General features: G+C 44.2%; 1 protein-coding gene across 1 annotated transcript; it reads right to left on the bottom strand.

Moving 5' to 3' along the window:
• Positions 1-31,104: 31,104 nt before the first annotated feature.
• On the bottom strand, positions 31,105-60,973 carry LOC113880074 (liprin-alpha-1-like). The gene is given in 14 exon segments (XM_027522075.1): positions 31,105-31,302; positions 31,609-31,828; positions 33,610-33,833; positions 36,509-36,644; positions 49,674-49,753; positions 52,206-52,289; positions 53,512-53,643; positions 55,056-55,127; positions 56,980-57,201; positions 57,424-57,525; positions 57,899-57,973; positions 58,624-58,788; positions 59,560-59,622; positions 60,857-60,973. Coding segments are annotated over 14 exon segments (1,890 nt in total).
• Positions 60,974-72,089: the final 11,116 nt, after the last annotated feature.

Raw genomic sequence — 72,089 nt, 5'->3', positions numbered from 1 at the left:
AAATCGGAGCTGCCAGGAAACAGAGGAAGCAAAGAAGGTAATGCAGAAGCCCAGAGCACTCAGCTGTGGGCCACCTGGGCATGGCCTTACCATCCTTCTGATGGTTCCAAATTAAATTCTGTGGCAAAGTCTACCTTGTGCTAACTCCTTTTATACAACCTACAGCCATTCAGTAGCTCTTAGCAAGGTGTTTGCATTCTCCCTCTGACCATTTGTGAAGTTGTGAAATCTCTTAGTCGTGTCTGACTCTTTGCGACCCCATGGACTATAGTCCATCAGGCTCCTCCATCCATGGGATTCTCCAGGCAAGAATACTGGAGTGGGTTGCCATTTCCTTCTCCAGGGAATCTTCCCGACCCAGGGATCAAACCCAGGTCTCCGGCATTGTAGGCGGACGCTTTAATCTCTGAGCCACCAAGGAAGCCCCTCTGACCATAGTAATACAATAAATAACAAAGAGAGTTGGGAAAACGTAATTCTTTCAGGCTGGTGTTTAGCATACACCTAAGAGTGGGTAGCAGGATTATGTTTAGAACTCTGGGACTAGTTGGGAGACTAGGTAGCCATCTAGAGACTGCCTTCTCAAAATGGGACTTTGTAGCAATGTTTTTATATGGCTGTCAATTCATAAGTATTAATCATGGTTATATTCACTATAACTGCAAAAGCAACCCTGATACCAAATACTAAAATACTTCTTGTGTTTTCTGTGACTTCATGTTTTTAGAATTGGCTTTCCCAGTGGGAATGGGAGTCATGGGAAATTTGCTATATAGTACCTCCTTCTCAGCTGTGTCCACATAGTATATCAACTTGTTTTAGTATTTGCAATGAATTAAGAGTTCACAAGGGAAGTTGGTATAAAGGAGTGGTGTATCACTTAAAAGCAGTATATAGAAAGTCAATTCTGATTCTACTAGGATGCCCAGTCTATTGAGTAACCACGTCTAAGAATGTGTTGTCCATAAATACTAATAAATTTAGTGCCTTTAATCAGTCATACGGTCAGGACTATGGTAAGAAATCATCCACTTTTTCTTTTTTCACTCCTGTACTTTTTTCTTTTCTATCTTCTCCTTGCATTTACAGAATATTATCAGTTATCTCCTAGTATAGTGACTACAGGCCCTAAACTCAACCTGTTTGTCTTTTTTTTGTTTTTTGTTTTTCTTGTAATCTATACAACTGAGTCATTTGCTCTTGTCTCTCCATGAGCTTGGTAGGTCCAGGAAAAACAAGTTCAAAGAAATGCCTACATGAGTCCCTTCAACACTGGACGATGTGAGATAGGAAAACTACAAAATAGATAGAAGCCACTTCAGTCAGTTCATGTTGATCATTTTCTTCTCAGTCAATACACTTTATAAAATAATGAGCAGTTATTTTATCCTTCAGGGTCCCTGGATTTGTACATTCATTGGATTCTTAAAGATTTATTCTATACTGTACCCTGAAAGTTTTATATCCTAAATATTTCTGTAAACACTCCCTCAGTTCAGGCCTGCATCACCTTGTTATTCCCAGTATTAGTGCCCTCAGATTCGCCTTCCTCCAGTTATTCATATGCCCTTCAGATTCCTCCCTCCCGTGGTGTTTAGAGTCACCAATCTCAAAAGCACACGTTACCATGAGGCACTCTGAGTCACATTAATGTCTAGACCTCTTAAAGCACCATTGATGCTCTCATAATCTGACTTCTGCCTGATCCTCTATCTCTAGCCCTTTCAGTCCTTTGCTCTAGAATTCTGAACTGCTGCTGGTGCCCTCGTCACTTGTCCCTGTTGTTGTTCAGTCGCTCAGTCGTGTCTGATTCTACATGGCCCCATGGAGCGCAGCACACCAGTCTTCCCTGTCCTTCACCATCTCCTGGTGCTTGCTCAACTCAGGTTCATGGAGTCGGTGATGCCATCCAACCATCTCATCCTCGGTCATTCCCTTTTACTCCCGACTTCAACCTTTCCCAGGATCAGGGTCTTTTCTAATGAGTCAACTGTTCAAATCTGGTGGCCAAAGTACTGGAGCTTCAGCACCAGCGTCAGTCTTTCCAATGAATGTTCAGAACTGATTTTGTTCAGGATTGACTGGTTGGATCTCCTTGCAGTCCAAGGGACTGTCATGAGTCTTTCCGAACACCACAGTTGAAAGCATCAGTTCTTCAGTGCTCAATCTTCTTTTTGGTCCAACTCGCATATCCATACATGACTACTGGAAAAGCCTTTGCTTTGACTAGACGGACCTTTGTCAGTAAAGTAATGTCTCTGCTTTTTAATATGCTGTTTGTCACATCTTTTCTTCCAAGGAGCAGATGTCCTTTAATTTCATGACTGCAGTCACCATCTGCATTGATTTTGGAGCCCAAGAAAATAAAGTCTGTTTCTGTTCTCATTGTTTCCCCATCTGTTTGCCACGAAGTGATGGGACTGGATGCCATTATCTTCATCAGTCCATCCCTTCACTTTGGACAAATATCTACCCTGTGGTGTGTGTGCTTCTCTCCCCATCTTGCTACAACCTGAAATGCTCTCCCTCTCCTGCCCTCTGTTCCCTTGAACAGTGTAAGTCTGCACTCAGGCATTCTCTCTAGAAAAGCCATCCCTGACACACTTTTCTACATTTTTCATGAAACTCCAGTATCTAGTACTGAGCAGAAACCCGATAAATAATTATTGAATAAGAGACATGGGGGCTCTGTATCAACCTAGAGGAGGTGGGATAGGATGAGACGGAGGGGTGGGATGGGATGAGGGGAGGGAAGGAGATGAGACGGAGGTTCAAAGGGGCTATATATGTGTACCTATGGCTGATTCATGTTGAGTTTTGACAGAAAACAACAAAATTCTGTAAAGCAGTTATCTTTCAATTAAAAAAAAAAAAAAAGCTATATACAGGTGACTTTTAAGAGCATGTCCTCTGCAGTCTAGGAGCCAAGAGGATAGACATGTAAAGAAATGATTTACAGTTCAGATCTATATCTGTCACTAGGAAAATCTAGAAAGATACACCAGAAAAATCTTTAAAGTACTAAGGGAGCTACAAGGAAAGGCTACCTCTTTATCAGGTGAAAGATGGCAGTAATCAAAGACAACTTCACAAGCAGGTTGAGCTTTAAAAGATGAAAAGTAATTTGTCAGAAGAGTAGAGGGAAGAATTTCAGATGAAGGAACTGACAAAAGCTAAAAAGTAAGAGGACTTTTGTAAACCATGAATAATGTTGCAGTTGATGCTTGGCTGCTGCTGCTAAGTTGCTTCAGTCGTGTCTGACTCTGTGTGACTCCATAGATCACAGCCCACCAGGCTCCCCCGTCCCTGGGATTCTCCAGGCAAAAACACTGGAGTGGGTTGCCATTTCCTTCTCCAATGCATGAAAGTGAAAAGTGAAAGTGAAGTCACTCAGTCGTGTCCAACTCTTTGCACCCCCATGGGCTGCAGCCTATCAGGCTCCTCCACCCATGGGATTTTCCAGGCAAGAGTACTGGAGTGGGTTGCCATTGCCATCTCCCTGATGCTTGGCATGTTGTTAAAAATGTCCTGTTATGAAGTAGAGAAGAGAATGTATGATGACTTTATATGTCTGTCTTGTATTTTGTTTGGTTTCTGATTGTTTTGTTCACTGCTGTTTGATCAATCTGTGACTGAATCTTTGAGCTGTTTGTGTGCTTGTAAGAAATAAGAGACATTACTTTGCCAACAAAGGTCCATCTAGTCAAGGCTATGGTTTTTCCAGTGGTCATGTATGGATGTGAGAGTAGGACTGTGAAGAAATCTCAGTGCCGAAGAATTGATGCTTTTGAACTGTGGTGTGGGAGAAGACTCTTGAGAGTCCCTTGAACTTCAAGGAGATCCAACCTGTCCTTTCTGAAGGAGATCAGCCCTAGGATTTCTTTGGAAGGAATGATGCTAAAGCTGAAACTCCAGTACTTTGGCCACCTCATGTGAAGAGTTGGCTCATTGGAAAAGACTCTGATGCGGGGAGGGATTGGGGGCAGGAGGAGAAGGGGACAACAGAGGATTAGATGGCTGGATGGCATCACTGACTCAATGGATATGAGTCTGAGTGAACTCCTGGAGTTGGTGTTGGACAGGGAGGCCTGGCGTGCTGTGATTCATGGGGTCACAAAGAGTCAGACACGACTGAGCGACTGAACTGAACTGAACTGAAACTGGTGACGTCTGGTATTTCCCAAATGGTTTGTTGAAGTTTTCAGGTCATTGGAAGTAGTTCTTAAAGAAGTAAATATTCAGCTGAAGATTAAGATTGATTTAATCTGTGATTTCATGCAATGTTTTAGATCTCTGTTTTAAATGAGGATTATGTCTTTTATCTAAACATTCTAAGTAATTTTAACTAAACATGAAGATCTGTCGAGAGAACTAGACTTTGAAATGATAACAGAGAAAGAACAAGAAAAATTTGATGAATATGAGAGTAACCATGCACAGTTATGTAAAACTTTAAATTTCATTATCTGGTGTAGTACTGTATGAGAAAATGTGTATCAAACAAGGCAAATTAGAATGGAAAGATAAGTTAACACCCATCACAAATGAGTTAAAGTGGAAGATCAGTTAAATTTTGTGAGGAATACCAATTACCATTTCTCCTCAGGAAGATCCACTATGTGATAGCCCTAAAGAAGGAGCAATCCAAAAGGAAATATCTCCTAATCTCACAAGTAATATACTTGATTGTGAGGAAAAAGATGAATTTGGAGTATCTGTCTCTCTAGTATTCCAAGCATTTCCTGAACAAAAAGAACCTAGTCTCAAAAATGTTTTTCTGTAAACTCTGGGTCCCTTGGATAGACTTGTCTGTCATCTTCAAAACTTTATTTCCCTGAAAATAAATAGACTTTGAAAATTGTCAACTAGACATTGAACATGTGTTTATGAAAATTGAGGAGAATTTTTATAATAATACAGAAAATAAAAAAGTAGGGGAGCCAGTATTTATATTTGAAGTAAAAGACCAAGAGATTGATATGCAAATGTCACAAAATATGAGGCAAGATACCACTAATTGGAAATTTGACACGGGACAGGCATGTCATTCTAGTCTGTGGCTTGTCTACTCTGGTAAGATGAAACATAGAATTCAAATAAAAATTCATGTTCCCCTTACTGTTGTTAAAATACTGTTCTGAAAAATAAAGCAATACAGGACTGGTTCCAGAAACCACTGCATGCAGATAATTGCAGTGCTAGTAGCAATAAAAGCATGGAACCCAAATTAGAAAATGGGAATACTTCTCCACCTAATAGTCACAGCATATCTGAACTGTATGTAAATGAAGAATTAGAGAAGATATGCAGAGGTTTAAGAATGAAATAGACATGTTTCAAGTAGAGCTGCTGGCTCTGGAAAAAAAGAAAATCTAATTTCCAAAGAGTTTCTCATTTTCTCTTGCTTTGGTTTGTCTCTTTCTTGATGATGTGGTCCATTTTGATTTTCCATTTATGAATAAAGCAGGGTCATCCAAAGAGGTAATTGTGTAGAAATCGATTATTATTTCAATAACAGGAATTCAGGAAACTATTTTCATGGCTTTTGTCCTTCAATAAATTCTCATATCTAATTCTTCTCCATCCATCTTTATATGGACTGGGAAACTCATTTAGCTATGTACCATGTGGTCTTCTGAGCCAGAATAAGCACCAAGGAAATTGCTTAAGAAGAATAATCAGCTAGGGTTTTGTGTCTTTTTTTCCCCTTTAACTCTATTGGGTTAAATATGTTATATTTCTGTAGGATGGGAATAAAGCACTGACTGAGAGATGGGACATGCACATGTGTTCCCTCTAATCTCTTCATTGTGGCTGAATATGTGTGATCTTCTTTGCTTTCTGCAATCACTGGGCACTTAGATTTCCAGCATGGCCACTTCAGGATCTTTTTAATAACAAATATGTGTGCTCCCAATATGCTTTAATCAGCACTCTCAGATGTTTCTTTTGAGACAGACTTTTCCATTATGTTGTTTACTAAAATGTGGAAAGTTTTGACATGTGTGATTTTGTTACATAGATTGTGTGTGTGTGTGTGTGTGTGTGTATGTGAAAGTTGCTCAGTCATGTCCAACTCTTTGTGAACCCTTGGACTGTAGCCTGCCAGGCTCCTCTGCCCATGGAATTCCCCAGGCCAGAAAGAATACCAGAGTGGCTAGTTGTTCCCTTCTCCAGAGGATCTTCCTAACCCAGGGATCGAACCCAGGTCTCCCCATTGAGGGTGGATTCTTTAATATTTGAGCCACCAGGGAAGCCCATAGGTAGTATAAACCCTGAGCAAAAGAGAAAAAGAAAATTAAGTGTTTATCTACAAAGGAGAAGACTGAGTTCTGAGATGCTGAGATTTTTCTTTCTTCAGTAATAGGTTTGTAAACTTGTTTGTTTGCTGTTTTGTGTTTTGACTGAATTTGAACAACAGATAAAAAGATAAAAAAAAAAAGAAACAAAAATACTTTATGTATTCTCCTGTTTAAAAAAAAAAAAAAAAGGAGATGAGCCCTACCCCCAACTAAGGCATTGAGTTACTGTGCCAAAGTCACGCTTTTAACTTATCTGATTAATCTGATGAATTCATTTGATAATATATAACATTCAACGTTCCAGAATTGTATCATCTCTTTTGATGCCATAAAATGCTAGGGAGTGCCAGTTTAGGGGCCTTAAACAAAACCGTGAACATTTTTTTTTTTGTTTTTGGTAAATAGTGGGGCAATACTAGGTAATTATTTCTATACCCTCTAGCTGTAAGGTTTGATGGTTATTGAATGTGGAATTGGGAAGCATTACTTATATTCCAGAATTCCACACTAACAACTCCTCAGTTTCATTCTGGTCCTTGTGTTTTGGTAAACTCTGGTTCATTTAATTTAGTGAACACTGTCACTTTTTTGCTACCTCCCGGATCCAAGTGAAAAAAGAATTGTGAAAGGCAGAGGGGAAAGAATAGCTTTAGTGCAGAGAGAAGAATGTTTCCTTTCTGAGGTCCGAAGGTGTCATGTCCTCTAAATCTGGCTGTTTAATGGAAAATCCCGGTAGTGGTAGTAAAGACCAAAGAGGACAGATTTTGTGTCTTTGTCTTTTTATCTCTCTGTCTCTGCCAGTCAGATGACTGGGAAGACTGAATATGAATAATCGCATGTTATTAAGAAAGCCATTTTTGAAATTTTGGGGAATTTTGCTTCTTTTCTTCAAACAGAAAGGAGCAGATTTTACAAAAATTTCAGTGACTTGTAAGTGATAAAATTAAAATAAACACAAAAATATTTTTATCACTTAAATTCAGGGTGAGCACTGAGTCAAATAATAAAATTGAAAACAAACATCTTTGTAATCAATACATAGCAGTTATTCTTAGTGTCAAACTTCCATTAAAGGTTGAAGAAGAAAAGAAGCTCAAAAGTAGTGAAGTGGAGGTATCAGAGAACATATGTGATGCTGCTGATGAGAGTGGATTGTTTCAGCAGAGAAAGAGTGGAGGAAACAGCAACCAGGAGTTTCCTGTTATGCAGAATAAGGGTTCTGATAGGTAACCCTATATCAATATTTAACAGCACAGCCCTTGTTATGTTCCTATAAAATAATTTCTAACTTGAGCTAATGTTTGTGATGTACACATTTTATATTTTACTAGAGATATAGTTATTTTTAATACTCTTGTCCTTTAGCCTTATTACTAGAGTTCCTTTTTTAACATACCGCCATGTTACATATTAGAGTATTCTGGATTTGACTGCATATTTGCCTTAATCAGCGTGTTGTATATTTAAATTTGTTTTATCACTAATGAACATCCTTTCGTTTCAGTTTGAAGACTTCTTTCAGCATTTCTCATGAGGCGGGACTAGTGGTGATGAACTCCATCAGGTTTGCTTTGTTTGGGACAGTTTTTATTTCTCTTTCATTTCTGAAAGACAACTTTTCTGGAAAGAGTACTCTTGGCTGGCAGGTTTTTCTCTCCTAGCACTTTGAGTATGTCCATGGAGGGAGCCCAAATTGCTGATGGTGGCGGGAGAACCAATGAGGCATCAGTCTTTCAGCTGTGATGCTGCTGTCGCCACATCATATGGATGGTTTAAAAGTGAGCTTTCCTCCCCTGGCCAAATATTTCCTTGGTTTCTTTTTTCGTGGTATATGTGCCTCATGTCTTTTAAAATACTACCTAAGTTAAGAGTGGCTTTTTTTTTTCTGTGAATTCTCTTTTTCATTTATTTTTGGCTGTGCTGGATCTTTGCCACAGCAGTGCTTGGGCTTCTCAGTGTGGTGGCTTCTCTGGATGCTGAGCGTGGGCTCTAGGGTGCTGGTTTCAGTAGCTGTGGAGCACGGTTTAGTTGCACCATGGCATGCAGAATCTTCCCTGACCAGGAATGGAACACTTTCCTCCTTTATTGGTAGGTGAACTCCTAAGCACTGGACCACCAGGGAAGTCCTTAAATTCACCATTATTATATTTAGAAGCAAAACAAAAAATATAGTGTAAATCTACTTATGATTCCATGTTTAAGAGTCAAGGTGCTTAGCCAGTGGACTCCAGGTTTTCAGTGTGGCCCTTGAGGTTTTTCTCAATGTCTTTCCAGATGCATCTCTCTACTGTCTTCCATGTATTTTGTGCTCTTCCTTCCAGGTTCCTCAGAAACAAGCCAGATGCCCTGTGCTTGATGGTTGTGCTCACATTAGAATCTCCAAGTAGAATGATTTTCTCCCTTTTCTGTTTCTCATGACCTCCTCTCTTCACTTCTTCTGCAAATCCTTCCTTATTTCACTTATCACTTTCATATGTCAAGTTTTATATATCATATTGTATCATAATCATATCTGCGTTTGAAGGAAGAATTTGTTTTCTTGCATATGGTTGGTACTCTATAACTTTCTTGTGAATTAATAAATGACTTAAGACGGGTAAGAGTTGGAATTTTATAAGAATTGGTTGTTTTTTATTCTTTATCAGTTGAATTATTGGAAAACACTGGCTTTTTTTGTGGACTTTTTAAAGTAGCGATCCTGGTGTGCATAGGAAGGAAGTAAAGAAAAAGCACGATGACAAATGGACACTGGAAGAACGTGTGATTGCACCAATATTTGAAAAGACCAATTCACTGACTAGTGGTCTGCTGCATGTGAATGATGATGGCATTTTAAGGGAAGTGGATCAGGGTGATGACAGGTACATTCTCCAGATTCCTTGCTTGTAGGGGAAGATATATTAGCACTGAATACTTCTTCTGGAAATAGAGCAGCATTATACAGTGCTCAGGCCAAGACAAGAGATTGCTCAACTCTAGTGAACAAACACTGCTGAAAGGTTAAGGTGAGGACCAGTGCCTTTGGCCAGAAGTCATTTCAGTAAATAGTCCCCTTGGAAGCTGGACTGTAATGAATACATGTAAACATTCAGTAGGGAATGTTATTGGGACAGGCAATGAAGAACTGGATGGTAACTGAAGAGGAATGTGGAGTTCACAGGTGTTACTTGTTTTATGTTAAGAAGGGAGCTTTTAGAGTATGTATGCTATTGGAGGGAGAAGGCAATGGCAACCCACTCCAGTACTCTTGCCTGGCAAATCCCATGGAGGGAGGAGCCTGGTGGGCTGCAGTCCATGGGGTCCTTAAAGTCGGACACGACTGAGCGACTTCACTTTCACTTTTCACTTTCATGCATTGGAGAATGAAATGGCAACCCACTCCAGTGTTCTTGCCTGGAGAATCCCAGGGACAGGGGAACCTGGTGGGCTGCTGTCTATGGGGTAACACAGAGTCGGACACAACTGAAGTGACTTAGCAGTAGCAGCAGCATGCTATTGGAAATGAGCCAGCAGATGGCATATTTATTTAGTTTAGTCTTGTTTGCATTTCCAATACTAGAAAGCTTATTGATTGTATGACATTATCTTTAAACTATTACAGTGAACTAATTGTACATACTACTTCTATTCATGTATAGTTTTATGGTAAGGGCTTGTTCATTGGTTCTGAAGTGTAATATTTCTATGTAATGGAATATTCAGATGATTGCTTAAATTAATTCTATCATATATAGATTTTCAAAAATTACATAATTGTGAATTTACAAACACTTAGGCTATACTGAATAGGATATAGTCATTCCTTGATGATTCTAATTGATAGTAACATGATGAGTAGCTATGATTTTGTAAGGTGCTCTGAAACATCAGAGAAGGCAATGGAACCCCACTCCAGTACTCTTGCCTGGAAAATCCCATGGATGGAGGAGCCCGGTGGGCTGCTGTCATGGGGTCGCTAAAAGTCGGACACGACTGAGCGACTTCACTTTCATGCATTGGAGAAGGAAATGGCAACCCACTCCAGTGTTCTTGCCTGGAGAATCCCAGGGACGGGGGAGCCTGCTGGGCTGCTGTCTATGGGGTCACACAGAGTCGGACACGACTGAAGTGACTTAGCAGTAGCAGCAGTTGAAACATCACATCATATTAACTTCATAGTTGTATATAGATTCCAGGGAAAGGGGGAATATTTTATTTATATTCAATAGAAAAACATTATTAGCATTCTTTCACAAATTGCTGATATATTTTCTGTGTCCTTTAATGCTGCTCTTATTTATTTCTGCATCCTTTATAGACAATTACTTGCCAATGCAAAGAGTTTATATAAAAAAGTAAAGTTTAGGTATTGTTTGTATTTTTGAATATTTAATATTAGCCAGAAAAGAATCATTTGTTCTTTTAGGCCTGCAAGGTAAACACCATATGAAAAGAAGAAGGTATAGTAAAAAAAAAAAAAAAAAATGAACTGTCAAAAATATTATCCTTGTTGAAAATACTTTGCCAAAGGAATAATGGTAAAATAGAAAATCTTCCTTTGTTGTAGAGAAGTTTACTTTGAATACATCATTTAGAAACACTGTTGATAAAGTTATCCTTTTGATAAAAATCTCTTCTTTTAAGAAATGTCTGTTTTTGTTTTGATACAGAGATTTATCACCTCTGTACACTTGGTGTATTTATACATATTTTAAGCACATTGTGAAACAGTATTGTTTACGTGTAGGTCAAATAACAAATTAATTACGTGAACAAACTGGATGACTTAACTCAGTCATCCGAGACTATTTCTGAGGATGGTGACGTGCTTTACTCTACGAATTCCATGTTCCAAGTAGAACCTCTCAACATGGGGTATAAAAGTAGGACCACAGTGTAAATGTTAATGGAAAGCCTGTCTGTGTATAGAGTAGTGATATATGCACCCCTTGTCAGTACTGCTCTAGAGCCAGGGATATGCTACAGTGCTGTGCATCTCAGAAGTTTGTTTTGCATTAAAAGGACATGAAAGTGAGAGTATACTCTGAGCCACAGGCCTATGATACTCTCACTCACTGTACCTTCTGTTGACTCTTCTTCTTTCCTGTGCCTTCACCCATGGTCAGGCCAGCATTATTTTCCTCCTAGAGTAACTGAAATAATCTCAGGACTTCTTTCCCTGCCACTCCACCTGGCAGAACCTCAGTCTGCACAGCAACTGTAATTATTGCCTATTTTTAAACATTCAGGTCTCATCATGCTACCCTCTTGCTTCAAGCCCAACTGTTGCTTTTCTTTGCTATGTGGTTAAAGGTCACAATTGTGTAGTTCCATCTGGTTTTAGTTTTCACCCTTCTTTCTACATGAATTCTAGAATAAGCTTGTCAGTTCCCTAAAATGTCTGCTGGTCTTAACCTTTTCATTTTCCTTCAGTTCAAAATACTTTGTACTTTCTCTTTTCATTACCTTTTTGATCCAAGGGTTATTTAGATCCATATGATTTAGTTTCCAAATATTGAGAGTTTTCCAGAGATCCTTCTGTGCTCTTGCTTCTCATGATTCATTAGGTGCTTCCAGAGGGGCTCTGGGGCTAGGGCTGATTATTTCCTGCCTTGGAGGCAAGACCTTGCTGACTACCCTGTTCATTCTGCTGGTACCTAGGAATTTTCCAGCCTGGGTCATGAGAATAGATAGAATTCCTGGGATTGAGTGAGCACCAGTCACAGGTTCCTATAGTCTTTTCACATGGTTTCTCCCTGGTCTCAGGTGGTTTCTCCCAGATGGGCTCTGTTCATTCCTCTGCTGAATACCCGAAGGGCTCCTCCTTAGATCTCCAGGGTCCTTTTTCTCTCTGTTCCACTCTCTCCTCTCCGTGGTTCTGATCTGTGATCTCTGCCCACTTTCACCACAGTTCACCAGACTGTCAGCTTCATCACCTCCTGTCAGGGAGTCTGGTTAACTCAGCTTCCATTCCTTGTCCCTGTGTTGGGGCCTGGAAATTCTCTCAAGGCAGTGAGCTGGGGCATTCCTTAGGCTAACCTCATGTGTTTCCAGGATCATTGTCTTTCATTCCCTGAAGTCCTTTGTCATGAAAATCATTGTTTAATGTATTTTGTCCACGTTGTTTTTGCTTGCTCCCCTCAGGAAGGTAAATCAGTAGCTGTTCACTCTGTCTTGGTTAAAAACATAATGGCAGCTGGAGACTGTCCACAGGGTTGTTCTTCCTACTCTACTTACTACTTCCTGCTCATCCATTTCTCAGTGTGACATCTCTTCCCCAGGGAAATCTTTCTTGGACCCAGTCTACGCCAAGTTCGGTTATGTGATCATAGAACTCTCTTTTCTTAGAGCATCTATCTAAGTTCATAATTATTTTATTTGTCTTTGTATTCTACTAGACTTCAAGCTAAACAAGACCCAGGAGCATCTGTTTCATTTGTAGAGCTTTAGAATAATGTCTTTCACATTATAGACCCTTAATACTTGTTCAGTGCATGGATGAGTGAACATGAAAGGCACAGTCCTTTATGCTAAAAAATTACTCATATAATTTTTTTTGTTTGTTTTTATCTTTGTTTTCTTCATCATGCAGATTCTGTTAGCTTGTTGAAAATTCAGGATACAATTCTTTTGCAGGAAAGATTAGTAGATTTTCAAAGAAGCCACTGTGAACTACTTAGAGGAGAATTTTACAGAAAGAAAAGTAAGGTTCATGGGCTACAAAAAGAGCTGTCAGAAACCAAAGAAGTGGAATTACAGTTAGAGCAACAGAAAGTGAAGTGGGAACGAGAGCTCAGCAGCTTGAGGTACTGTACACCTCGCTTTTAAAGAAATATTTGAACTATTGTTTCCTTTAATACTGCAGAGACATAGACATGTTGTAAGGACTAACTTATCCTCTAGGATTTTACAGGGGAGAAAGTGTTACTAGTATTGTGGAGTGTGAAATTCTTGGAAATAATATAGCAGGTTCTTAACAGTGAATGCTTCTAATAACTTAATGTACATTTTTCCAAATCATCATTTTCATGAGTATACAGAAGTCCACCATAATGGAAACCCCATTAAATATTTACCAAATTGACTTTCAGTTGTTTTTCACTTTTCTGTATTCTATTTAATACTGCAAGGAACAACTTTTCTATAAATTCATTTCTACCTTTCTAATTATTTTAAATGCATTTTCTTTAATAATATCCTATAATTTGGTCAAAGTATGAGAACTTAAAAATGGTCTGTGATCTATATTTCTAAACTATTCTTAGGAAAGTTTATATTACTTTACACTCCCACCCACAGATTTATGAAGTAGCCATTTTTCTCAAGAGAAGATGAAAACAAAATTTATGCAGTTTTATTCTTAACCCTCTGTCTTAAAACAGTGACCATTATATTGTATTCCCCCCAAATTTACTAAATTTACTATTTTAAACATTGTGAAGAGGGAACGAAAGTTATTGCAACAGTGAAAAACCTCATGATTTTCTAAGAAGAGTTTTAAATTTTGCAGATTCACCTTAAAGCAAGAAGAAGAGAACAGAAGAAATACCAAGATGTTGCATGAAAAAATGAGGGAGCATTTAAGAACAAAAGAAGACCGATATAGTAAAGAAGTTGAAGTGAAACAGTACCTAGAACTCACTTTCCAAGCAGTAGAAGTGAAAGTGAAGACTGAGAGAAATAATCTGAATCAGGTAGAGTAATCTTTGGTGGAAATTTCAAATATGATTTTATCAATATTATTTATAATATCCCCTTTTAAAAAATATCATTTATTTAGTGTCATTTTGTTTAGTGTTATGGGAAATTTTAGGTAAATTGTTAAAAACAAAAGAAAAGAAATTCAAAGTTCCCAAAGTAACAAGGCCGGAAATAAGAATTGCATGATCCTGACGTGCTAGGTGCACTTTTTCGAGCAGAGGGATGAAGAGGTCACAGCAATAGCTCACACAATAGATCTTGAGAAACTACAGGGTTGAGAATGGTGTAGAAACCGGAGGTTAAGCTCTCAGCCCACCTCAGGCAACCGATCCTTCAGCCTTGACAGACCATTCGTGAGTGAATAGGTCTAGAAGAGAAGGGTTGCTGGGAGGGACCATCGTGCCTAATTTTACATCAAGTTGCCTCTGGTCTTCAATCTGGCAGGTGGCTGAGGGTCGTGGACCCCCCTCCCTCTGTGCCCATCAGCCCTCCAGTCCACCTGCCCCATGAACAGCTCAGAACAGGCTCCAGCTTTCTCAGCTGTGTTCTCCCTCACAGCAGAGTAATCAAGGACAGGTGTTAACTGGCATCCTTGAAAGGTGCAGGAATTTTTTTTCCAGCAGTTGGTAGAAACCAGACATTCTTGAAGTTGATTGTCCTTCCTTTGGCAGAGTTCTCGAGTGGCATCTCACAGCAGAGGAATTTGCTTCCACACCCGATGTCCCTCTCAAACATGGACTGGGTCCCATCCCCGAGGTCCTAGCAACAGATCTCCCACAATAAAACGTCTCGGGAAGAGCTCTGGAAAGTAGTATTTTTAATTCAAATCCATTTGTCTAGAGCAGTCAGGTGGTGACATACGATGGCCTCATCCAAGGAGAGGCCTTTAATATTTCCATAGGAATCAATCTCAAAATTTTTGTGACTATCTCAGAGGAGCCGGCACCCTGATTGTGATTTAGGCAAGGAAGACCATGTGTGGTCTACCAAGTCCCTCTGCTTTGGAGTGAAGGTGTCAGTCACTCCACGCACATCATCACCTTCAGTGTCTGAATCAGAGTTCATTCTTGGCTCCACTGTCATTTCTTTAACCAATACCCTGTCAACGATCTTTTCACATCATTTACTGTTTTTCATTTTGTAAAAACTATGACATCAGTTGTAAAAACACTTTTGAACACTTTAAAAATTCGTTTCTTCAGAATAAACTTATAAAAGTGCCTCCCCCACACCAAGTTGGGGAGGAGGGGGGACTCTTGCTACCAATTAAAGATATTCTGGGTTTTGGTAATGATTTCACTTCCTTGATTGATCATTAGGTTAGTTTATCACTTTCCCTAATGGTAAAGAGGTAACTATAGGCAGTTCAGAGACCACATTTTGGGTGTGATTCTTCTACTTGTGAGAAAATGAGCACTCTGCTCTGTGAGTGTCCTATTTCAGTACAAGGAACTTTTGAAAACAGTGATAGATATGACATAATATATATTTAGTGATAGTTATTAAGTGTTTTTCATTGTATTTTCCCCATTTTACTATTTTAAACATTATGGAGAGATAATGAAAGTTATTGCAGCAGCAAATAATCTTATAGTTTTCTAAGAGCTTTCTAAATTTTAGCTTATTTACCATTAGTGTATGTACCATGAATGAAATAGGAAGCTTATTTTGTATTGATATGTTTGTACTAGAGACATGTGGTTTGATGTAAGAAGACTAGTAGAGTCCAAAGACCTGGAGAAAGGCTGCAGCTTACTCATATTTTTAACTTTTTCCTTTCCAGAATCCTTACAGCTAATGAGTTAATTAATGTTTGTAGAAGTGCCTAGTACAGTTGTCAATAGGTATAATTCTTGTAATTGCCTATTAAAATGTTAGAAGGTAGCATATTCTCAAGGAAAAACTTTTGTACAAAATTTAGTCTATTTATAAAGAGTTAAGGCTCTTACTGTGAAGTAGATTTATAGGATGTATCAAATGTAGTGTTTATAAACCTAGAAAGTGGTGTTGTTTATTGAATTATAGTTAATTAGCAATATTCTGTTAGTTTCAGGTATACAGCACAGTGATTCAGATATATATGTATATGTGTGTGTATATTATATAAATGGGGCTTCCCTGTTGGCTCAGACTGTAAAGAATCTGCCTGCAATGCAGGAGACCTGGGTTCAGTCCTTGGGTTTGGAAGATCCCCTGGAGAAGGTGGAGAAGGCAATGGCACCCCACTCCAGTACTCTTGCCTGGAAAATCCCATGGGCGGAAGAGCCTGGTAGGCTGCAGTCCATGGGGTCGCTAAGAGTCAGACACGACAGAGCGACTTCACTTTCACTTTTCACTTTCATGCATTCGAGAAGGAAAAGACAACCCACTCCAGTGTTCTTGCCTGGAGAACCCCAGGGATGGGAGAGCCTGTTGGGCTAAAGTCTAAGGAGTCGCACAGAGTCAGACACGACTGAAGCAACTTAGCAGCAGTAGCAGCAGCAGCCTGGAGAAGGAAATGGCTACCCATTCCACTATTCTTGCCTGGGAAATTCCATGGACAGAGGAGCCTGGCAGGCTATATTCTATGGGGTCCCAAAGAGTTGGACATGACTGAGTGACTAATACACATACACACTCACTCACACATATCTTTGTCTGACTTACATCACTTAGGGTGATAATGTCTAGGTCCGTCCCTGTTGCTGCAAATAGCATTATTTCATTCTGTTTTATGGCTTACTAGTTTTCCATTATATAAATATTCCATATCAGATGCAATTTTTAAGTGTAGTCAGATCTATGAATCTTTTATTTTAAGCCTTCTGGGTTTGTTGTAGTTCAGAGAGAAGCCTTTCCAGTTCTGAGCTTCTTGAAAAGTCTCTTGGGATTTCTTTTTGACTTTTGTGGATTCATTGTCTTCCATTAAATTTTTGAACCTTTGGGAATTTATGCTTGTATAAAGTCTGAGATTTGTATTGAACCTTATTTTTTTCCTGTTGGAGACACACTTGGTGCAGTCTTCTCATTGTATAAACATACAAGTTAGTCTTTCATTTCAGAAGAAATCATGGAATGTCAGTTTACTGAGTACTAGCTAAACATCTCCTTTGTTTCACTTAGGTTTATGATAGTTGTGAAGAAACAAAAGACCTGTTGCACAAAAAGCACATGTTGCAAGAGGAAATTGCCATGCTAAGACTGGAGATAGATGCACTGAAAAATCAGCACCGGGAAAAGGAAGAGAACTATTTTGAGGACATTGACATTCTCAAAGTAAAGAATAATGATCTTCAAAAGGCAATAAAACTGAATGAGGAAATGTTAACAAAGACTATATCCTACTATACAGGCCAGCTTAATGCTCAGACAGCTGAGAATACAGTGCTAAACTCTAAGCTGGAGAATGAAAAAGAAAGCAAACAAAGACTGGAAATGGAAGTAAAATCCTACCGTTCTAGACTGGCTGCTGCCTTACATGATCATGATCAAGGTCAGACATCAAAAAGAGATCTGGAACTTGCCTTCTGGAGAGCAAGAGACGAGTGGTTATGTTTGCGGGAAAAAAATGAAGTATGATGTGGCTAATCTAAAAGATAACATCAAGATGCTTTCCCAGCAACCACCTACAGTGGAAAGTATATTCAATAAGCTGAAAATCAAGCTGCATCACATGAGAGATGATCTTAGAGAAAAGACTTTGATGTTAGAATGTGTCCAGAGAGATCTAAGCCAATCAAAGTGTCAAAAGCAGGAAATTGAACACATGTATCAGAATGAACAAAGCAAAGTGAATACATACCTTGGAAAGCAGGAGTCCTTAGAGGACAGATTATCTCAACTCCAGAGTGAAAACATGTTGCTCTGACAGCAACTGGGTAATGCATGAAACAGAGCCAACAGTAAAGAGAAGACGGTCATTAGCATCCAAGACCAGTTTGAGCAGATCATGAGAAAACTTCAGGCTGAATGTGAGAAACAAGGTCTGATGCTCAAGAAAAGAAACAAGGAGTTAATCAAGGAATGGAATCATTTAAAAGAGAGAATGTATTGGTACGAAAATAAGAAAGCAGAAGGAGAAATGAGTATCCAGAAGGAGAAATAATTCTCAGACTTCCTGAAAAAAGTTCAAAGTGATTCTTCATTCTGGCTAAGTGTTGAATCTGCTACTGCTGCTGCTGCTAAGTCGCTTCAGTCGTGTCCGACTCTGTGTGACCCCATAGACGGCAGCCCACCAGGCTCCCCTGTCCCTGGGATTCTCCAGGCAAGAACACTGGAGTGTGTTGCCATTTCCTTCTCCAATGCATGAAAGTGAAAAGTGAAAGTGAAGTTGCTCAGTTGTGTCTGACTCTTAGCGACCCCATGGACTGCAGCCTACCAGGCTCCTCCATCCATGGGATTTTCCAGGCAAGAGTACTGGAGTGGGGTGCCATTGCCTTCTCCAAAGTGTTGAATCTAGTTGAATACAAAAATACACAGGCTGTGAATCTATGGCCTCTCAACCAGCCTAAAAGCATACCTTGTATCCAGCAAATAAAAATTAGACCGAAGAAATCCTTTACTTTGAGTAGGGACATCGTGTCATTTATGAAATGTTAAGAGATTTAGTTCTAAATTGTTAACATAGACAGGTACTGGTAATTTACTCTTTATTAAGGTAATAATTTTAATCTTTATGTTACCACATTTCAGTATCATGACAAAAAAGATAAATGAAATGCTCAAACCTGAAATAAAAATTTTGAAATGAAGCTTCAGTTACCTGGATTATCTTGATAGTCAATTCCAGATTTCCCAGAGGCTGTATTTTATATATCGTACTTTGGCTTCAGTAGCTTATCATAGCTTTTTGTTATATTTGTTGGTACAATTTTATTTTTATTCAAGTCAGTTTGAGTTAATATGGGAAACACTTTAGCCTTGAATAATTTATTCTTTAAGCCTCCCAACTCTTCAAATGCATCTACTTATCATTAAATCATAATTTGGGACTCAGGTGTTGAGTTTTAGCAAAACTATTCTTGATTTAATTTTCCCACTGGTATTTATGATTTACTTAACATTTTTACAAACAATTTCCTCATAATTCTCATTTCAAGTATCAATTACTATCATTTGAATACAAGCTGGTCCTCTAAAAATGAAGGATGGTAGGATTCGTGAGCAGCAGGAATGGAGTGAGTCAGGGAGAGGGTTGTAGGATCTGCAATCTGGAAGCAGGTAGAGGCCAGGTTATCAAGGCTCCTTGAAGGCCATGGGAGCAACCTCATTTTTTAGATTGCATTTTTCTTTTATATTGGAATAATCATGATGGTGTGATCACTGACCTATAGCCAGACATCCTGGAATGTGAAGTCAAGTGGGCCTTACAAAGCATCACTATGAACAAAGCTAGTGGAGGTGATGGAATTCCAGTTGAGCTCTTTCAAATCCTGAAAGATGATGCTGTGAAACTGCGGCACTCAATTTGCCAGCAAATATGGAAAACTCAGCAGTGGCCACTGGACTGGAAAAGGTCAATTTTCATTCCAATCCCAAAGAAAGGCAATGACAAAGAATGCTCAAACTACCACACAATTGCACTTATCTCACATGCTAGTAAAGAAATGCTTAAAATTCTCCAAGACAGGCTTCAGCAATACATGAACCGTGAACTTCCTGATGTTCAAGCTGGTTTTAGAAAAGGCAGAGGAACCAGAGATCAAATTTCCAACATCCACTGGATCATGGAAAAAGCAAGAGAATTCCAGAAAAACACCTATTTCTGCTTTATTGATTATGCCAAAACCTTTGACTGTGTGGATCACAATAAACTGTGGAAAATTCTGAAAGAGATGGGAATACCAGACCACCTGACCTGCCTCTTGAGAAATGTGTATGCAGGTCAGAAAGCAACAGTTAGAACTGGACATGGAACAACAGACTGGTTCCAAACAGGAAAAGGAGTACGTCAAGGCTGTATATTGTCACCCTGCTTATTTAACTTATATGCAGAGTACATCATGAGAAACACTGGGCTGGAGGAAGCACAAGCGGGAATCAAGATTGCCGGGAGAAATATCAATAACCTCAGATATGCAGATGACAACACCCTTATGGCAGAAAGTGAAGAACAACTAAAAAGCCTCTTGATGAAAGTGAAAGTGGAGAGTGAAAAAGTTGGATTAAAGCTCAACATTCAGAAAACGAAGATCATGGCATCTGGTCCCATCACTTCGTGGGAAATAGATGGGGAAACAGTGGAAACAATAAAGTCAGACTTTATTTTTTGGGGCTCCAAAATCACTGCAGATGGTGACTGCAGCCATGAAATTAAAAGACGCTTACTCCTTGGAAGGAAGGTTATGACCAACCTAGATAGCATATTCAAAAGCAGAGACATTACTTTGCCAACCAAGGTCTGTCTAGTCAAGGCTATGGTTTTTCCTGTGGTCATGTATGGATGTGAGAGTTGGACTGTGAAGAAGGCTGAGCACGGAAGAATTTATGCTTTTGAACTGTGGTGTGGATGAAGACTCTTGAGAGTCCCTTGGACTGCAAGGAGATCCAACCAGTCCATTCTGAAGGAGATGAGCCCTGGGATTTCTTTGGAAGGAATGACGCTAAAGCTGAAGCCCCAGTACTTTGGCCACCTCATGTGAAGAGTTGACTCATTGGAAAAGACTCTGATGCTGGGAGGGATTGGGGGCAGGAGGAGAAAGGGACGACAGAGGATGAGATGGCTGGATGGCATCACTGACTCAATGGACGTGAGTCTGATTGAACTCTGGGAGTTGATGATGGACAGGGAGGCCTGGTGTGCTGCAATTCATGGGGTTGCAAAGAGTTGGACATGATTGAGCGACTGAACTGAACTGAACTGATGGTTGATTATAATTTTGTGTTAGTTTCAGATGTACAGCAAGTTGATTCAGTTACTTGTACACTATATCCATTATTTTTCAGTTCCTTTTCCCAGGTAGGTGACTACAAAATATTGAGGAAAGCGGTTAGCTAAGGGCAAAGGTGGGGAGGAGTGATAAATTAGGAGTTTGGGATTAATATAGACACACTACTATATATAAAATAGATAAGCCACAAGGGAATGGCTTCATTTTTCTGCTGAGGTAGGAATCTATTGGAAAGATCTGAGCAACGGTTGGAATATGTGAAGATCTCTGAGTTAATCAAAGCTTCTAATAAAAAAGGAAAGGAAAATATTTCCACATTGTTTCCATAGTGTGGAATTTTCCATCACTTTTCCCACCTACACATTCATTTCTTTCTGGACGTGAGGTGGTGAAACTCTGCAGATTTATTGGGAGGGGCAAGGTGTGGACAGTGGGGCCACATCCTTTGTCTGAGTAACTTAATATCAGGAAGGCTGGAGGGTGGCCCCTTCTCTGTCTATAACCAGAGTCAGTGAGGAGGAAAAAGAAGATGAGTTGCTGTCTGTGGTGATGGTTTTCAAAGTCCATATGTTGGAGTTACCTATTATTAACATAACATAATAGTAAAGTGGTTTGATAAACTCAGTGAGAGAGCATCTTATTAGGCAGTTTTGAGACAACTTCAACAGGAACTGGATGACGCTGTAAAAAAGCAGTCTATGTTGGAGGCTTAACTGAAAGTCATGTCATGTTATTGTGCTAAGTTTTTGTGCTGAGGCTCAGGATTTGAAGAACAATTGTAAACTACTACAACTACGTCAACTCACAAGTCAGGTATGTATGAAATTGAACGTGTTAACAGTTAATATGTAGGATAAAGTGTTTTAGGACGCTCATTTTCATGGTCAGCTTTCTTCTGTATTTTTGTTACAAGTAACTTACTATAATTTTCTTATCTTTATAATGTACTCGTTCCTTAAACTCTGACTTTCAGCCTACCATTTGCATTATATTACTTTTTCCTTGTATTATTTATCCTTAGGAAAGTTGAGAATTGTGCCTCATTATTCACACAAGTTGAGAGCCCTTTTTTCCTTTGAAACAATACTTTTAAAAGTGATAGCCGTATTACCATGATGAGGCAAGCCAGATTAAAATCAGAGGATAATATAAATTTAATGGAATATTCAGAAAATTATCATTTCTCATCTTTCCTTTTGTGAATGGCTGTAGAGTTCTGTATATATTTATTTCATGGATTTCAGAATAACTTGTGCAGAAAGGGTATTATACAAACCAGTTGAAGTTTAGGCATTGCCTTCTTTCCTTTTCATTTTAAGGATATTGTAAAAGCATGGAGGTACACCCACTCAACATGTGTAGTTCAGTATCTCTTAGGCTAGAGAGGTGTAACCGGTGACTACAGTCAATTTTAGAGCATTTCCATCACCCACTAAAAGAAACCCTGCATCCTTTAGCCACCACTCATGGCTTCCCATCTCCCTCAGCCCCAGGCAACCCCCAGTCTAATATCTGTCTCTGTAGACAGGCCTGTCCTAGGTGTTTTATATAAATGGAATTAGCTTTGCTCATTTGATTTCATGTTTTCACAGTTCATCCATGTGATAACAAGTATCAGTTTTTCCATTTCTGTTGGTTGTCAACAGTAAGCTAAGCCATGTATCCATCATCACTTGATGGAACTTTGGGTTGTTTCTGCTTTGGGACTATTAATAATGCTGTTTTGAACATTGATTTCCATGATTCTGTGTGCACATGGTTTTATTTCCCTGTGGTTGGATCTTATCCTCAAAGTTAGCTGGCTGATTTCACCTTTTCTTGGCCTTTGCTCAGACTGTCATTTCTGTCTTTACAGTTTCTTTTCCTCTTCGGTAGTCCTTCATTATTTGAGACCTGGAGCCCAGTCTCTCGTCCTTCGTGGAGCTTTTGTGACTGTCCAGCTCTTTGAGCCTTTTCACATCAGCGCTTGTTACCTAGTCTCTGAGGAAGAGTTTAGCCCCTAATTTTACACTGTTGACATTTCTTGCATGAGGGGGAATCTTGGCTAAGTATACATTGGTGTAATAGGGAATATTTATTGATATGCACATCACTTGTCTTGTATAAATGGACAGTAACAAAGGATTACAAGAATGAGACATTTTTTATTGTTGCTGTTCAGAAAAATGTGTGGATCATCTCTGTAAACTGTTAGGAAATGGGATTTCTTTAACTTTGCAAATAATTCTCTTTGGAATGCAATTCAAATTAGCAAAAAGTCTTAGTACTTCAGAAAAAGGCTTATGGGATTAGAATCCATATTTATAAGATTTATTAATTAGAGTCTTATTCTCACAGTCTTCTTTTGGGAGGGACTTATTAACTTAGCCCTAGATAACTCAGTACAGTATCCCTGAAACTTCTTTAAAATCCTGTGATATTAAAATGGGGGAGGAGTAACAGACATTCTACTAAGAGGTGACTTGTAGTCATTTTATGAAGAAAGATAGAAAAACATTATTGTAGAACAATAAAAGAGCGTAAAATCAAGTGCAATTGTTGTGTGACAAAGATGACAGTGAAGAACATTATTTTGTGACTCTTGGTTTGAACTTCTTTCTTGATTCTCTAAGTAATCCCTAGTCCTACATTCTATAATACAGATATCGTCATACTTATTTGATCCTGAATTTGAGTTAGGCTGTGCTCAGTCCACTTTCTTCACTAGCAAACAGTATTTTATTATTTTTGAAGACTGATGATTTTCCAGCAGAGCTGGAAACTACATCTTCAAAATGTCTGCACCTGGCTGCAAAAAATCAAGTTTTTCAACAGGAGTTATTATCTATGAAACTAATGCAAAAGAAATGTAAAAACTAGGGAAGAAGAAAAAGAAGTTGGAGTAAGAAGTAGTGAACCTCAGATGTCATATAGAAATGAATATGATAGAACACACTCAAGGAGAGCAATATCAGCAGGAGACTGAAGAAAGAGTGAGACAGGATCTTGTAGAGAAATGAAAAGAATGCAACCTATTTTTTCAGGTTAATTTGTTGATCTGTCATATGCTTGAATTCACTTTCACTGTACATTACATTTTAGATCTATACAGCTTACATGTTTTCTCTACCTCCCTTAGAGCAGTTAGTTTTGTTGATTTCTGGAAGGAAGGGAGGCACTTGTTTTCCCTTTAAATATTTCAGTTTCCATCACAGTTATCACTAAATTGATCTTTCAGAATGATTCTCACTAGATAATCCTTTTACTTATAAGACCAATTGGTAAAAAACAAGGTCATTAGGAAGAAAAGAAAATATTGTGGTTTAAAACTGGTACCATCCTCTTGAATTATTCTTAAGTCATCTTGTTCAATTTTTAAAATTTTAAGTTGATCCTCTTATTCTGTGAATTATCAGGTTATATAAGTACTACTATAACAGTGATTCCACTTTAATTTTATGATTCAGATTTAATTCACTTCACATTAATGATAATTGTTTTAAACTTCTGCTCTTTTTTTTTTTTTTTTTCACCTTTAAAATCACTCTCTGAATCACTGACTCAAAAGTAAAGGGAACAAGTATAATTTTCAAGGTTAATGATTATTTTAAAAATGTTATCTTTTTCAATTTGCCTTAGACACAAGCTGAATTTCAACAGATGAAACTCAGAATTAAAGACTTGGAATCCGAACTGTCCAAAATGAAAAATTTGCAAGAAGATTCTAACAAAGCAGAGTTGGAAAAATATAAGCAACTCTACCTAGTAGAATGTGAAGTTAGAAAGTCATTGGAAGATAAACTAGAAAAGCAAGTCAAAACACAGAATCACAGAAACTAAATTTAGTTCATTAATTTGTCTCTGAAGCCTAATTTTTATAGAGTGGGGTACATGAGATGAGTAGGAAGTGAAAGCTAACTACATGGTCACTGCTAAGCGGACGCTTTAAGACAAATTATTAGTACTGTATCAAGTTTTTCCACACTATGTAAAGGCATACTTATGAAATAGGGGGAAATGAACACATGGGTTAAAGGCAGGATAAATCACAAAGTGGCTAAAAGTAATATAGTGACCTGACTGAGGGGTCTGGAGAATGGAAAGGGCAGATCCCACCTGCAGTGCCTAGTCCAAGTTTCCCCAACTATCTGAAAGCAGAGCACTCCTAGGAAGCCTTTCATAAGCCAAAGCAGCATAAAGCAAAGAAGCAGGTACCCAAGGACACATTCTGCTAGTTGATACATAAAATGAATATGCACAAGTGAAGCACAGGTGCTCCCAGACAGGGCTTTGGGGACTTGATGCTGAGATGTGGGGTGTGGCTTCTGGGGAAAGAGCTCAGTGGGGCCAGTCTCCCTGCTGGGGGAGTGCAATGCCTCTCACTGTAAAACCGTACACTGAACACTGTTTAGAGTTCTCTATCATCAAAAACAGGTACTGACATAGGTCCTTCGTAGAAGTGAAGTAACCTAAAGTGAACTGTGGAAAAGCACGGGGTACTTGTAACTGATCCTGGGGCTGTTTTAGCTCTTTTCAGCCTCATCCTTTGACTTTCTCAGCCTCACTTCAGAATGTGGCTCTAAGTGATACCTCAGAGCCAAAAGCTTAATTTCTCCAAGGTCATGAGTGAAACATGTATACAAGGGTGGTGAAAGCAAATGCTTGAAAGTGGCTTTGTGGGATGGGGTGTTTCTTCATCCCTGAACTGTTTCCTGGAGGCAGGTGTGTCCCAGACGGCAGCAGGTGTCACTGTGAAGCCACCTCCTTTTCTCTCTGATGCCCTTTCTCTCCTCTCCCAACTGTGATTTGTTGATTGAGGAGCCCTAGACACATGTGTAGTTCTTTAGAACAAGGTTACAACTATCATTGTTTATAGGAGGTCTGCTCTGTGTTTTCAGTGTTCAAACAGTTTATTGGGAATTCCATTTACTATATGGCAACTTTAAAATGCAGATAATTTGGGGAAACATGAGTAAAGTTGGTGTTTTCCATCTTCCCCAGGACTCATGAGAAGCTGGCGGTGATCAGCACCAAACTTGAGGTGAAGAAAGAGCAGAACAGATCTTTACTCAGTCCTCTTAGCACGAGGCCAGTCCTGGAGCCCTGTTGTGTTGGAAATTTCAATAATCCTTTAGTGCTCAACGGAAATCCTACTCCAAGAGCAAACATAGGGTTTTCTACCTCAATTCCACGCCCTTCGAAAAACAGCATGGAGACTTACTTGACCGACGTTAGTTCTATTATCTTTTGTTCATTGGGTTTCAGATTTCTGATATGAATGATCCTTGTTTTTAATTTGGTGAACTTATAAGTTGTTTATTTGACTTATGCACACTAAGTAAAAGCTGTCATTAACTGTGCTAATCAAGGAGACATTTAATGATTTTTTTTTTTTTTTGGTCCTAGATCTCTGGTTTTAAGAGATACTTTTAAATTTCTTGAAAAGCTGCATTGATATTCTACTTTAGAAATGAAATCTTATTGCCTAGTAACTGAAAGTATACTTAAAGATGTTTGACTTACTTTCCAATTGATTTCACTTTGGCAGTGGTTCATAATCATTTCCAAGCTTTGCTGCACCCACCACAGTTTATCTACACCTAAGCATAAGTGACACTGGCAACCCATTCCAATACTCTTGCCAGGAAAATACCATGGACTTTATCTCACTTTATCTCTATCTTGACATCATCTGGATAAATGGTATCTAAGATAGCAATGATAGGGAGTCTTGAAATTGCAACCAGTTTTCATTTTGTAATCATTGTAGTTAGAATATCCATTTCAGTCTGTGCACACGGGTTTATCATTTTGATACTGTTTCTGTGATGTTGGTGATGCAGAGACAAGTAGCCCTTGTTAAATGCAGTCTCAACCTGTTTTCTCATTTGACATCTTGCCATCATAGAAGAGCAACCCAAAGTTTCTTCTACAGCACTGTGTCTATGTTGGGTCTTAGTACTTGAGAGCCGTGAAACTGGAGGACGTGCTTTAGCTGTGCAGTCACAGCAGGCCTCCGAAAACTTCATCCCAAGTCAGACACTTCCCCATGCAGGCCTAAGGGGAGGAAGGAAATGCTTGACCCCCATCCCAGACACAGGCTGCCTACTGCACACCCAAGTTCACGGTGCTGTGGGCACCTACATCTTTTCAAAGAAGAGATTTGGAACAGAGCAGGCGAGCGGCATACCCAGGTCACAAACCCCAGGGGGACAGCGCTGCTCTGCTGTGCACAGCAGAAGGGCTCCTGGTCACTGAGCTGCCTGAACTGGAGCGCTGCTGCCCCAGTCCTGCGGGAAGGCCCAGGAGTGCTTGGTCAGCGGGCTGGGAGCAGCAGAAGGATAAGGAAGGCCAACACTTGGGGCACTGGACTCCAACAACAGGGGCTCATCCAAGAGACCCGAGGGGAGAGGCAACGAGCTCCCTCCTGATGCTCCCTCCATCAGGGATGCCGTGATGGACACGAGAGCCTCTGGAGGAAAGCAGGCTGGATGGCTCCACAGTTAATTGTCTAGGCTCTGATCAGACCAGTCTGCACGGCGCTGCTGGGTGTGAGAGCCTGGGCAGGGTGCCCGGCCTCGCTAAGCCTCAGTGTCTATGTCTGCTGAATGCGGATGGCAGCAGCCTGGAGCTCACCTGGGGATGAGATGACAGACTCAGAAAGCACGTGCATAGCGCATAGAGCCTCCTGCACACTGCTACCCACCATTATTAAATTGGCTTCCCGCAAATCTAACATCTATGTCTCTGATTCAGTCATTTCTTATAAGAAAACACTAAGCGGAAATTCCATGGTGGTCCAGAGGTTAAGACTTGGCACTTTCACTGCCGGGACACTGGTCTGATCCCTGCTTGGGGAACTAAGATCCCATAAGCTGTGCAGCATGGCCAAAAACATAAGTAAAGAACATTTTAAAAATAATAAATAATACTATGTCTATTATAAACAAGCATGAGATGATGAGAAGGCAAACAAGTGGGAGAAAGGCAAACTGTTACAATTGTCCCAACGAATGACCAATTTCCAACAGAACCATCAGCACATTTTAAGTGGTGGGTGAGTTTCATTACTTCCATTAAAACATCAATTATTCACCAGGACATAACCACACAGTATTCATTCATGTTAAACGATAAGGACTCTTTAATACTTCACAGAGAAACAAAGGCCTGCTTAATTACTAAATAGTTTACCTTTCAATGCTGCTTCCTTAAATCACTAGGCCAATAGATGCATGCAAAGAAATGAAGAGAAACCAGATTAGTTGTGACTTTGAAGCTAAAATTTCAAGAATCCGTATAGGCAAATACAATAAAGCAAAAATGATGGCAAACACGTTAAGTGACATGAAGATTTAGAGAACATGTGACTGGAAACAGAGCATTTGTTTTGAGCACAGAAGTTAAATAAGCTATTCAAGATTTACTGCTGCTAAGTTGCTTCAGTAGTGTCTGACTCTGTGCGACCCCATAGATGGCAGCCCACCAGGCTCCCCTGTCCCTGGGATTCTCCAGGCAAGAACACTGGAGTGGGTTGCCATTTCCTTCTCCAATGCGTGAAAGTGAAAAGTGAAAGTGAAGTCACTCAGTCGTGTCCGACTCTTAGTGACCCCATGGACTGCAGCCTACCAGGCTCCTCCATCCATGGGATTGTCCAGGCAAGAGTACTGGAGTGGGTTGCCAATCAAGATTTACTAGAGAAACAGTAAAAATTATTACTCTGGAAGATATTATTCTATTACAACATCATGATTTATTAAAGCACAGCATTCTGTACAACAAAAGGCCTTAACAGTTGTCTATTCTCAGCCAAATTTCTCTATAAGTTAGTTTCTCTTAATAAAAAACATGATATACTTTAGGGGGAGCTCCCGATCCTGGGCTGTGGCCCGGAGAGGGGGCGCGGTGGTGGCGGGCTTTCTCCTTTTGTTGTTGTTTCCTCCGCCCGGGGAGCTGAAGAGGGGACGCGCCTGGGTGGGGCGGCTCGGAGCCCGGGCCTGGTGGCCCCTGGGGGCTCCCGGGCGGGCAGGGTAGGGCCGCGTAGAGCGGGCTTCAACATGATGGCGGCCGAGGCCGGCGGTGACGAGGGCGGCCCGGTCACCGCCGGGGCAGCGGGAGGCGAAAAAATTAAAAAAAAAAAAAAAAAAAAAAAACATGATATACTTTAAATTAGTAATTTAACTGATAAGGAAGTTACCATAATACCTAGTTTAACATTGAACAAATCTAACCACCTATTGGACATTAATGTAAAATCCTGACATAGAATTTGATTTAAAACTTCTCAAAATAAATTCATTAAAGCAAGTTCCCTGTGAAAATATGTAAGAATGAGCGCTAGCATAATAGCAGGTACAGTCTTTACAATTTATTAACCATAGAAGATACTTTTTTAATGAGTCTAATAGAGACATTAACTGTGCAAAAGCTGATGAGATTTACAGTCTAAAATACAAGCACCAACACAGAAAGGATATTGTGTCAGTTCAGTTCAGTTCAGTCACTCAATCGTGTCAAACTCTTTGTGACCCCATGAATTGCAGCACGCCAGGCCCCCCTGTCCATCACCAACACTCAGAGTTCAACCAAACTCATGTCCATCGAGTCGGTGATGCCATCCAGCCATCTCATCCTCTGTCGTTCCCTTCACCTCCTGCCCCCAATCCCTCCCAGCATGAGAGTCTTTTCCAGTGAGTCAATTCTTCACTTGACGTGGCCAAAGTACTGGAGTTTCAGCTTTAGCATCAGTCCTTCCAATCAACACCCAGGACTGATCTCTTTTAGAATGGACTGGTTGCATTTCCTTGCAGTCCAAGGGACTCACTCTCAAGAGTCTTCTCCAACACCACAGCTCAAAAGCATCAATTCTTTGGTGCTCAGCTTTCTTCACAGTCCAACATTCATATCCATACATGACAACTGGAAAAACCATAGCCTTGACTACATGGACCTTTGTTGGCAAAGTAATGTCTCTGCTTTTTAATACCCTATCTAGGTTGGTCATTAACTTTCCTTCCAAGGAGTAAGCGTCTTTTTAATTTCATGGCTGCAATCACTATCTGTAGTGATTTTGGAGCCCCAAAAAATAAAGTCTGACACTGTTTCCTCATCTATTTCCCATGAAGTGATGGGACCAGATGCCATGATCTTAGTTTTCTGAATGGTGAGCTTTAAGCCAACTTTTTCACTCTCCTCTTTCACTTTCATCAAGAGGCTTTCTAGTTCCTCTTCACTTTCTGCCATAAGGGTGGTGTCATCTGCATATCTAAAAGTCCATTAATTCTACACTTAAGAGGATCATTTCTTTATGTAAGCACAATCTCATTTATGAATTACACATGATATGTAGTTTAGGATCCATCTACATTATGCTTATAACTGCGTGCAGCTGCTGCTAAGTCGCTTCAGTCGTGTCTGACTCTGTTGGACCCCATGGACCCCACCAAGCTCCTCCGTCCATGGGATTTTCCAGGCAAGAGTACTGAAGTGGGTTGCCATTGCCTTTGCCTGTAACTGCACTGTGATACACCAATTCAAATTACTGCTATGGGGGAAAAACACCATTTAATGAGACATGAAGACAAATCACAAACCTGACTAAGGGGACACACGCTGTGGACCACAGCACTGCTATGACCAGAGCAAGTGGGGGGATGGGGGAGGGGAGATGGATGGGCAAACTACAGCCTCGGGGGCTGGGGGGGGGATCTGGATTGACGATGACTAAGCAGACAACAGGATGAGACAGGAAATCAAAACCAATGATGAAAGCAGACACACCGTCAGAGAAATCCAACAGCAAGGAAAACATACAGAACTGTTCTTTTCCAAATACTCAGAAAGAAATCAAGCATGAAACCACAGAGAAATCATCAAAGAATTTTAAATATCACCTAATTAGCCAATGACGCGAATTCCAAAAACAGTGTGTCAGAAGACCACAAAATGGCCTAGTTACCACTTCACAGGCTGCTAAAATGATTCACGGTTAATTTAATTATAAGCTGACTAACAATGCAGCTAACATGAAATGGGTGGTAACAGAAAAAAGAGATAATACAAGTCCAGTAACAAAGCAGAGTGTTGTACAAGTGATTTCATGGGGTAAATAGCAATGCACTCACAAAACCTAAGCTAAACATGCAAGAAAGCTGGAACATGTGCTTTAGAGCTGCACACTCTGTCACCAAATGCCCTAGGTTGTCATCCCAGTTTTAGACTTGGAAAAGTGAGGCAGCCCAACGTCTTCCCTGGGGCCCTGGGGCACTGGGCTTTTAACCTGGTCTCACATGCAGAGCTGGCCTGAGCACGTAGCCAGGTCCATCAGCAAGCAGACCAGTGTAGATTCTTGGTTTTGTTCTCACCGCATGCCCTGCACCCTGCAGCCAGGCTTCCTCAATGGAAAATGTGCTGCACAGCTTTCCCACGCCATGAGAGCTGCCTATGGTTACTTTCACGAAGCTGTCTGCTCCCTGAGAACAGAAACTTCCATGAAGCTGCTGTGCCCAGCACAGGCCAGGCCCAAGGTTACAGAAGCAGGCTCTGGCTGAGTTCATGATGACATGCTAAGCTGGTGGTCCAAATATCAAGACTAATTTGTCACTGTGCCATTGTGGAATGATTAAAGACTAGGCAGTTCAAAAACTTTTAGACCTCTGAGTGTAGCAAATGTACCTGATTTTCTTCTGGGTATAAAGACAAAAAACAAAAACCAAACAAACAAACAAAAAAAGAGTTTGCTGGGGGAGGGATGTGGCAGGGAGGAGGCAGACAGATACCAGAGTCATGATGCCCAGCCGGTCTCCCTCCCGCACCGGGCTGTGCCGCCTCCTTCTGGGCTTGGGTTGGGGCGGGCAGGAGCCGGCATGCGAGGAGGTGGCAAGCAGGTTGAGGGAGCTCATTGATTTAAAACGATGGAGGCTGCCTAACCTCCCCCTGCCCTCCCTGCTGTCAGTCTCCTCGGCTCGCTGCTTCATGTTCTCCTCTTCTTCGATCAACCTAAAATAGAATAAAACCTGTCACCTGCCTTTGTCAGCAGAGGAACCTGTCTGGACAATAAATTTGGGCTGGCATTCTGTGTCATGATTAGCAAATTCCAGAAACAGTTGCTCAATTAACATCTCTGCCAAAAGTTTGTACTTTTCCTCTTCTGAATATTCTCAAACCTAGAATAACTTAGCGTTGAGTCTTACAAACTGGCCCTGATTATTGATGCTTGATTTTACTTATTTACTCTAACATTCTGAAGGGGCCCTGGTGGCGACTCTTTTCCTGTGAGAAGGTACCTCAAGTTGACAACCCTTACCACGCCTGCTCTCAGGGCAGAGATGCATGTCAGTGCCTCAAGTCTTTTCCACTGGGAATCGGGAACTCTGTACAATCAAAACAGCAATTCACGAACAAGCTGGAGTTTTGAAACACAAGTATTCAGACCAGATGAACTGCTGAGTTGATTTTTTTTTTTTTTTTTAGGGTTGTATATATACAAATGCATCACTTGATGAAGTTCTCCACCAGCTTTGTGTGAGTTTCTGGATTCATGTCAATGTGCTGCATTAACCTAGAATTCACAGTTTCTGCTCTTCTCCCCTAATGTGTGGTGGATGATTTTATATAGCATTTTAAATACACAGTTATGCAAATAAAATGATTTTCAAATTAAAATACAAGATTGTTACAAGAAGTAAACTCTCCAGCTTCACTTCTACTTATACATCTTGAAAGGTTTTCACTGTTGATAACAAGTTGATGGACAAAATTTACCATTTACATCAAGTCAACTTGTTGCATAAGGAAAAATCACTTTTACCTGACAACTTGCTGTAAAAATAAAAACATTAATATATAACCATTCCTTACTTCCTGCAGGGACACAGAAAGACCATCTTTCTGAGCTTGTCTGTGCTCAAACACGGCCCACAAAGCTGTCTGTCTTGGCGTCAAATGGGCAGGCTGTACCACCTGCATTTGCTGGTTGTCCTGTTCACCTCCTGCCTTTCCCCAGGCCCCTCGCTCTCGGCCATCAGGAGCGAGCACCTTGGCCTGGGCTGACGTGACAAGAACAGTCTGAGCAGCAGCTCTGCCTGGTACTGTGCAGGGTCACCGGCCTGCGGCCACTCTGAATGTGGACTCGGGACATGGGCATAGCTGTGCGGGTGTGACACCAGGCAGGCCTCAGTGCCCCCAGCCACCCGACTGCACCCAGACCCAAGGCCCCCTGCTCACCAAGAGGCGGGCCTTTGGATTCTATCTTGTTTTGAAAATTGTTATAACTGCCAAGACGGTGTCTAAAGAAAACATCTTAAATATACTGATGAAATGAGAAAAACTCAAACACATGTCCTTGGACCACTGTTTTACAACAAGTCAATCTTCACACTGCATTAAGTTAAAAAGGAAAATGCAGATCTGAGTGGGAATTTGCCAACCCCAAAACCCCAGCTTTCACCAGGTGACTTTTCACCAGAACGTGGGGGGCTCCGAGGGACACAGGAGGGTGCACGGGCCACAGGGGACACCGCATCTGCACCTCACCCACCTTGGGGCTCAGAGCTGAGGGGGGACACCCCACAACGCCCCCCCACAGAGTGCTGACACCGCACCATGGACAGAATGCCCTGGTTGACCGAGCTCTATAATCAAAGGCAATCTCAAAACTGAAAATTCTTGAAGCAGACCTGAGGTCAGGTTTCTTACTATGGAACACTCAGACGTCCCTAGGAGAAGACAGCTCCTCAGAGAAACCGAGTTTCTGGGGAGCTGACTTTGCAATCACCCACTGGATCTCTTCGTTGATGGCGTCCAGCTGCTTCTGCAGCATCACAGTCAGAGTCTCGGCATCAGCCTGCCCGCTGGGCAACAGCTGAGTTGGCGAGCTGAAGAGGGTGACCCTGTCGCCCTCACCGTCAGACACGCCCTCGTCACTCTTGAATGCCTGAGCCACGTTGGCCAGCATGCTGGCTTGCTGAGCACGCTCCCAGTCCTGCTTCTTCAGGGTGTGCATCTGGGCATGAGAGGACCACTTCTCATCAGCGACATTCAGGGCAGCTCAAGTCTATCAGGAACTGAACCCAATTTTACATGGAAGCCCTGACTGTGGATAAATGGGCCATGCTCATGAGACACTGCCATCTCTTAAGCGAGCAGGATTGAAGAAACAGGCACAGGGACAATCCAGTTCCTAGACGGCCTTGTGACACTCAGGTCTCAGGCATTCCTATGAGGATATTCACAAGGGTGGGCTGATGGAGTCAGAGACAGAAACCGAAAATTACAAAAATACATCCATGCCTCCATCAGCCAGGCTGGAGGAAAATAAGAAAAAAGAACACTTCAGCTTGGCAGCCACTGTGTTCCTATCAGTGGTCATCACTGGTACCAGTTCACCAGAGAGTCCCGTCCTCGCAGGCTCCCAGCCCTCCGTTTCCCAGGCTGGTCTGAACATCCACAGACAGGAGTGAGCAGGGGCAGCCAGGGGACGGGAGGGCCAGCCCCTCCACGGTTCTCCTCTTGGGGCACAGGCCCTTGGGCTGTTCTGGGGGATGGCTCCTTGCACCGCAAGGGTGGCTCTGTCATCAGAGACACATGGGGGAGTGACTGCGGGGCCCCGTGCTGCCCTCCTGCTCTCACACCTCACACCCTTCTCTCTGAAAACGTCCCCCCTGCCACACTGTCACCCAGGTCCTGCCTTCTTTCCCAGACATGACCTCAAAGGAACTGAGGGGCAGCCTCGAGGTGCTGGCTTGCTGGTTCCCTGTCCCCTGTGGCCAGTGCCCTTGCCTCCTGTCTTCATCATGACCCTGCCCCAGGGCCGGGCTACCCCCTTTGCTGGCTCCAGGACCACCTGCCATCATTCCTCCTCTGGTCCAGCAAACCAGCTGCCTATGGGTTCACCCCCATCAGCCTGGTCAGCACGTCCTCTCCCTTCTCTCGCCTTCCAATCACACAAGGGGAACCAGCAGATTCCTCCTCCAGGGCTCCCTGCAGCACCCTCTGCTGGTCTCTGAAAGCTTCCTGGGAGTGGCCTCTACAGTCCCCCTCCCCGCCTGGTCTCCAGCTCTCTACCAGCAGGCAGTGGGCCCTGCCCTGCAGGGCAGCTCCCTGGGGGTTCCAGGAACGCATGTTATCAAGCCTCCTCCCCTCCTTGCCCTCCCCCATGCCTGCCCCAGCATGTCTCTCCCTGGGCTCCAGGCCCTGCCCTCCCTGCGGTTATTCCTCAGTCCCTTGTGCCCTTCTCATCCTTGGAATGTGGGGTGCCCCAGAGCTCTACCCTTGCAGCCCATCTCTCTCCACTGGCACCCGCCTGGTGACTTTACCATGCTCGTGGCTTTAAATGCCATCTGTATGCCCACGACCCCAAGTCCACCCTGAGCTGAGTGAATCCTCTCCCGGATGCAGGCCAGAACACTCAGACTGCTCTCCTGACATGTCCCTGGGACACCCCATAGGCTCGTCCACCTCAACAAGGCTGAGGTCCAGCTCTTAGCTCCCCGCCCCAGCAGCCCTCCTCACCTCAGGAAACAGGCTCTAGGCTCGAGCTGCTGAGGCCTGAGCCCGGGCTCCTCCCTGATGTGGCCTGCTCTCTCCCTTGTCCCCACTGGTTGACACGACCCTTTCTCTATCTCCGAGCAGCTACTTCTCTTCCTAACTCCGGGTCTCTGGTTCAAGGACACCCTCCTTGTGTCACCTCGCTGGCCACCCTGTTCACACATGATCATCCCCTCCTCCTCGGACAACTCGGGCACTCTGGTCTCCTTTCCCTGCTCATTACTGTCTGACAGGTTGCACCAGTTTAAAAAGGGGTCCACAAATTCTTGCATCCTCCTCCCTTCAAGAGGCAGAAGGGGCGACTCCTGCTCAGCCCCTGAGCGAGGCAGGACTTCGCAGCTCACTCTCACAAACAGAAGTGAAGGTGTGTGGCCTCGAGACCAGGGCGCAAAAGACCCCAGGCTACACCCCATGCTCTCGCTCTCAGAGGGTGTTCCAAAGAAAGCCAGGCCATGGGAAAGCCACACGGCAGGGACCTGGGCCTGTCCCTTGCAGCCAGGTGAGTCTGAAAGCCTGCCATCCAGTCCTGGGGGCGCCTTCCCGTGTCTGTGCCCTCAGGAGGCCCTGAACCAGGCCTGCCTGCTACAATGCACAAGCACTGTGGACTGTGAGCTGCTCCCTAGGAAGTCACTAAGCTTTGCAATGATTCGTTACATAGCAGTGGATAAAGAACACACACAGTTTTTAATTCACTACTGGAGTCCTACTTCTGACCATGTCTGGCCCAAACTAACTGCTCACTGAATATGGAAGCTCTAAACACAGACATGTATGAACAAATACATGCCATGAATGAGGTGGAAATATAAAGGCACTTAAACTTCCAATGAGAATTCTTCTCATTATAAGCTGATGGATATGTGTATCCATTTACTCGTAGGATGATTTCAAAACTATGCTAATTAGTACCATGCTGGGCCTCACAGTAAGCCACAAGTTATCCAAATTGGTTATTTTAAGGAAAAAAAGCATGCCTTAAAAGTAAACTCTTAGCCAGCAAAAGGAAAATGGAAAGACGTAAAGTGACGTATCAGCGCTTTGTTCCAAACCCACCTCAGGACCACAGTGTGAGGGGGCAGGTGCCTCACAAGGTGCCCACCAGGGATGGGAAGGTGGTGGCAGGGTCCTTGCCTCGGACGGCTCACCGTGCAGCGCTGCCAGCCTGCCTTTCTGGGGGCATCGCAGCACCACCCCATTGCCCGAGTAGTCTGCTGGCCAGTCCACCGCAGGGAACCTGAGATCCGGGGCACTGCCCAAGTGGGGTTGACTGAAAAACACGGCAAAGAGCAGCGCTGTTAGAAGAAAAGAGAGCTCACTCTGTCAATCAAGCCAGAGCCTGTCCGTTTGGAAGATAGGCAATTTCACAGCAAAAGGGCCCACGGGAGGGCACTGCCCTCCTGGCTCCAACAGCAACAGGCCACCCGCTGCTCCACAGACACTCAGGGCTCATCCCCAGCAGCTGGAAAACTCCCATATGTGGGGAAGGCAGTGCTGACGTGAGGGTGTGGGACTAGGACAGGATCGGCTGTCTGGGGCTGGGGCATCCAGGGTCCCCCTGGAGCCCACTCTCAGGTCCCAGGGCGGGGCCTGCACCTGCTCTGCTTTCCCCTTGGCACCCTACCTCCCCTTCGGCCCGCACCTGCTCTGACCTCCCTCTCCCACGTGAAGTCCATGGATCACAATCACCGGTCTGCCTGGAACACCGTCTGCACTGCTCTCAGTGTTTTTAAAGGCGCCTCAGACAACCCGCAGCAGAAAGGCCTCGGACCCACAGCTCGGAGCTGAGCACCATTGGTGTCTCCCATTAAAGCAGAGGTGAGCATGTCACCAGACTCTGGGCTAAACAAGGCCCAGCACAGATGCTCAGGCCCTGAGCTCTAAGGCCTGGGCCTGCAGCTACCAGGAGCTCACTCAGCAGGGGCCTGCTGAGAGGCAGGGTGGCCAGCCTTGACTGTGAGCCACCTGCACTGCAGGACCTCCTGGGCTCTGCTCAGTCTTGTCCCTGGGAAGAGGGTGGCGCCTTCACATGCAGGAGTCCATAAACCCGGGAGATAGGGCCCTCCTCCAAGGACAGGACACCCCATACGTCTGCACGTGGTCAGGGCCAACAACCAGCTCAGCTTGCTCGGGGTCACACGCTGCTCTGCTCGATGGATTTGCGAGGAACATTGTGCTGCACAGGAGATGGAAGTCTGAAATCTCCCGGAGCCACACCTGTCTTCCCTCCCGTCTCCCCTCCCTCCTGACAGAATTGCTCCCTTCTCTGCTCCACTTCCACCAAGGGCCTGGGGCCAGAACACCCTTGGGAACTGGGTAGGGGGTACGACACAGTCCCACTGTGGACTGCGGACCCTCGAGGGTCCTCTGAGGGCCACAGAGGCCTCCGGGTTGGGTCGCCCCCCAACCATCACCTCCCAGTCCCCTCGCGGGGTGCACCCTCCATCTCTTTCCCCCTCCTCACCCGAAGCTCTATCCTCCCGGAGAAGGTCTCAGAGACAAGGTAACCAGTTCCTCTAGGAGGTCTCACCAAATATGCCGTGCCTGCCCTGCCTGTGAGCCAGGTTTTCAGTCCCCACTCCCTTCCTCCTGAGCCAGCATAGTGCCCCCCACCCAGCCCAAACTGCCTGCAAGCCCCACTCCGAAGTCCCACCTGTGCTGCTAAGTCACTGTCGTGACCCCTTGAGAGCTGCCTCCTAGAGACATCCCTCCCTCACACCAGCCGCTGTGGCCCACTGTCTTCAGAGCACAGAGGCCTCTCCTGCCCCACGGCTTCTTCCTCTTCTCATCTCTCACTCTCACTGACACACAGTGGAATGGTGACCAGGCCCCAGGCTTCTCCATCTTAACCCCCCAATTGTGCCAGGCCTCGGGTCTTGGCACCAGGGCCCTCCTCATTACCCCAAAACCCCCAAGAGCAGGAGGCCGTGTCCACCTCCTCTTCCTCCACTGTCTACGCAGTCCTCCTCACACCTCATCCACCCGGGGAGCAGGGGTTCCCCACCTCTGACAGCACCAGCCCCTCACCCTGAAAGAGCTCTGCCACCAAGTCCGGCCATGTCCCCTCCCGTTCTGCAGGGCACGTGCTCTCCTTCAACTCCACCCGCCATGGTTTCAGACACAGGACCAATTTCTGGCTCTGCCTTTGTCTCAAATGACATCTCCTTTTCTCTACAAGAAGGCTGGGTGGGGGCCCTGAACTGCAAGGATCCCCTAAGCACACAAACACAGAAGTATGGGCTCCAAACTGTCTCCTAAGTCAGGATTCAAGCAGTAGTCGATTTCCTACAGATGAATGAATGTCTGCGGGGAGCCGGTGAGGCATTCCACTCGTGACAAAGGTCATGAGGAAGGAGGCTCGGCATACGCAAAGGCGGGATCGAGCCTCAGGAGTCCCCCCGGATATTCTCGAGCATTGTCCCCCAAAAAACCAGAGTCTGCCTACTTTATTGCTTTGTGCTCTCACCTCTGACTTTACTGGGGGCTGTCCCCTACCACCATCTCGCTCTCTCTCTGTCAAAGAGTTAACTTACAACTCCAATTAATAAAGTTCCTGGGCAATTAGGAGTGTTTAAATCCAAACCCCTCAGATGGCTCTCTAACTCGCCTGACAAGTTTACCCGGACTCCTGCAGCTATGCATACGATTGTTTACAGTCTCCTAGCCTCCAGAGGCACGGGAAGCTTAAGATATTCAAATAGCTTAGAGCCTCTCAGAGAGTTAAAAACTGTCAGAATAAACTAGTAAAGGATTTCATTGATGAGTCAATGTTTGTTGCCAAGTTTTCACATCCCCTGAATTGTATCCTTGAATATGTATTAATTAATAGTGGGTATGTAGAAAAAATAAGTAGTGGCCTTGGTGTTAGTAACTTTAGACCCTTAAGGTAATAAATTCTTTCCTTTGTTGTAAACCCATTACACATCCGCCCTATAGGAATGCAATTTTATCTTTGGAAGATGGTGCCAAACCTTAAAATAATTACTCTTAGAGAAAGTAAGTCTTTGTTGATAAGTCCTTGTCAAGAGTCATAAAATGTTAGTAGGCCTTCTGGCCAGAAGATGATGTAAATCACCTAAACCATTTGTATACGATAAATTTGCAGGAAAGAAACCTTGGTTTTTGATAAGAATCAAAGACTGCTGACTTTGCATCCCCTATTATCCTCTATGTGTAACTTAGGGTATAAAAGCCCCTGTTAAAAATAAAGCTATGGGCCTTGCTCACCAACGCTTGGTCTCCCCATGTCATTCTTTCTTTTAACTTCCAGCTGAGTCTCCATCTGGAGCGCGGAACCCACCACGCTTACTAATCATGCCTGGGCTTCTAAGACCCACTCGAGAAGGTGTCTAGGGTGAGACACCTTCCGCTATTCGAGAGGGCGCCTGCGGCCTACGTAAGTGGTGCAAACTTCTTGTCTTGAAGTTTTATTGGTCTCCCGCGTAAACCAAGCTACTCAGCTTCTTTTTTCCACTGAATTTTCCTACTGAGCTATCCTCATTCTATTGTTCTCTATATCTCTAATTAGCATATAAATAGTCGCCGACGCCGTCTCCCCTTCGAATACCCTGGATCAGCCGGGGCTGGTCCTCGGCAGGTGGCGCCCGATACAGGCGTTTCGAAGGTAAGTCCCCAACCCCATTCCCCCAGTGTTGAGTTTTCGGGACGGATAGGACCCCACTTAGGGTGCTGCAGACCCCCCTGTAGAATAGACAGGGAGAGAGGAGTGGGAAGTGTTGAAAGTGTTGAAGAGTTAGAGAGAAAAAAACGATTTCTAAAAAGGCTGACAAAAAAGGCCTAATCTTTTGATAGCTAAAAGCAAAATCTTTTACTATACTTAATTTTCTGACATGGGTAATACTGAATCAAATGAAAGACAGCTCTTTATAGGAGTAATTTTACAGTTATTAGGTAAAAGAGGAATTAAAGTTAAAAAATCTGCCATTCAATCATTTTTTTCCTTTGTACAAGAGCACTGTCCCTGGTTTCCAGACGAAGGCTCTGTTAACTTAGATGTCTGGGAAAAAGTAGGAAAACAGTTAAAAACTTACCATGCCGAACATGGCTCAGAAAAGGTGCCTAATGACGCCTTTTCCTTATGGAATATTATTAGAGATGTCTTAGACCCTGCCCCAGATTCAGAAAAAGTACATCTTAAAAGGGATAGTGAAGAAAATGCTGTAGTTAAACCTACCCCTGAATCTAAAAAAGTAACCTTTAAAGAGGAAAATGAAGTCGAAATTGTAGTTAAACCTGAAGAAAATGAGAAAAACGAAGACCCGCCTAACTATCAGCAACTAAGAAAAATGTTAGCAGCCATGACTACTCAGGAACAACTTAAAGATAGGGATGAGAAAGAAGATCAGCCTTCCCCAAAAGGAAAAGAGAATTTAGATGAGATAACAGCTAAATATCATTCCAATGAAGATCGGCATCTCTTAAACAAAGATGCCCCAAAAGGCCTAAGAGAAACTTCCCCTGTCAGGCCATCAGCTCCAAAGAGCTTAAGGGAAACGTCTCCCATCAGGCTATATGCCCCCAGGGATTCCCAAGAGAGCTTCCCAGTTAATCCATATGTAACTTCTGCATACCAAACAGTTCAAAGAGCTCCAGAGTACAGAGCAGAGAATATAAAACCTATGCCATTGCCACCTCCTCCCATACCACCTCCCATACCACCTCCCCCCATACCACCTCCCATACCAAGCCGTACAGGTCCTATTAAACCCACATTATTGCTGCCACCTCCCTATCGAAGTGGGAAAATTCCAAAATCGATCCCACGGAGACGGACCTCTTCTGCCCCTGGCGAGAAATTTGATCCCCAGCTTCAGGCTTGTTTCCCTTTAATTTTTGACAATGATGAAAGAGAACAAAAGGCTATCGACTGGGAGCCTGTTTCTTTTCAATTGGTAAAAGAACTTAAAAATGCATGTATTTCATATGGGCCTAAAGCCCCATATACAATGCAGCTAGTAGAAAATTTAGCAGGTCAGTGCTTAACACCTCGAGAATGGAAATCAATTGCTAGGGCCTGCCTGTCCGGAGGACATTTTATACTTTGGAAATCTGAATATGATGATCTCGCTCGTATATATGCTTTTTCTAACCAAAATGGAGACTTTACACATATCACTGAACCTATATTACTTGGTCAGGCCGACTACCCCTCATATGACGAACAGATGAAATTAGATAGAACTACTATACAACAGGTGGCTGATTGTGCCTTTACTGCCTGGCGCTCATTGCCCGATGGTAAAGCATCAGGTGCCGCTCTATCTGATATTAAACAAAAGTCAGAAGAGCCATTTGAAGACTTTGTCTCACGACTCTCAGAAGCTGTCCAGAGAATAATTTCTGATTCTGAGGCAGCTAAACTGTTAACAAAACACTTGGCCTTTGAAAATGCTAATTCTACCTGCCAGGCTATATTGCGCCCTCTTAGAAGAACTGGATCTTTAATTGATTATATGAAACAGTGTGCAGATGTAGGACCGTCAATGCTACAAGGTGTTGCGATAGCTGCAGCAATAACAGGGAATTCTTATCAGCAGGCAGTCCAGTCCTTTTTTACTAACAAGAATAAGCCATCACAAAGTGATCTCAATAACCAAAGCAAGAATGCATTCCCTAAAACTTGTTTCTCCTGTGGCCAGGAGGGACACACTTCTCGTTACTGCCCTCAAAGAACACCCGGTTCTTATCTACCTAATCCGGCCCAACCAGCTGTGTTTGCTCCGCAAAACCCTGCCCCCCCGCCCATGAATGCTAGGTCTCTTTGCCCTCGCTGCCAGAAAGGATATCACTGGGCAAGGGACTGCAGGTCAAGACTCCACAGAAATGGAGCCCTTTTAGGCCCTGACCAGCAGTCGGGAAACGGGTTGAGGGGCCAGCCCCAGGCCCCGACAACGATTGGGGCAGCCTCACTGAACCCATTCATTCCCTTCGTCCCGTCGCAGAGCTCATCAGAGCAACCCCAGGCAGCGCAGGACTGGACCTCAGTTCCACCACCTCAACAATATTAACACCAGATAGCCCCACTATAAAAATCCCTACAGGAGTTAAAGGTCCATTACCGACAGGCCTGGTAGGAATTATACTAGGCAGAAGTTCCTTAGCTATACAAGGTCTTACAATTATTCCTGGAGTAATTGACTCAGATTATACAGGAGAAATTCAGATAATGATTTCACCCCCGACTAAAACTTTCCAAATACATCAGGGACAGAGAATAGCCCAACTTTTACTTTTGCCTTATCATAATGCAATTGGGCAAACAGCCACCCAAAATGAAAGACAGGACAAAGGATTTGGGTCTAGTGACATGGTTTTTTGGGTAACAGAAATTACTAAAAAGCGTCCTATGAAATCTATTCTTGTCAGTGGCAAGTCTATTGAAGGGCTATTAGACACAGGAGCAGATGTTTCCTGTATTTCTGGGAAAGACTGGCCCAATTCCTGGCCCACACATACTACTGCAAATAACTTAGTGGGCATCGGGAGAGCTCCTGCAGTAGCCCAAAGTGCAAAAATTTTAGACTGGCAATTTGAGGATACCCGTGGAACATTCCAACCGTATATGATTCCTTCGCTGCCCTTCTTGCTGTGGGGGAGAGATGTGCTGTCTCAAATGGGCATGTTACTTTTTAGCCCTGATGATAAAGTAACTTTGCAAATGCTACAAATGGGCTATGACCCTTCAAAAGGGTTAGGTAAACAGCAGACAGGAATAACTGAACCAATTTGCCCTGCTCCTCTAAAGTTCCGTGCTGGGTTAGGGTATCCAAATTTTTGATGGAGGCCATTGTTTTTGCTGCCGACCCCATTACCTGGAAATCTCAGGACCCGGTGTGGGTAGAACAATGGCCTCTGACTAAAGAAAAACAACTGGCAGCCAAAGCGTTAATTTCTGAACAACTAGCACTGGGACATATTGAGCCCTCCAATAGCCCCTGGAATACTCCTATTTTTGTTATTAAGAAAAAATCTGGCAACTGGCGACTTTTACAAGATTTAAGAGCTATTAATGCCACTATGGAAGATATGGGAGCCTTACAACCTGGGCTTCCTTCCCCAGTAGCCGTCCCAGAAGGATATAATATTATTGTCATTGATTTACAAGACTGTTTTTTCACCATCCCCTTAAATGCTGAGGATAAAAAGCGATTTGCTTTTAGTTTACCAGCAGAAAATTTTAAGCAGCCTCATTTAAGGTTTCAATGGAAAGTGTTGCCCCAGGGAATGAAAAACAGCCCTACTCTATGTCAAAAATTTGTTAATGCAGCTATAGAAGATATTAGGGCTAAATATGAACAACTGTATATGATTCACTATATGGATGATATTTTAATAGCTCACCCTGATAGAGCTCATTTACAAACTGTTCTCCAGGATTTGACTCAGGCTTTAACAGACAGAGGCTTAAAAATTGCCCCAGAGAAAATTCAAGTCAATCCGCCCATAACTTACTTAGGACGGGTTATCAATTCAGAAACTGTGACTCATGCCCCATTAAAATTGAGAAAGGATCACCTTGTTACTTTAAATGATTATCAAAAACTTTTAGGCGACATTAATTGGATCAGACCTTATTTAAAATTAACCACTGCTGAATTAAAGCCTCTTTTAACATTTTACGTGGGGATCCTGATCCAACTTCTAAGAGACAATTAACTGCTGAGGCTCAGGAGGCCTTAGAAAAAGTGGAAGCAGCTTTATCTGATAGCTATGTAAAAAGAGTTAATTTACAAACAAATTGGCAATTCCTCTGCCTGGCTACTCCAACAGCACCTACGGGAGTTTTGTGGCAAAACGGCCCCCTAGAATGGGTCCATCTCCCCGCCCAGGCTAAAAAAGTAGTGGCCTCTTATCCAGGACTGATAGCTACACTGATATTGAAAGGGAGAAAACGTAGCATTGAATTGTTTGGTAAAGAACCAGCAGAAATTGTAATTCCATATAATAAAGAACAACTTGATGCTCTTCTAATGTTTGATGAGGATTGGCAGATTGCTATAGGAAATTATTTTGGCCAAATTCTGCATCATTTACCTTCACATGTTTTGCTAAATTTTATGTCTAAACACCCAGTTATTTTCCCTGTTAGGTGTAAATACTCTCCCATCTCAGATGCTCAAATGGTATTTACTGACGGGTCTGCTAATGGCAGAGCTTCTATAGTTACAAAAGATCAGCGTAAAGTTTTACATACGCAGGAGACTTCGGCCCAGAGAGCTGAACTCACAGCTGTTATAGAGGCTTTTGTTATGTTTGCAGAGGAGGAATTTAACCTTTATTCTGATTCTCAGTATGTGGTCAGGCTGTTTCCACACATTGAGACTGCGATCCTGCCTGAGAACAAAACTGCAATATTTTACTTGTTAACTAAACTGCAGCAGCAAATTTGGAAACGAAGCCGAGCATATTTTATTGGTCACATTCGGGCTCATTCTGGATTGCCTGGACCTTTAAGTGCCTTAAATGACCTGGCAGATTCACTAACTAAGGTCACAGTGGCTTCTGCTTTTGAAGAAGCCCGAGCTTCTCATTCACTCCACCATCAAAATGCTACTGCGCTAAGATATCAATTTCAGATTCCTCGAGACTCTGCTCGGGAGATTGTTCGTCCCTGTTCTCATTGTCCCACTACTATAAATAGTTTACCTATGGGAGTTAACCCTCGCGGTCTTAAACCTAATGCACTCTGGCAGATGGATGTAACTCACATCTCTTCATTTGCAAAACTGTCTTTTGTTCATGTAACAGTAGACACCTTTTCTCATGTTATTGTTGCAACTGCTCGCACAGGGGAAGCAGTTAAAGACGTAATACAACATCTCTTTACTTGTTTCTCATATATGGGTCTGCCAAAAGCCTTGAAAACTGATAATGCTCCTGCTTACACATCTAAGTCTTTTCAGGAATTTTGTCTAAAGTTTCAAATTAAACATAATACAGGCATCCCTTATAATCCACAAGGACAAGCCATTGTGGAAAGAGCACATCAAACGTTAAAAACCCAAATTCAAAAACTGAAAGAAGGGGAGTTTAAATATAGTTCTCCCCATCACCTCTTGCAACATGCTCTTTTTGTAATAAATATTTTAAATACTGATTCAGCTGGAATGACTGCAATGCTTCGCCATTGGTGCCCGGAGCAATTGAATGCAAAACCATTAGTTAAATGGAAGGACCTCCTTTCCGGACAATGGAAAGGTCCTGACCCATTGTTAACCAGCGGTCGAGGATATGCTTGTATTTTTCCACAGGACGCAGATTCTCCAATTTGGGTTCCGGATAGATTGATTCGCCATGTCTCAGCCTCTCGGATACCGAGTTCCACGGCCGCCGCGACCCCGAAAGAGAAAAGGGCCTCCTCTGCCTTCGCTCCCCCCGCCAGCACGGGAAACACCACTGACATCGGAGCAACTGACATCAGGGATCCCGGATGAGCAGGGGACGGATCCGCCCACCAAACAGATGTCTCAACTTCACATACAGGATATCGCTCCCCCCGATCCTTTGCCTCACAAAAGGGGGTCAGGCCGCCTGACTCAGGCGACCTGGAATGCCTCCATACCTACTTGGGGACAAATAAAAACACTCTGCCATCAGGCACGGGGAATAACCTCTTTGCAGGGCTCTCCAACCTCCCCTGAGAAGATGTTTATTGCTATGCTTGCCTTATTATCTTGCCAGGTAAGCGCCTCCTCCCCCACTCCTGAAAAGTATTGGGCTTACTTTCCAGATCCTCCAACCCTTCAAGTAGTTACCTGGAACAGTGACCCCCTACGGGTCCACACAAACCAGCCTCAGTTACTGGGAGGGTCATATACTTCCTATACCACAGACGAATATCCTATTAATTTCAATTTTACCTTCAGGGGATTAGCAGACGACCTTCCTGTTTGTTTCAACTTTCCCAGTGATATAGAAAGCTTTATTATTCCCCCTAAAGAAGGATGTGTCGGAGCCTCTAAAAAGGCAGTTCTGACTCATTCTCCAGCCTCAGGTATTGAACACAGAGGGCGTCTAGCGCTTTGGGTTTTACAGGCTCGTATGCCCGGGGCCCTTGATCCCCATGAACTTATAATCCATAGACCCCCTCCTGGATATTCAAGTTGTTATAATACCGAGCCTTCAGATGCCATATGGAACACTATAGATGATCGTACAGGGTATCCGATTTGGAAATCTTGTACTTATCGTTTAAGAGCTGATTATAGAATACCGGGAGGAGGAAATTACATGATTCAAGATTGGAGTAACTCAGACCTAGATAGGAGCCCATTGCCCCTTGATGACTTTCCCAGCAGATTTTATAATTGGAAGAAAGATTTGGTTTCTTGGCCTTTAAGCATTACTAGATGGCATAATAATCGATTTGTTTCGCCTATATTGTCCTATACAACTAAGAACAGAACCTCTTGGCAGCCATAAATTTGGAGGGCCCTTGCTGCCACTGCTCCCATTTCCTTATTCCGTCCAAATAGCAATTCTACTTATTCTGTTTTAGCTTGTGTACCTTCGCCTTATGTTTTTCTCTTTACTAATGACTCCAAAAGATTAAATGTACACATGAATTATTCAGGTGGACCTAATATCGTAACTTGTGAACAATGTATGCTTTCATCTTGTTTGACCCCCCAATATAATGTTTGTTCTTTTGTTGTGTTGAAACGCCCACCCTATCTCATGATACCTGTGTCTGTGCATTCTTATTGGTATGATAATTACGGTTTGGCTGTATTGCAACAACTGCAGGATTTAATGCGAACACGACGGTTTGTGGGCTTACTTATCTTGGGAATAGCAGCTTTGATAAGTGCAATTACTTCTGTTACTGTGGCAGCAATATCATTGACTCAACAAGTACATACTGCTCAATATGTTGATTCTATGTCCAAAAATGTTTCTTTAGCATTGGCAACACAGGAAGCTATAGACAGAAAATTAGAGATGAGGGTAGACGCCCTAGAGGAAGCAGTAACACATATTGGGACTGAATTGCAGGCTTTAAAGGTGAAAATGGCATTGTCCTGTCATGCTGACTACCGGTGGATATGTGTAACACCCCTGAAAGTAAATGAGACAGATTTTGAATGGGAAAAGATTAAAAACCATATTTCAGGTATTTGGAACAGCTCTGACATTAGCTTAGACTTAGGGAAACTTCGCAATCAAATAGCAACCCTGGAACACTCCCGATTAGATTTTACTGCCGCTGGAACAGCAAATGATTTCTTCCATACTTTCTCTAACTACATTTCAGGAAAAAATATTCTGTCTACCTTCCTCGGCTATGCTACGTTGGCTGTTTTAATTTTATTTCTAATAATCATTCTTCCTTGTATTGTCAGGATTCTTCGGCAGAGCATTCAGAGGCTCGCGACTGAGCTACATCTGGCTGTTTTAAGAAATAAAAAAGGGGGAGATGCGGGGAGCCGGTGAGGCATTCCACTCGTGACAAAGGTCATGAGGAAGGAGGCTCGGCATACGCAAAGGCGGGATCGAGCCTCAGGAGTCCCCCCGAATATTCTCGAGCATTGTCCCCCAAAAAACCAGAGTCTGCCTACTTTATTGCTTTGTGCTCTCACCTCTGACTTTACTGGGGGCTGTCCCCTACCACCATCTCGCTCTCTCTCTGTCAAAGAGTTAACTTACAACTCCAATTAATAAAGTTCCTGGGCAATTAGGAGTGTTTAAATCCAAACCCCTCAGATGGCTCTCTAACTCGCCTGACAAGTTTACCCGGACTCCTGCAGCTATGCATACGATTGTTTACAGTCTCCTAGCCTCCAGAGGCACGGGAAGCTTAAGATATTCAAATAGCTTAGAGCCTCTCAGAGAGTTAAAAACTGTCAGAATAAACTAGTAAAGGATTTCATTGATGAGTCAATGTTTGTTGCCAAGTTTTCACATCCCCTGAATTGTATCCTTGAATATGTATTAATTAATAGTGGGTATGTAGAAAAAATAAGTAGTGGCCTTGGTGTTAGTAACTTTAGACCCTTAAGGTAATAAATTCTTTCCTTTGTTGTAAACCCATTACACATCCGCCCTATAGGAATGCAATTTTATCTTTGGAAGATGGTGCCAAACCTTAAAATAATTACTCTTAGAGAAAGTAAGTCTTTGTTGATAAGTCCTTGTCAAGAGTCATAAAATGTTAGTAGGCCTTCTGGCCAGAAGATGATGTAAATCACCTAAACCATTTGTATACGATAAATTTGCAGGAAAGAAACCTTGGTTTTTGATAAGAATCAAAGACTGCTGACTTTGCATCCCCTATTATCCTCTATGTGTAACTTAGGGTATAAAAGCCCCTGTTAAAAATAAAGCTATGGGCCTTGCTCACCAACGCTTGGTCTCCCCATGTCATTCTTTCTTTTAACTTCCAGCTGAGTCTCCATCTGGAGCGCGGAACCCACCACGCTTACTAATCATGCCTGGGCTTCTAAGACCCACTCGAGAAGGTGTCTAGGGTGAGACACCTTCCGCTATTCGAGAGGGCGCCTGCGGCCTACGTAAGTGGTGCAAACTTCTTGTCTTGAAGTTTTATTGGTCTCCCGCGTAAACCAAGCTACTCAGCTTCTTTTTTCCACTGAATTTTCCTACTGAGCTATCCTCATTCTATTGTTCTCTATATCTCTAATTAGCATATAAATAGTCGCCGACGCCGTCTCCCCTTCGAATACCCTGGATCAGCCGGGGCTGGTCCTCGGCAAATGTCACCAGTTAAGCACTTAATAACCTTTGCTAAAGTTTCTCTCTCACTTGTGACCATTTTCCGTGAAGAAGTCAAAGAAACATTTAAATACTTAAGAATTACTGCCCCTATAACAACGAGTAAGAAAAAATCAGGATGCTCAGTAATCTGCTCTCCTCATTCACAAGCCAGGTGATTCCTCCCACTGCAGTCAACAGCAAGTCATGTCTCAGTCTCCACTCACATAAAAAAGGCTACAGGTCATTAACCTTCTGTGACTCTTCAGAAACATCAGTGTCACAGTCTCTTAGGCCCCTCAAATGAATACACCCAAATATCAACTGGTCGGCCCCCCACTTCCAAACCTCTGCCTGTGGTTTTAAATGTTGTCAATCCTGTTACTACCACTCCATGGTACCAAGTTTGACCCTAAGGAACGATGCTTGTCTCTTCCCTCTCACTGGCCACGAAGCTACAGGCTCCTTGAGGTGTGACCATGAGCAACACCCAGTCATACTGTCCACATACCAGACAGGCCCTTGTCACACTTGACAGTGCTGAGGGGAGCTGCCCGGGGGAGCAGCCTACCTGTGGTGGAAGGGAGCCCCTCACAGTCTCGTCTGGTCCACTTTGGCTCTCAGGGTTTCCAGGTTTAGAATCAGCTGGTCCTACGAAACAGCAAATGACACAGCCTGCACCGTTTGCTTTCTGGATATAAAATGACTTGCACCAAAATGTGCAGAACAGGTTACATGAGTAGGTATCAACTCCGAACATTTTAATTCTGAGAAAATGTTCTCTAAGTGTCCCTAGCAAATATAAACACTCAGAACAATATTAACCCTTATAAACCATAATGAAGAGGAAGTTCCATCTCAGGTGTAGAAAAGGTTTCTCTGGAGGAAACATCGTAAGCCATGAACAATGATGAAGTGGGTAGAGAGAAGCTGGACTTGGGGCGGGGGTTTGGGTCACGGGGACATGACTCACTCTATTGCCCTCACTGCTTTAAAGTGTCTCCATGGAGCTCACCTGCATTCCTCACATTCATTCCTCTACAGCCCACTTCACTTCCTCATGGGGTAAAACAAGTCAAATGGGCCAAGTTTCTGAGTCACTCAAGTCAACCTGGAAGCTCTGTGCTGTCGGCCACAACAGTCACCCGCCTCGTGCAGCCCCTGAGCACGTGAGACAGGCTGGTGCAAAGCTCGATGTGGAAATCACACAGAGGATTTCAAGATTCGCAGTGAAAGAAGGACGTCAAGTAGCCTATTTGTTTTTAGGAAATTTTAGATTGTGTAGGTGGCTCGTATTATCTTTCTGACGCACAGCACAGTCCATGTGAAAGGCTCACGCTTTGTCTCAGCTTTCGGGTGAACCCACAAAGGACTGCTCAGAATTCTGAACCACACATAATGGCCACACACTCTAAACCCATCTATAATGCAAACACATTCAGTGTTCAAAACCAGAAATGCTATACGTGTTACAGCACTGGATTAGCCATAAGGAAAATGTAACTCGACTTCCGCAAGCATCTGCTCAAACTCATGTCCATTGAGTTGGTGATGCCGACTAACCATCTCATGCTCTGTCATCTGCTCTCTTCCTGCCTTCAATCTTTTCCAGCACCAGGGTCTTTTCCAATATGAAAATTCATATTAAAAATGAAATAATTACCTCAAGCAATTTTTAAATGTAATAACAAAGTTGGAAAGTCTGTGTTTTATAAAATGAGCATCAATTTCAAGGTTTAAAAAGCTGTTTTAGGACTTACTGTATTAAAAAATAAAATGGAGAGAAGACAAGAGAATGATCTATTTGAGATTGGCTCTGTGTGAGAATTTGCTGAGATTAATTGACGGGATGGGTCATGGGTATTTATTATACTACTCCATCCACTTTTGTGCATGTTTGAAATTTTCCATTGTAATACATTTAAAAACAGTTTATTTTCTGATAAAGCAGAGTCTTCTCCAGCAACACAATTCGAAAGCATCAATTCTTCAGTGCTCAGCCTTCTTTATGGTCCAACTCTCACACCCATACGTGACTACCGGAAAAACCATGGCTTTGACGATATGGACCTTTGTCAGCAAAGTGATGTCTGTACTTTTCAATATGCTGTCTATGTTTGTCATAGCTTTCCAAGGAGCAAGCATTTTTTAATCTCATGGCTGCAGTCACGATCGGCAGTGATTTTTGAGCCCAAGGAAAGAAAACCTGTCACAGCTTCCACAATAAGGCATCAGCATTCAAAGATTTTTAAAGCAAAACAAAAGTTGACTTTGAATTGGCTTAGTCATAAACAGCATCCTGATCTCAACAGCCTCTGAGCAGCAGTTCTGAAAGTAAGGAAGAGCACCCTTGATCGGGAAACATTGAGCTCTCTGCCTAAGCGGGGAGGGTGCCTCACTGTGGGTTTCACGATGGGAGTCAGAACCACTGCCCCCTGGGATCCCGCCTGTGAGGCTCTGCAGTCCAGGCCCAAGAACACAGGCATGGTGGGGACTGTACAGACACGTGAGGCTGGACCTGGGATCCCCACTCCATTTCCTGGATGGTCTGTATCACCATGTAGCCAACCTTTCCAGGAAACCTCTCTCAGGACTCGGTGATGCGAGCCTCCACCATCGCCCTTTCCTGATGCACCTTCTGTCGAAGCACAACTACGGTTCTCCTCCTGCCTAGGAGCAGCCATCCTACCACACACCATGTCTGGAACACCCGTTTGGCATTTGGGACTCCAGTGCCACGTCCGAGGCAAACAGGCTTCACACCTGGTCGCCATGCCTTCAGTTTCATAGGCCCCAGGCTGGCAACCTCAAGTTTGTTTGAGGGGCAGTCCTGAGGTCCACCTGTATCCCAAGCAGCTCCCAGACTGGCTGGTCAGAGCAACAAGCAGCCTCTTTGAACGTGGGGACGCCCTGGCCCCTGCCTACCACCTATGGGCGACCACCTCTGGCCCTGCTCCCGAGGAGGTGGATGCCCGGATCAGCAGATGGGGCCACACAGGCACACACTCAGCAGCAGAGATGGGAGTGGCGGAGAAAGGCAGCGCTGGCCCCCACCCAAGCCGTGTCTCCTGCCCAGACACCGCTTCCCTGTCAGCACAGGCACCCGCTGCAGCTCCTTGATCTTCTCCTCCATTTGGGCCTCCATCTGGCGCAGCCTATCTTCTATGCTGCCGTGACTCTGTCCCGCCTGTCGCCCAAGAACAGCATCAGCTCCGCTTGCAACGACCCTGTCCTGACAGCACTCGGGCTGTGACTGCAGGGGCGGCAATTGGGCCATGCTCTATGCAGACCACGGGGCTCGGGTTCAAGGGGGGGCACATCCGCACACCTGCTCATGCAGCCTGCACGGCTTCATGTGTGACACATGGCTCACGGAGGGTGCTGGTGACCAGCTCGTGAGAGGAGACGTGCTCCCCCTGCCCCAGGCCCTGCACCCATGGCCGCTGCGCTCCCTCCTCGGACTGCCTGTGGTGAGCCAGCGTGGGCAGCAGCTGCAAGCACAAGGTACACGTTCTACCTTCCTAAGCTGGGAAAGAAGTTCAAATCGTTTAGCCTCCTGAGTGGTAGAGCTTCCGGAAGACAAAAGGTCGGACTACAAGGCAGACCGGGGACGGACAGCAGAGATGCCAGGGGAAAGGAGAAACCAAGCCTGGAGAGGAAGATCACAGGCAGAAGGGTGCCCCCTGGCGGCTGTTAGTGACCCTGCTCTGGCAGGGTCTGCGAGCACCCGACACCGCCGGCCGCCCGCGACCTGACGGCCCCTCAGGTGCTCACTGAGCCCCAGGCAACGCTTCCGACAGCCGCGCCAGCACAGACCTGGCCCGACTCTCCATGCCCAGCCAGTGCCCTCCGGCAGTGCGGGGCAACACCTTTCCCGCCAGAAGGACGGGGTGGCTGGCTGGCTGGCAGTGGGGATGGTGCCCCCAGCAGCGCCATATCCCAGGGACGCGGCCTCTCACCCGCGGGCTCCCGGGGACGGCGAGTGGGGAGTGGGGCCCCGGGTCTGCATGTGCCCTGCTGGGACTTCTTCAACAAGTGTATGGATAATGACTTAAAACTGTGTTCATTACAGAGCTATTTTGGCCATCTCTTAAACGAGAATGGGATTTTTTGATGTCTGTATCTTGCTAGGTTTTGAGTAGCTGACTGAACTCTGAGCAGCAGTGACTCGGAGCTGAAGCGTCCTAGGGACACACAGAACATGGGACAAAACTGGAGGGAAATTAACTTAGGGATGACACAGAAGCGGGGGCTGCCTCACACTCAGGGAGCGCTCCCATCTCAGACGGGCAGCAGGACCCCCGAGTCTGCGCTCCTGTGTGGACCAAGCAGCATGGGCAGGGGCACGGTGGGACAGCAGGGGAACAGGCCCTCCCAGCGCCCACCCCCCCAGGGACCCAGAACAGCACCTTGGAGAGAGAGGCCACCCTCTGCGCCTGCTCCGCCTCCACCTCAGGCAGCGTCTCCGCCCTCCGCAGCGTCTGCTGCAGCTCCTCTACCAGCTCCAGGCGCTCCTGCAACTGGCGGTTCTTATCCTCTGTCTACAAAGGGAGAGCAGAGGATCAAAACAGACCGAGAGGTGTAGCCACTGTCACTTTAAGTAAGCTGAGACAAAACCTAAATGCACGTGTCTACTGGATTCCTTCTGTTTTGGAAGCTGCATCAGGGTAAATTTTGTCTCAGTGTTCCTGGGCTTGGTCTCAGCAGAACACCTCCTGCCAGAGTATTTGCTTTTCTTAAATGTTCCCCAAGGACGTATTAAAAAAAAAAAAAAAAGTTCTTATATAGTAAAGAAGATCATTTTTCCGTAGTGTCTTATTCATTCTTATTGACAAGTTAAGGGAAGAAGGGTTCAGTACGGACCCTTCTTAAAACATCACCAGAATCATCATTTAGAGGGAACCCTACTGACAGCACATGGCCACGGGTGTGTAAGCCAAAATATGGCTTGCATCTCCTCTGAAATACAGACCTGATAAGAGCATGCCTGGGGAAATGTCAGTCAACTAATATTTGTAAATGCACGATTATTCTTTTAACAGATCTTCTTACTCTGAAAAACTTTCAATGTAGAACATTTAGACAGATTCGTTTTTAAAAAAGAAAAAAAATTAAAGTATCTATAAGCTCAGGTTCCTGAGAGGTTAGCATTTATTTCTAAGCAGCTTTATTACTTTTTCTGTGTGTGTATTACTCTATGTACATACACAAACAATATGATATGCTTTAAAACCCTCAGAAAACAATAGCATGTGGTACGCAATATTTTCTGATCTGCCTTTTACAGCCATTATTTTGTATATCGTAATGCTCTTAATTAGCATTCCCCATCATACATTTCAGTGGCTTTCTAGTATTTTATTTTTGTGGTGGGGACAATGATACACTTTGGCATGTGGGGACAATGATACACTTTGGCACACACCAGACTGACTCATTTGTTTTGGAGAAGCCAGATTGGGTTTTCCTGGTTAAATCCTGATTATCTGAGACCACTTGGAACAGGAGTGAGTAAGGCTCACCAAACCACAGGAAGTACAAATCCTAATCAGACTGGAGCTCTAACCCTGCCTTTTGTCACAGTGACCCCAGTTCCCAACAGGCAGCCAGCTGCCATGAAGTTCCCTGCTGCACTCTGCTCTTTCAGTAAAAACCCTACCAAGCCACCAGATTCACGTTCAAGTAAAACAAAAGAGTCAGGAGTGGAATTCCACAAAATGGTTAAACTAAGTCCCAAATAATTCAAACCTGTAAGTTGCAGTCACCCCCAAATTTTTAAAAATGTATTTCCTTCCAGTACAGCTGATTTACAATGATGCACATCCACACTTTTGAACGCAATATTTTAGGGTCATAAGAACTTTGCACTGGGACTTGATTTCCAACGTGGGAGTCACATGAAAAGATCTTTACCTTCCTTCCTCAGGAATTCACTACTATAAAAGTCAGACACAGTTCATAAAGGCTGTCGATGCCTAGAATCCTTATTTGTAATTTCATTTTCAAGTTTATCACTGAGGTCATCCTAAGTTTCAAATCAAACATAAAGTTAATGTCCTCAAAATAAAAGTCCTAAACATGGCAGTTTTCTCAGAGGTGAGCAAAAATGTGCCTACCCCAAAGGTCACATTTGCCACGATTGGCACCCATCTGTCTTAAGGTTCTGTCCAGCCACTTGGTTTACCAAGCTTCTTTTCTACATAATAAGCCCAAACAGCAAACAAAAAGTATACTAAACTACCCTGTTATTGCAAGAATTCCAGGAGGGAAGGTATCTGGCATGAAGTCAGGACCTCTGTCTGCTACACCATACATGCGGGCTTGACCCAGAACAGGGAGGGACCTTCAACAGATCCAATGGGGAGCTCTGAGGCTCGTTTCCTTGAGGAAAAGTTGGAAAAGTCTCATGCAATTTCCTCAGAATTAAAGTAAGAATATTAAAGAGTGGAAACAGAAGTCAAATTGTACGCAACTGGGAGCAGCCTTCTCAAGCCTAGTTCTGCTAAAGCAGAGTTACACCACATGGATGAAATGCTCAAACCAGGACCAGAAATTGCTGCTGGTGCAACTCCTATCCGCCAGTTCAAAATCCATTTCAGGTCCCTCCCTTGTCACTAAGTAACCAATGTGGGCCAAGTCCTAACATTAGAAATGAAAGGTCTTAAAAATGCTTTTTCAAGAATTCTATATGTATTAAACTCTGATACCTAATCTCCTCCTGTTGCCAAAGAGTAGTGTGAATAGCTTATACAAACCTGTGCAAATATTTCTGTTTTGAGTTCTCACACAGAATTACTCACACCAAGCTACTGAACAAGGACACCTGCTGTACTACATGTTGGAGGGGTTCTCTCTGAGACGGTGTCATGGGGGAGGGGTGGGAAGGATGGGTGCTGTCTGTCTGCACACAGAGGAGAGGCAAGGCTCACAGGAGGAGGCCTGAGTCCCCAGCACTCTTCTGTTTTCACAGTGACTGCTAGAGAGTTTCTCATAAATCACGACACCTGCAGACACGACCGCCAGAAACATCATGATTCCACATGGTTACACAGCTCGGGCCTGAGGATCTGAGGGTGAGCAAATGCCACTCAACTTGTCTGACTGCCGGTATCACTGTCACAGCTCCCTTCAAGGAGCAGAACCTAAGAAAACTAGAGAAGATGGCCAGGCAAGCTGCCTCAGCAGAGCCCACACAGCATGCTCCCATCTCTCCGAGAGAACGAGCTCCACAGGTGTAATCAGACTCGCCTGAGTGAATCAGAAGGAAATTTCAGCATCATCAGGAACACATTCGACAGGCAGTTGTGGGGCGGGGGGCGGGGGGTGGGGGGTGATGAACCGGGAGACTCAGGTTGACATATATACAGCATTGATACTACACATAAAGTCAACGAGTAAGGACCTAGTGTACAGCACAGGGAAGTCTACTCAGTGCCCTGTGGTGAAGTAAAGGGGCAGGAAATATAAAAGAGAGGCAGATACATAAATAGATAGACATATGACTGATTCACTTTGCTGTACAGCAGAAATTGACACAGCAGTGTAAAGCCACTATATGCCAATAAATGAATGAATGGATGAATAAATTTTTAAAAAAGGAACACAGTGGGCCCCCTAGAACTTGTGGAAATGAGGAGTCCACACCCAGGGTGCAGCACAGCACCAGGGATGCCCTCATGTTGGTCCACTGCCAACCAACCGCCTGGACCAGGCCTCTTCTACCCTGGAGACCTCGACGCAGAGGCAGGGAGGCAGCCAGTTGTGGTGTCTCCAGTGCTCTGCTCTTACTCACGCAGCCATGCCAAGGCTGAGATCCCCGGGAGAACAAGGGACCCACATTCCACCTCAGGACAACAGACACAGCCGCTGTCACTCACTTCATGGATGTCCTGCTTCAGTTTCCTGTTCACGTCCGTGGACTTGAGGAGGTCCTTCCTGGCCGTGTCCAGGTCCTCCTCCATCTCTGTCACATGGGCAGAGAGGGCTTCCAGGCGCTCCTTCATCTGGCTCTGCTCCCGAGACTGCCTCTCTATGATTTTCTGGAGCTCGATCACCTTAGCCAGGTCTTCCTCGTGGCCTAGAGAGCCGTCAGAGGATCTCTAAGGGGGAAAGGAAGCCTTACACAGCCTGGTTTTGGGAGGGAAGGAATACAGTACTTCCGGGCAATCGGTGAGGTCAAAACTGCCTTCTGCGCTCTGGGAGCTCACAGGATCCTCACGGTTGCTCAGACCTACATGGTGCATCGGTGAGAGGTCCTGACAGCCCCACACAGACTGGATGGTAAGACAAGAACCAGACAGAGAGTGAGACCAAGGACGTGCATTTCCACTGGCGCTGGACATGTTTTCTTGCTCGTGATGTACATCAAGCACCCTGTCCGTTAGTATCTTTTCCTGGTTATTATCCTCTGTAAGAATCATCTGCTAAAACCAAAAAAATTGAATCAGAGTAAAGAAATAAGTAAATACAGCAAAACTCCACCTGGAAAAACTCAACTTTAAACTGAAAACACAACATAAAAAGAAAATATATGGTGATGCTATCCATCCCGAATACCACCAGGTGATTAGAGTCAGAATTTGTCTTCTACTGGACAAAGGGGTACGTAAGAAATCTGCAGCTCTGAGCCACAAGTCTAGTTTACTAGTCATTAAAATAACCCAGGAGGGCGGGTCCTCAATCAGAAAGATAAATAACATCTAATGCCCACCACTACAGCCTTCATTCTTTTTTAAAACAAAAAGATTCAAATGACAAACCCTTCACGGAAACTACACAATGACTGATCAAACTTACCTCTTTATGTGTGGCACCTAATTCTTCTTCTAACAAACTATACCTTTCGAGTGCTACTCGTAATCGTGCTCTCAACTCAAATAAAAGGGGCCGAGTCACTGTGTGTTGATGTGTGTATATACATTAGTACACTTCTTAGTGTGTACTCACCCTAATACATGGATACTGTCACAGAATACCTTTAATGTCTCTCATTGATCTTAACGTCAAGAAAATCTGCTTGTTAATAGCTTTAAATTCTAAGTTTGAGAGAACAAAATGTTATCCTAAACTAATTCTATTACCCAGTTTTTAACTGCAAGTTGATATACAGAATATAATAAATCTTGAGACCTTCATGCCAACTAATACTTTTTAACTGGGGGCTTCCCAGGTGGCTCAGTAGTAAAGAATCTTCCTGCCAATGCAAGAGAGCAGGTTCGATCCCTGGGTCAGGAAGATTGCCTGGAGTAGAAGATGGACACCCACTCCAGTATTCATGCCTGGGAAGCCCCATGAAGAGAGGAGCGTGGTGGGCTACAGTCCACAGGGTTGCAAAGATTTGGACATGACTGAGCATGTACGCAGGCAATGCTTTTTAACCACATAAAACTCTGACTTCTTACAGAAAAAAAATGTATATACAAGAATTCAAGTTCAAAAGTCAACTAGTTGCATAAATACGTGTATCATCCACCTAACAAGGCAGCAAGTATACAAATCCAGGATAGCTGGGTTGCTGGTACCTTCTCGTCCAGGGCCTTGTGGTGCTCATACAGCCATTTCAGTGCCCTGAGCACCTCCACCTTTCTGGTCATGCTGGCTGGGGACTGCGCCTGCTGCTTGCCAGCCGTCATCTGGAGGGATGGTACAAACCGGGAAACCAGGCACTCCAGGTGCTCCAGCAGCAGCTGCAGGGCAGGGCCAAAGGAGCACCTTCAACCTCATGCTTGAATTCAGGGCCGATAACTCCTCTCAGCCTCATGCTATAGCCGGAAACATGCTAAGGCATGTCAGAATCCCGCCAGTTCAGTCTAAAGTTAGAGTGGACTTCCCCAGGGGCCCAGTAGTTAAGACTCCACACTTCTGCAGGGGACACGGGTTTTAATCCCTAGTCGGGGAACTAAGATCCCACACAAAGTGTAGTGTGGACAAAAATCTAAGTTAAGAGTACTCCTCCCTCAAATGTACTAGAACTAAATTACTGCTTCTACTGCTGCTACTGTTGCTGCTAAGTTGCTTCAGTCGTGTCTGACTCTGTGCGATCCCATGATCTGCAGCCTACCAGGCTCCCCCTCCCTGGGATTCTCCAAGCAAGAACAATGGAGTGGGTTGCCATTTCCTTCTCCAATGCATGAAAGTGAAAAGTGAATGTGAAGTCGCTCAGTCATGTCTGACTCTTTGCGACCCCATGGTCTGCAGCCTACCAGGCTCCTCCATCCATGGGATTTTCCAGGCAAGAGTACTGGAGTGGGGTACCATTGCCTTCTCCAAAACTACATTAGCTCTCATCATAAATTTGAAACAAGGTATGAGAACCCCGAACTGATCCACCCTAGTCTGCTCAGTGGGAATATGTGAAAGATGACTTGAAAATCACACAAAGTTTAAAGACAGCAACACGGAGGCTAGCGGTGACCCCCACGGGGCAAATGTCAACACCTGAGAATCCCCCTACTGACCATGGTGTTGCTTCTTTTGGCTTTTAGCTGAGCGATTTCGTCTTCTGTTTTAAGAAGCTGCTCCTTTTACCTTTTGAGGTCTTCACTAGGAGTTGGAAACTCCTAGAAAACAGTTAAAGGAGAAACTAAATGCAAACATAAATTAAAAAGAGAGTGAGACTGTGAAGACTGACCCTGTCAAGTCTCTCCAGGCTCCACACAAAGGATCTCCTTGCCCCTCCAGAGAAGAGGGGGTCCGCTGACCCCAAGACCACACAGACCACCACAACTCAGACTGGCCTTCGGCCTCCACCTCGACCTGGCAGGCATGTGGCAGGAGAGAACCCGGAATCCAAGCCCGCCTTCTCAAGACCCAGGGACATCTGAGAAGCTTTCCAAAACATAAGCCTAACAACAAAGTGGATAAAGAGATTCTTAAACGCCACAGAGACCAAGGACCTAGAGCCACTAGGGAGAGTGAAGAATAAAGGGAAAGTCTACAAGGCCATCAAGCTTTGGAGTGTTCCTCTGGGAGAACGGCAGATGGCACCTCAGGGCCATCTGTTAGCCTGACTCCACTGAAGCCACCCAGTCATTCAGTCAACTGGTTAAAATGTTAAATTTATGTTATATGTACTTCACCACAATTTGTGTCCATGTGGGGCCACCCATGTGGTGAACTTGCTCCAACTGAACTACACGGAGTCTTTTGTTCTTCTCTTTTTCTTTGCAGAAATTAAAAAATCCTGGGCTACATATCCCCTACTACATACTGAGTGTTCAGCACCCAGAACAGCGCCCAGCACTTGTAAGAGGCATGTAGTAGACATGTGTAGCTATGAGGGTGTATGTCATACATGTAAGCAGTAGGTACCCGTCATTAAAATATTGCAAACACTGGTCTGTGCTTTGTAAGATGGCAGACATTAACGGGCTTAGCCTTTCTACTTCAAGGACTGACTCTCTAGCTCGATCCTCATACCCCAGAGACTCCTCCAGCCAGTATATCCTTTCTTTGGAAGAAGGGAGACGTTAAGGGGCTTAGCCTTTCTGCTTCAAGGACTGACTCGATAGCTCAGTCCACATGCCCCAGTGACTCCTCCAGCCAGTGTTTCCCTTCTTGTGGAGCCTCCACCCATCCTCCACACAGCATCTGCACAACCTCTTACAAGGTAATCTGCTGGGGTCGATCCTGCTCACTAAGGCCAAAACACCCTGGCCGGCAGGGCCCACAGCCATGCTAACAAAATGAAACACAATCCCAATGCTTCACCGGGTGAGGGCCAATCTGACGGGCCCAGCCCCCAGCTGCTCTCACCTCAGGCCACTCTGCTTCCAGGACGTGGGCCGAGGCCACGTTCTTCCTTGTCTTGGCCTTTGCCTTGGGGTTGCAGCACTGGAATAACGCCCACAGGCGGGCCGTTCTGTGACCCATCCTCACGGATGGAGGCAGCCACCCACTCAGGGGCAACCGTTGTTTCATGGTAGGATACCTCAGCTCCTGACCTATCACCACCGATCTCACACTACCACCACCAATATTCACGCTACGACCACCGCTGCCACACACACTGCTATCACACACCGCTCTCACACACACCGCTCTCACACTATGACCACTGCTCTCACACTATGATCACCAGCACCGCTGTCTCAAGGAGAAATGGCATGAAGGCTATGCCTCCACCACGTCTCCCAGGAGCCCGGAACCGGAACCCACTCAGTCACAAGGGACTCCATGGTAACAGGGGGGCTGGGCTCAGGCCTACCGTCAAGGGTGCAGAGAGGGGGGAGGGGCTGCCAAAAAGATGACAAGTGAGTGTGGGGTGCGGGAGAAGGAAGGCCGTGCCCACAGCTCAGGCCCCCTGTCAAACATGAGCCTGCAAGGTACTGGGTCACAGTCGAACCGACCAGTATAAACTCTTTCAGAAACCACCACCCCTGGGAATGAGTGAGAGAGTCATTTCCTAGGCAGGTTGATAGGGAGTCTAGGGGTCCCCAAGGAGAGAGGGGTCTGGAATTCTCAAGGAGGAAGAAAGGACAAACTTTTTTTCTTTCTTCACATTCCTTAGGATTATATAACAATAATGTATCCTGCCTAAGGACAGTCTTTGGATTCAACCTTCTGTTATCTTAAAATGTTGATTATGGGAGTAGACCTGGTCTTTACAAGGATATATCTTGCCTGAGGACAGTGTTATCTTAAAATGTAAATTATGGGAGTAGGTCTGATGAGGTCTTTACAACCTCCAGACATTCTTTGGATTATATAACTTCATTGTTAACACTAGCAAGCGGGTACTCTTTCTGCCCCCTGCTGAGGCCTATGTCAGAAGCTTTCTCTATCTCCTTTATACTTTAATAAAACTTTATTACACAAAAGCTCTGAGTGATCAAGCCTCGTCTCTGGCCCCGGATTGAATTCTTCTCCTCCGGGGGCCACGAATCCTGGTGTATTTGCGTGATTCAACAATAACCTTTCATGAGCACGTCTTCTAAGTGGGCTTCTGCCCCCTCTAACCCCCAAACAAGCCTCCAGTGAGGCTACTGAAAGGGCACCCATGAACTCAAGGGTGTCCCCAGAACCCACCCAGCTGAGGAGGACTCCCCGCATTAACTGCCCCTCACTCTCACCCTGAGCTCGGTCCTCCCTGACTGACTCCCTCACTCGAGCTCAGCAAGGGCTTGACCAACCTCCCTCCAGGCACTTAAAATGAACCCAGAGTGGGTACAGGGGTTCTTTCAACCTGCTGCGAACTTGCCCTCTTAACTTCGACCCTGGGCTGCCAGACAACTCTGCCCCATGGGGGCTGCAAGGTGGAGGTTCAGGGGTGTGCTTGCCTCGAACCGTGACAGCCAGTGCCTCCCAGACCCCGCCTGAGTCTCCCACCCCTCTCCTGGCCCCACTCCCACCCTCGCGGCTCTCCACTAGCCAGGGCACAGGCCCCACTGCTCCTGTCTCAGCTCGGACCTCTGCTGTCACTTGAGGACCTTGGTCCCCAGGGTGCTTGGGGTGCTATATCCACCCATCTCAGCTATTACACACTCTGGGAGAGACAGAGTACAGTCTGGGGTCCCGCCCGCAGTTCACCCTGAACACGTTCTCTTTTTTTGGCTTTATCTACTGGAGTTCTCTGAGATGTGTTTTTAAAACCTCAACTGTTGCTTTCAAAAAGACTATAAGGTCTCTGTGCTCAACTTTACGAATAAAATCTTCATTTTCCACCTTAAAGTGAAACTGGAGGGAAGACTAAAAGCAGTCTTTTTTTCAAACTGAAAAAGAAAACCCACATGTGACCATGTCACAGAGTACAGGTCACGTAACCCCTCCCTCCTCAGGCTTCTCCTCCACCACCAGCAGCCCGTCATCGGAAGGCCTGCCCTGGGTCTGCAGGAGCAAGGGAAGAGGGGAGACCGGCTCCTCTGTCTTCAGCCTGCATGGGCTGCTTGCTCCACCTCCTTCCCAAGTTCATGTGGCACTGAAACAGCCCGGGCAACCTGGGGATTCTTATCAGAAACACAACCATGGGTACCAAGCAAGGAGTCCTGGTTCTTGTTTTCCCCGGTATCAAATAAACTTGATTTATACAATTACTGTGACTGTTACATGTGGCTTCAGATGACAGAAGACCCCCAGGGTGTCTCCACTTCCAGTGACAGATGCAAGCAGCTTGTAGGTCAGCCTACCAATAGCTAGAAAAGCTAAATACAGTTTAAAAGAGGTCCTTAGGCAGCCACAATCCAAGATTTCAAACAAAAGGGAAGCCCAGTGAGGGAGCTGAAGACTGAGAGGGCCGCTCCTTCCCTCGGGCATCTGAGCAAAGCCAACTCTGTGAAGAAAAGGCAGGGAAAAAGTCAAGTAGAAGGGGATAGCTAACACAGCTCTGGAGGGTTCCTTGGGCTGTGGAGACAAATAATGGAGCGCAGGCCTGACGAGTCAGTCCAGATGTCAGAAAACGTACCCAACACTCTGCCCAAACCGGCTGAGTGCTATCTGTCACGTCGTGGTGCTCAGGAGACAGACGGTGGGCTTCAGGACTTGCTGAGAAGGTGTGTGTGTGGGGGGGGCGGGGTGGTGGGATGGGAGGCAGCTGAGGCTTCCAGACCGAGATGCTGGAAAGCTCCTCCCTGGGATCGGGGGGGAAGGTGGGTGAAGGCTGCTGAGACTGAGCTTACAAGGAACCCCCAGCCTCAAGTCCGTCAGGCCCTGAGTGAACAGACACCTCTGTCCCCACTGGAGGTCTGTGTCAGAGGAAACTCTGGAGAAGACAGAATCCCTCAGAACCTCTAGGGTTATCCAAACATAATGTCCAACATGCAACCAAAAAAGCAAAAGAGGGTTTAACAACAAACAGGACCAAGAGAAAAAAAAAAAAAAAAAAACCTGAACCAGATCCAGAGGTATCAGATGTATATCAGCATATCAGAGGTATGCTACAGGCATACAGATGCAAACGTCACCTGTTCAAAAATATACTTGACAAAAGGAAAAATTTCTGAGAATCAAAACCGACTCTCGAACTTTACAATAACAGTGACTGAATTTAAGAACTCAGTCTCTGGGCTTAACATCTGATTGGACGTAGCTGAAGAGAGGATCAGTGAACTGAAGGATGGGTCAGGTAAAAAATATATATAAGAGAGAAAAAAGGATAGAATATATTGAAGGAGCCCCTTGTTAAACTACATTGTTAAAAAGTATAAATGGGGACCCTCATGGTGGAGAAAAGACAGAAAGGGGAATAAGAAATGCCTCTAGGGGTTGAAACGAAAGAGCCTCTTCATGAAAGTGAAAGAGAGAGTGAAAAAGCTGGCATAAATCTCAACATTCACAAAATGAAGATCATGGCATACGGCCCCATCACTTCTTGGCAAATAAATGGGGCAACAATGGAAACAGTGACAAACTTTATTTTCTTGGGCTCCAAAACTACTGCAGATGGTGAAATTAAAAGATGGTTGCTCCTTGGAAGGAAACCTATGACAAACTTAGAAAGCATATTAAAAAGCAGAGACATTACTTCGCAGACAAAGGTTCATTGAGTCAAAGCAATGGTTTTTCCAGTAGTCATGTATGGATGTGAGAGTTGCCCCATGAAGAAGGCTGAACACCGAAGAATTGATGCTTCTGAACTGGGGAGTTGGAGAAGACTCTTGAGAGCCCCGTGGACTGCTAGGAGATCCAACAAGTCAATCCTAAAGAAAATCATACCTGAATATTCACTGCAAAGACTGATACCGAAGCCCCAATACTTTGGCCATCTGATGCTAAGAACTGACTCATTGGAAAAGAACCTGATGCTGGGGAAGACTGAAGGCAGCAGGAGAAGGGGATGACAGAGGATGAGATGGTTGGATGGCATCAATGACTCGATGGTCATGAGCCTGAGCAAGCTCGGGGAGTTGGTGATGGACAGAGAAGCCTGGTGTGTTGCAGTCCATGGGGTCGCAATGGGTCAGATACTGAGCGACTGAACTGACTGACAGGGACAGTGACAAGATTTGGTTCAAGAATCAGACCACTGACTCAAAAATGAAAACCACACATTGGTTTCAGCAGCCCTGCAGGTGCCTAAGGCAAGAAGAAAATGTTCAAGTGCTCAGAGGAAAAAAGGTGTGGCTTTTAGTGGCACAGCAACACTGAGAGCTGACTTTTCAAGAACAAGGAAGTCAGAAGATAATGGACTGGCATCTATAAAATGCTGAAAAACAAATAACCACAAACCTGGAATTCTATACCCAAGAAAAACATTCTTCGAAAGTGAAAGCAAATAAAGACTTTTAGGGCAAATGGAAATGAGACAACTCATCACCCACACACATGAACTAAAAAAATATTCAGGCAGTGCTTTGGGAAAAAGAAAAGTAGTCTCTGATGGAAATATAAAAAACAAGTAGAGACCAACAACGAGGTAACTGTGAGGGTAAATACTAACTCTACAAAACGATGTTAACACCAAATATATATCTAACAGTTCAAAGTGTAACAGTGACAAGGAGGAAACAGTTGTGTCAGGGAGGCAGTAAAAGTACTAAGTTAGACTTGAATGTAAAACACACGCTGTGTCTGTGAATGTACACACAACAACCTGACAGAGGAGCACAGAACTAGAGAAACACTTCAAACTTCTAAAAGAAGGCAAGAGCAAAGAACACAGACTAGGTGGGACAAACAGAAAACACACAGCAACATGATGTCTACACACTGAATATCAACATTATAAACAGAGCAAATATTCTCATTAAAAGATAAAGTGTCAAACTGATTCCAATGAAAACTATACACTATTCACAGAGCTACATGTTAAGATGGAATATCTTTTAGACAGGTGAACCTAAAAGATACCCAGGCCAACAACGACAGAAAACTGACGTGGCAATATCACTGTCAATATTCTCTAAAGAAAGAAGGATTATTAGTGATAAAAAGGAGCATCTCATACTGATACAAGTTCAGTCTAGCAAGATGACAAGTCTAAATTTGAATGTACCTAGTAACATAACTTCAAAATATCAATACATAAAAACCGACAGAAATAGAAAAGGAGTAACAGCCAAGTTCATAATCCCAGTGGGAGAGGTTAAAGACACATCTCTTGTGGAACTGAGCCCCCTGTTATGAAGTCACCTGCAGCCATGAGGTACCTGAAATGCAGCTGGCTCTACAATGATATGCGCTGCAAGTCTGAAACACACACTGGATTTTAAAGACTTAGTATGAAAAAAAGAACGTGACCTATTTCATTAGATTTTATCATGTTGATTACACACTGAAATGATATTTTGGGTGTGCTAAAATAAAATATATTACAGGTAATTTCACCTACTTCTGCTTTTACTCAACGTGGCTACCGGAATCTGAATTACATGAATGACAAGCCTGATCTGACTGATACACACAACATTGCATTCCCACTGATATATATTATTTTCAAGAGCCCAAGGAACATATACCAAAAAGAATATATATTGGGCCATTAGGAAAGCTCAAATTATTTCAAAGGACTGAATAATGCAGGGTATACTTAGGGATTGCAATGGGCTGATGGTTTATGGGCCCTCAAACTTCACCCGGCAGGTGGTGATGATCCCAGGAGGCAGGCACTCTGGGAGGGGTCAGGCCAGGAGGGAATGGGCTCCCGTGCTGCGAGGACAGGGAGAAGCAGCAGGCAGTCTAGGAACCAGGAAACAGGCCTCACCAGACGTGGCACCTGCTGGTGATCTTGGGACTCCTCAGCCTCCAGGCCTACAAGAAACAACTTTCTGTTGTTTATCATCTAGCCTACAGTATTTATAATAGTAGCCCAAAAAGACAAAGACAGGGCCCTTCATGGAACTAAGCTAGAAATCAAAAAAAGAAATCAAAAAAGAAAAACCTCCCCAAACATTGGGAAGATAAATAACATACTGCTTGAAGAATTTCATGAATAATAATTTTAAAAAACACAATGAAAATTAGAAAATACTTTTCCATAAAAGATAATGAAAATCTGGCTTCTTCAAACTTGTGGGATGCAGCGAACTGTGTGTAGAGAGTAGCTTAAAGCCTTAAACACATATACTGGAAAAGAAGGAAGGCTAAAAATACATTAAGCCTGTATCCCTAGAAACCAGAAAAAAAGCAAAGCAAACGAAACACAAGGCAGATGGGGAAAAAAGGAGCAGAAAATAAGGAAACAGAAATCAAATATGAATTTTTAAAAAAACAAAGCCAAAAGTTGGCTCTTTGAAAGGGCCGATAAACCTGATAAACCCCTAGAGAGACTGATTAAGAAAAAGAGACAAAGCACAAATCATCAGCATCGAAGATTTTTAAAAGGGGAGACAACACATCTTACAGATAAGAAAGATATTCTGAACCACAGTTCACTTACTAACTGGAGAGTCTGCTCGCCTCAATAAATTCCTAGCAGGAGGGAAATGCTTTACTGAAATAGACCCAGGAAGACATACAAAATCAAAAAATTTTATTTGCATGAAAAAATTACATCTGAAATTAAAAGCCTCCCCACAATGAAACCAACTGGTTTTGCCAATCAATTCTTCCAAAACTCTAGGGAAGAAAACAGTAACCTCACAGGCATTCTCAGGGTAAACAAGGAACACTCTCCAACCTTGTTTTATAAGACTAGCTTAACCTTGGTACTAAAACCAACCAGGAAGAAGCACAAGAAAGTAAAATTACAGACTCTGAGTATAGATGAAATAATCCTAAATAAAACACTAACAAATAAAGTCCAAAAGAAGGAGAATACATCGAGATCAGGTTGGGGTTGTTTTAGAAACACAAATTTTTTTTTTAAGTTAAATTACCACATAAAAGAAAAATCACCTGTTTCAAAATCTGCAGAAAATAAACTTAAGAAAATTTAATGTAATAATTTTAGTTCATGACTAAGAAAAAACTCTTAGTAAACTAACAGAGAAGAATTTACATATTTTGATAAAAATATCTACAGAAAAGCTAATATTCTGTGTGATGGAGAAATACTGAAAGCTTTTCCTCTGATAATGGGACAGAGACAAGGATACTTCTTCTCACTACTTCTGTTCACCAATGTACGCTGTATTGGAGATCCTAGGGCATACAATAAGGCAAGAAGAAGAAAAGGGTAATCACAGTTGCAAAAGGGAAAAAAATAATTTATTTGCAGACATAATTATGTACACATAAATAAATATAATTAAAATTATTTGAAATAAATGGATTTAGCAAGTGAATATAGAAAAGTCAATTCTATATTAGGAATTTATAAAGACACTGAAAATATCAAATATCTAATTAAACATGTGCAAGACATACAGCAAACTATAAACTTCTAAGATAAGGTAAAGAAGATCCAAAAAAAATGGAGTGCTATCTATATTGTGTTCATGGATTATAAGAACAACATAAAAGACACACACACATACACACACAGAGTTAACCGTGTGAGGTGATGCGTATGTTTGGCAGTCATTCCACGACATCTATGGACATCAAGTCATCACAATGTAGACTTGAAATACACACAAACTGTATCTGTCAATGACTCCTTAGTGAAGCTGGGGGTCCAAAATCAGCGCCTGGTACCTGGCAGGTGTGGGAACCTGGGTTCACGTGCAGGCTGTACACACTCTTAATCACAGGTGAGACCTGAAGCAACCCAGCAACTCTCCATTTTTCTTTTTCTGTTTTGCTCTGTTCCCCTTGCCATTTGTGTTTAACATATTCCCAGTATCGAGTGAGCAGTGTCAATGCAGCAATAATGTTTCCCCATCTAAGGCAGGAGCATGTAACACCAACAGACTTCCCAATCAACCCGAGATACCTGGGGTGCCCCATCACAACAGAAAGCAAAGAAACACGACATTCCCCGAGAGAGAGCTGCCCGACGGCAGGGGGAACTAGGTCCACCAGAAGTCCCAAGGGGACCCCAAGGGGCTTGGAGCCCACACTGGGTCCCTCAGCTTGAGGCCACACTTGCCTTTCCACCATTCTGGGGGTCCTGGCAGAAGAAAGTCAGGCCACAGAAGGGGGATGGTGTGGCTGGCCCATGGGACTCAGGGCAGGACTGACTTGGGTCTGTGCTGGGCTCCGCGTCTAGTCACCACCCTTGAAGTGTACAAAGCTCTTGGGAATCATTGTAGGTTTTTGGCAAAAAGCAATGGAGCCGAAGTCACTTATGATGGTTTTTTTAAAAAAAATCCTCACTGGGGAGTCACTCAGCACCAGCCTCGGCCCCTAGTGAGATGCAGACTCGTGATCATCCATGACTCTGCCCGCAGCCTGCTAGGGCAAGGGGAGGCTCCCAGACACCAGGTGCCACGTGGGGTTCTTTCCCCACTTTGAGTGAAGGGCTGCACCCCCCAGGATGAACCCGACTCAACCCTCCACCTCTGATGCTGAGGCGCCCATGCCTCCCATGACCAGAGGATCCAGCCTCTCCCGGGGCCTCCATGTCACTGCACAGGCCTTGTCCATGCGGCCCCAGCAGGCAGGGTGAGTCCTGTGCAGAGCCTCCCAGCTCGCAGGCCTCACTGCCCACATCAGGGCCTTGGAGGAACACTGTGTGTTCACTGAACGAGTGGATGAGGGCCCCTCACAATGACAGTGATGATGACGAGGAGGAGGAATTGAAGGGGGCTGAGATCCAAGTGTCAGTCCCTGATTCAGGCATCTGTGTGTATTAACTCATTTAACCTCATGACAAGATTGTGTGTCAGGGTGGGGTGTGGGAGGCGGGTCCTGCCACTGTTCTCACCTTGGAGCCGGCAAGTTCACTCTCAGTGTCCAGGGGTGGCTGCAGCCACTGGCCACAGACTGGACAGCTTTAACACAAATTGATTCCCCCCCAGTTCTGGAGTCAGAAACCTGTGATCAAGGTGTGGGCAGGGCTGAGCTCCCTCCAGAGGCTCCAGCAGAGGGTCCCTCTGGCCTGGTCCAGCCCTTGGGGTACCCCAGGCCTCCCTGGGCTTGTGGCTACATCACCACGACCTCTGCATCCATCTGCACAAACCTTCTCCCCTGGGTGGCTCTGTGCCTCAGATCACACCCTCTTCTCTTCCAAGGACACCTGTCATTGGATTTAGGGTCCACATGCATCCCGGGTGATCTGGTGCGGAGGTCAGAAACTTACTTCCATCTGCTGAGACCTTTCATTGGAATAAGGCCACCTCTGGAGGCTGCAGAATGATGGACGGCTTTCGGGGCCACCACTGAGCCCACCACACTTGTCATGAGGCCACAGGGCAGAGCCTCACTGGGCTTGGTGAAGGGAGCTTTGAAGAAGCAGGGCTCAGTCCTGGGGCTGCCTCAAGAAAACAGTTAGGATCAGGACACTCGGGCACAGAGACCAGATGGGCAGGGCTCGGAGGTGTGCTGGTGGGTGTGGGGCTCACCTGCAGGGAGCCTGGAGCCTGACATGACAGCCCAGGGCTGGGGGACACAGCGCGTGGTTTGGGAATGGACACATCCCAGCACGGACGAGGGGAGGCAGGCCCGGGGGCTCAGGCCAGGGGAGCCCAGATCTTCCTGCTGCTCTCAAGGGGCAGGTCAGATGGGCACAGGAGGGAGCCATGGTTTCAGCGACCTGGGTCAGAGTCCTGGTCTGCTGCTGTGTTGTCTCTGGTGAGTGACTCAGCTTCTCTGAGCCCACCGGAGAAGTGCTCGGTGGTGCCCGGGAAACAATGCATGCATATTGGAACTGGGAGAATCCTCGTCACTTATTGGTACAGCTCAATCTTTTCTGGAGGCCATAACCAATGTCTTTATGCTTGATGTTCATTTCAAAGTCAACAAGTTTTTAAAAAGATATGTGTGGCAAAGGATTTAATTAGACTTTGAAAGGATCTTCTTTCTCTTATATGAGCATGGCCATTTCATTATCATATGAGCAATAATGATATATGACTGAATATTCACATCACCAGTGAGAATTTCCCTAGTGCCAGACACCAAGTTTAGTACTTTAGGATAACCCAGTGATGTAATGACTTGTTTCCCAGGTGGTTCAGCAGAAAAGAACCTGACAGCCAATGGAGGAGATGCAGGAGACCTGGGTTCAATTCCTGGGTGGGGAAGATCCCCTGCAGGAGGAAACAGCAACCCATTTCAGTATTCTTGTCTGAAAAATTCCACAGAGAGAGGATCTTAGGGGTTACAGGGTTGCAAAGAGTTTGACACATAAGAGCCACTGAACATGCACACAGTCATGTAAATACTGTTGTTATCTCTGACAAATGGTGAAGCTTCGGTGTTGTTGTTGTTATTCATCAGATTTTGTCTGATTCTTTGTGACCCCATGGAGTATGCACTCCATGGAATTTTCTAGGCCAGAATACTGGAGTGGGTGGTGTTTCCCTTCTCCAGGGGATTTTTCTGACTCCCCACATATTGTAAGACTAAACTTGAGAATTCTTGTTTTTATTTCATTTCAAATAGCCTTTGGGTATCTGAAAGGACAGTGTAGGTACTTTCAAGATGTCTTCTGCAAAACAAAGCCCTTTCGGCAAATGTGGTCATAATATCCAGGTAGGCGTTGCTGTTGTAAGTGTCACATATCAGCCAGAGGCAAATTCTGAGCTCTTCCTCTGGCAGAAACAAATTGACAAAATAAGGCAAGAAAGAGAGCTGGGAAAACAAACCACACCAACAAGTGGAAAAGCGTTCCTCATGAGACAGAGCTAGAGAAAAACCCAACATCTTTGTGACCCCAAAACCCTCTTAGAAATGAATGTTCAATAAGGAAGAGATGAAACATGTCAAGTTCCAAGGAGAGGCAATGCCCATGGCCAGTGTAGCTTAGAGACGGACTGACCACTCGATGAAGACACACGCCAATGTAAACCCTTTGCAGACAGCAGTGACGGTCATCACCATAGTAAGTGTTTAGTCTGGGGACAACCTGCCCTGGGCTCCAATAAGCAAGCAGACCTGGTTCTCTTCCTCTGCCCCCACACCATTCACTCATGAAGGCAGCTCAGGTTCTATCATACCCTGCGTGCCTGTCTGGCTCATTCATGAGCTGTGACCACCTCCAGGGAAGGACTCTGCCTTTTCTTCTCTCTGC

The sequence above is a fragment of the Bos indicus x Bos taurus genome, chromosome 21 (assembly GCF_003369695.1).
Source record: "Bos indicus x Bos taurus breed Angus x Brahman F1 hybrid chromosome 21, Bos_hybrid_MaternalHap_v2.0, whole genome shotgun sequence".
In the NCBI taxonomy this organism is placed as follows: domain Eukaryota; kingdom Metazoa; phylum Chordata; class Mammalia; order Artiodactyla; family Bovidae; genus Bos; species Bos indicus x Bos taurus.
This window is presented reverse-complemented; position numbering and strand designations above follow the sequence as displayed.